Source organism: Lathyrus oleraceus, chromosome 6 (assembly GCF_024323335.1).
Source record: "Lathyrus oleraceus cultivar Zhongwan6 chromosome 6, CAAS_Psat_ZW6_1.0, whole genome shotgun sequence".
NCBI lineage: Eukaryota > Viridiplantae > Streptophyta > Magnoliopsida > Fabales > Fabaceae > Lathyrus > Lathyrus oleraceus.
This window is the reverse complement of record NC_066584.1, coordinates 75315484-75387572: the sequence shown is the minus strand read 5'-3', so window position 1 is coordinate 75387572 and position 72089 is coordinate 75315484. Positions and strand designations below refer to the sequence as shown.

The 72089-nt window shown below is 34.7% G+C and overlaps 4 protein-coding genes, 1 long non-coding RNA gene and 1 pseudogene across 6 annotated transcripts; 1 reads left to right on the top strand and 5 right to left on the bottom strand.

The window, feature by feature from the left end:
- Window positions 1-18469: 18469 nt before the first annotated feature.
- Window positions 18470-19604, top strand: LOC127091853 (uncharacterized). The gene is made up of 2 exons (XR_007792018.1): window positions 18470-19047; window positions 19145-19604. It is a non-coding gene; the product is annotated as an uncharacterized LOC127091853 (long non-coding RNA).
- LOC127091852 (proline-rich receptor-like protein kinase PERK1) lies at window positions 19176-21796 on the bottom strand. Its single transcript, XM_051030569.1, has 10 exons — window positions 21721-21796; window positions 21550-21636; window positions 21394-21464; window positions 21182-21258; window positions 20794-20941; window positions 20449-20610; window positions 20044-20263; window positions 19830-19951; window positions 19540-19629; window positions 19176-19435 (listed from the first exon to the last, which is right to left on the bottom strand). The coding sequence occupies exons 2-7, from the start codon at window positions 21617-21619 to the stop codon at window positions 20108-20110; spliced, it is 684 nt and encodes a 227-aa protein (XP_050886526.1). The 5' UTR covers window positions 21620-21636; window positions 21721-21796; the 3' UTR covers window positions 19176-19435; window positions 19540-19629; window positions 19830-19951; window positions 20044-20107.
- A 6879-nt stretch (window positions 21797-28675) lies between these two features.
- Window positions 28676-29395, bottom strand: LOC127094101 (uncharacterized). Its single transcript, XM_051032970.1, has one exon. It carries the CDS (start codon window positions 29393-29395, stop codon window positions 28676-28678), a length of 720 nt encoding a protein of 239 aa, XP_050888927.1.
- A 6440-nt stretch (window positions 29396-35835) lies between these two features.
- On the bottom strand, window positions 35836-36516 carry LOC127091851 (40S ribosomal protein S27-2-like; annotated as a pseudogene).
- An 11704-nt stretch (window positions 36517-48220) lies between these two features.
- LOC127091850 (photosystem II reaction center W protein, chloroplastic) lies at window positions 48221-49042 on the bottom strand. The gene is made up of 2 exons (XM_051030568.1): window positions 48735-49042; window positions 48221-48644 (listed from the first exon to the last, which is right to left on the bottom strand). The coding sequence occupies exons 1-2, from the start codon at window positions 48988-48990 to the stop codon at window positions 48328-48330; spliced, it is 573 nt and encodes a 190-aa protein (XP_050886525.1). The 5' UTR covers window positions 48991-49042; the 3' UTR covers window positions 48221-48327.
- A 622-nt stretch (window positions 49043-49664) lies between these two features.
- On the bottom strand, window positions 49665-54799 carry LOC127091849 (probable galacturonosyltransferase 6). Of its 2 annotated transcripts, none has more exons than XM_051030566.1 (8): window positions 54448-54799; window positions 54323-54357; window positions 53365-53406; window positions 53104-53242; window positions 52641-52998; window positions 51909-52263; window positions 50353-50868; window positions 49665-50215 (listed from the first exon to the last, which is right to left on the bottom strand). In XM_051030566.1, the coding sequence occupies exons 1-8, from the start codon at window positions 54527-54529 to the stop codon at window positions 49934-49936; spliced, it is 1809 nt and encodes a 602-aa protein (XP_050886523.1). In that variant the 5' UTR covers window positions 54530-54799; the 3' UTR covers window positions 49665-49933. The 2 variants fall into 2 exon arrangements, with proteins under 2 accessions (XP_050886523.1, XP_050886524.1); XM_051030567.1 differs by having other exon boundaries at window positions 52641-52992.
- Between the last annotated feature and the right edge of the window lie 17290 nt (window positions 54800-72089).

The window sequence follows — 72089 nt, the reverse complement described above, 5'->3', positions numbered from 1 at the left end:
TGTACAAAGAGATCCATGCAAGAATTGTTTTGATGCACAATCTTTAAATCCAAATATCTCCATGAATACTCAATGAAATCGCATGGTTCAAGCATCAAAATGATCTACGTTCTACGCACTACATAAGCCATATCTTGATTTCATAGATTAGAGGATTCGAATTTTTACCGTATGATTATGCAGCTCGCGATCCAGCTTGTTTCTTGCTCCAATTTATGAAAACAGATGGAGAATTATGCTGTAGGAGGTGAATGATGAAGGAATTTCAGCTCATACGTGCGTAATCATGAAGATTCTTCCAGCTGCCATTGATGTGTAATACTTTCAACAGTGGAGTTTTTGACCGGTTCTTGCCTCAATTCTTGAAAACAGAAGTTGTCCAAAACCTGCACATGAAGAATTCACGAAGCAATTGCAAGAACAATGGTGACTTTTGATGAAATGGAGAAAAATTAGTGTATGTGGAATTGTGAAAAAAAGTGAGAGAATTTGAGAGTTTTTTTGGCTTTGATCTGAAAATTGTGATTCTTCCTTGAATTCAGTTATAATTAACCTTTTATATGATTGCCTAATCCACCTCATAATCATGATCAACAATTTTTGATAATTAGCAAAATGTGCACTTGTAAGCAATTTGGCATTTTTGCCCTTGGAGAGTTTCATGCAATGTAACAGTGATTTTCCAATTTGAACAAGTCATAATTTTCATTTAGAAGCTATTGGAATTGGTCCCATGTCAAAATTCCTTGTACTTTGAGTTTTGGACCATTTTGCCCTTGCATTTTAATTGGTTCACTTAAAAAATGACCTTTTTATGTGAAGGTTTTTGGCAAAATGTGGTGATGAATTATGAAAGTACATATCAAATGTGGTTTGCTCAAAGAAGAACCATCCAATTTGGACATTCCATGTGCAAGTTATGCCACTTTGAATTTGGGCATTTTCTGAAATTGATCTGACCATAACTTGTCAACCATACATGGGAATTGAGTGTTCTTGGACTTTTTGGAATGATGAGAACTAGATATTCAACTTTCATGTTGGACAAATTTTGATTTGAAGCTTGGTTCATGATGTAATTTTGAGGAGCATAACTTTCCATTTTGGGCAGGTGAGAATTACAGGTCATTTCCATTTTTGGAAACTTTTTGTCTGACTTCAAATCCTTCAACCTTGATCTTTGAAATGCCAAATGAGGCTTATATGGACATGAATGAGACATTTCCAACCATCTCACACCTTCCAATTCCTGATTAAATGCACAGTTGACCACAGTTGACTTTTCTAGGGTTTTGGTGGACTGAGCCATGTTCTGATGAATTCCAAGCCTCTTTCTCTTGAGATCTTGATCCCAAATGATATCATAGCTCATATGAACCTCTTATGAATGATCATGGTGCCCAAATTCTTCAAGAATGGCCACCATCTAGCTCAATGGCTGGTTTTGACTGTTTGACTGATGATTGCTTCAACTGCAAGAAACATGGTTAGATGACAATATTTTTTTGTACTTTTGGTTAGTAAACATATGAAAAGCAATGATATACAAATGCAATACATGCTTGGTGATCAAGAATTCCCACTCATAAGATACCCACCCACTAGGAGGGATGCAAAGGCATGCAATGATCCTTGAGGCTATGATATGATATGATATGAGCCATGAGGGATCTTAGGGCAAAAATTGGGGTCTTACACCTTCGACCTTCACTTTCGATGCATCTCCGAAAGACACATTTCCATCTTCAATCTTTCTCATTTCTTTAAACAAGTGTTTGTGACCACACATATGGTTACTTGCTCCTGAGTCAAGATACCAAACATTGTCATTTGAGTTTATCTCATTTTGAGCCATCAAGAGAAAACCTTCATTTGCTTCAGCTTCCAAAGTTAGATTGGTTGTTTCTTCTACCTTCTTTTCGATTCGACAATCTTTTGCAAGATGTCCCACTTTATCACAGTTATAGCATTTGAATGAGTTGCAATCCTTCACATAATGACCATACTTCCCACACTTGTAGCATTCAAATTTGGAATGGTTAGACCTACCACCTCTTTGACCACGTCCTCTGCCACGCCAATTTTGCTGGCTCGACTGTCCTCTCTCGAAGTTGCTGCCTCTACCACTTCGACCACTGTCACGTCCTCCACGACCACGTCCTCTTCCTCGAAATTTTTGAGAAAAGAGTACCTTTTCGTCTTTGATTTGCTTCTTGGTTTGATTTGTGTCCTCTACTCATTCTTCCTTCTTTTTCATCTTACGTTGTTCGTGTGCTTCGAGGGAACCAGCGAGCTCTTCGACTGAGAGCGTCGAAAGGTCCTTCGACTCTTCTATTGCACACACAATATTCTCAAATTTATCTGTTAAAGATCTCAAAATCTTTTCAACAACTCGTGCATCAGTTACTGTTTCGCCATTTCTGGTGAGTTGGTTCACCACCTTTTGTACACGCGTGATGTAGTCAGATACATTTTCTGACTCCTTCATTTGCATCCTCTCCAATTCGCCACGAAGTGTTTGGAGTCGAACTTGCTTTACTCGATCTGCTCCTTTGAACACTTTCTCTAGCGTGTCCCACGCTTCTTTCGATGTAGTCGAACCGGCAATCTTTTCGAAGCCTGATTTATCAACAACCCTAAACAGCATGTATAATGCCGTTTTATCCTTCGATCACGTCTCTTTCAATGCCTTGTTTTGAGCTGTTGTATATCCCACAATATCTGTTGGTTCTTCAAACCCATCTTTGGTCACCTCCCACACGTCTAGAGATCCGAGAAGAGCTTTCATTTGGATACTCCAGTTTTCGTAATTTAACTTCGTTAGCCGTGGCAACGACATTTGATTCAACATGTTTGCCATTAGCTCTGATGCCAATTTGTTAAAAGGAAGCAAATCTTTTGTAACTTTTGTTTTGGATTAGAGTACATTCTTGGTCTTTATATAGACTCAGAAACTTCAGCTATTCTAGGAAACTTACAATTATTAGTAAATACTATTAATAGGCCACTATCTCTTGACCTTCCAACTACAACAGACTCTTAATCTCTCCACTAACTTATTAATAGAAACCCATTAGCTATAACATTAAAGTTTATTCAACAGAATTAACAATCATCTCGATGTTTCCAATTTCCAACCATACAGATCTAGCCCAAGTCACTAAAATGGTCAACTTGTTCTCATCATTTAGAGAGGGAGTAATCTCTATCTTTCTGGTTATTAGCTCAAGCAAAACAACTATGTAGTTATATACATCAGACTTCCTGCTTTGTGCTACTGCATATGCATTCTCTGTCACGGGTGATAACATAAACAAGTTATAGAATATTGTCGTACACGATCCATTTTCAAGATGTATTTGAAAAACTAAAAGACATCATAGCATCCTACCAGATATAGAAGGGCCGTGCAAAGCAATAGTAACTGCTGGTGAAAATTTGATTACCTAGTGCAGTATAACCTCGAGGACCAATATCATGCAATAAAAACATTTTCGTGATTTCAAAATGACTAAAAGAATCCTCAGACATGTCGCATAGAAGGGCAGTACCAAAACCAGATATAATAGGCTCCATATTATCATCAATAAGTATGTTCTTTAGTTTGATGTATCGGTGCACTACCGGTGGGATACAATTATAATGTAGATGTGTTAGTCATTTAGCAATTCCAAGAGCGATCTTAAACAGGTCAATCCACAATAAGGGCAGTGAGGGTTTTTTCTCATGCAAAATATCATGAAGACTTCTATTTTTTGTGAACTTATATAAGACTAAACCATATTGATCTCCAATCCAGTAGTGTGTGTATTTGATTAAATTTTGATGCTTTAACATTCCAAGAATTTCAATATCATTCAACATGTGACAATGTAAGCATGTTAGCGAATACTATCTTGCACCCACCATCAATATGATAGGTTGAAAGCTACCAAGTGCAAGTCCCACAATGATTTATTTGCAAGTTAATTTAAAGTTTGTAAAGGCTAAACATATTTGAACTAGTAACTTAGTAAATTGGATTGATATAGATATATGGACCTAGTAACTTAATCAACAAATCTATTATTTTTATGTATTATATTTTTATATATTATATATCATTATTAGTATTTACTATAAGTTTAATAGAGATGTAACGGAAATATATCACTGTTGAAAAATAATCTATAATGGGTAAGTGCATCATTCATTTTTTAGTTTTATCATTCTTTTTTTAGTTTTTTTATTTATTTATAATCGTCAAAAGATAAGAGATTCTTATTCCTTTAAGATAAGAAGATAAGATTCTTTCTTATCTTTTGCTTTGCCAACTTTTGCTTTTGACAAGATTCTTATTCCATTAACCTTGTCTTTTGCTTTTGTTTATTGATTCTTTTTCATTATTGCTTTGAAATGGCAAACAAGATAGTATTCTTTCTTATCTTTTGCCTTTGATTATTGATTTTTATTTTTTGCTTTCTCTTTTGCTTTCTGGGCCATGGATTGAATCATTGCATCCCAGAAATCTTCTGCAGTTGGATCCTCTGCTTGGGCTTCTCCTGCCAAACAGTCAAAGTTGTGGTATCATCACCTGGTTGTCAAATCTGTGGTAAGTTTTTCATTATACAAATAGTAATGACAATTTGTGGCTAAATTTATGTTGTGATAGGTTGATTACGCTTAGATAAAACTAAGTAGGTAACTTTTTCTCATTACCTTTTATTAACAGATAACCAAACAATCTTTTAAAGGTGTTTTTAAAACAAAAAGTGTTTTTAGTGTTTTCTGTTAAATGCATCTTTTTCCCGGGGAAGGGAGTTGTTGATGATTCTAAAAAAGAAAATTTTTGCTAAAAACATTTTGACATCTTTGATTTGGGAGAAATCCTTCTATCCATTTGGGTTGATAGTTAAACAATTCGTTGTTTGCCTAGATGACTTTTAATAGGTTGTTGTTTCAGTTAATATTATGTTATGAGTCCAAGTTATCTATTTAGATTTAGCGTTGTGTATCAACCAATCACAACCTTCTTAGCCTGTTTCTTTGATGGATTCTGATGATGATGATAATCATCAAAACAATTTGATCAAAAATGAAGAACTTGTAGAATATCCAAAAAATCTGGATAAACTCAACAGATGGGTTATACCCTCCGTTCCTCCTAATCAAATTTATAGATTTGGTAAGATAGATGTTTTTGCTCGTTTTGCTGTTAAAACTTTAGAGCAAACAATTCAAATTTCTAAAGAAAAGCAGACAATCAAACTGTTAACTAAAAAAGATTTGAAACCTTTTAAAAATTATAATTTTATCCATATTGGATTGGTTCAAATTGCTTTAAAACCATTAACATTACTAGGTTTAAATTCTAGCATAATGGCTTATGTTAGAGATGGTAGATGTAAGGATTTCAAATAATCTTTAGCCGCTATGGTAGAGACAAGTCTGTGTCATGGACCAGTTTACTTTGATGTCTCACCAAATTTAACTCTATCTTTATCTGATAAGAATTTATTAGATGCTATTCAGTTAACTGTTCATACTAATGGTTACAATTTCAAACCTGGAAGTGAAATCATAGCAATATGCTATAGAATCTACTATAAGGTTCTTACTACGCTTAATCCCAAAGCAAAACAATTAGCGTTCCCTGGAACTACTACTTTGGTTCAAACCCATTTGTTAACTTCCAATGTTGCAACCAATAGATTGATAAAATGGGATGAAATAAACTTCCCAGAGACATGGTCTCTTCCCCAAGAAATAGATCCTGAACCTATCCTTAATAGGGATATAGATCAAATAATTCAAACTACTGAAGGAGATCTAGAAATAAACTTCACTCCTAAAAGAATAATTAGGATACCCAGATCTCTATCTGCTAGACACTCAGTTAGTGAATTTTTCACAGCTTCTAGCCAATTACCTAGACCTTCTACTTCTCAAACAAGAGAAGAAATAGAGGTCGTTGAGAATATAAGACTTAGCGAAAATAGAATTCCCCAAGGAATTTATCAAAAACCTAATACTCCAAGAGTAGAATCACCTACTCCGTCAGACATGGATTTCCAGTTATAATGTTAGATTACTCCCCTGGTAGCAAGATGAGACAACTCATCAATGATGAGTTTCAACATGAGAGATATACTCAATTCAGAGAATGGTTTTTTTTAAAAAATTCAAAACCCGAATTAGCTCAATTTAAAGATGAGTACTACACTCAAATGAACCTTGCGCAGGATTTCATTCCTTTTGTGAAATGGTTTGTTAACTATTTCATAAGTAAAAAACAAGAAGAAATCCTTGTTTTACAAAGAGCTTGGGAAAATATTAGAGGAGAAAAAATGGAAGCTCCTTTTCCCCCTGAAAAAACGATAAGTTTGAGTCGAAATACTGAAGCTACTCCTTACCTTAACCTTCAGTTACAAAGAGTTGAACAAAATCAAGTTACTCTTAAGGAATTAAATTCCGTCATCAGGTCTCAAAATTATACCAATGCTTATCTTGTTTGCTTAGGAGAATAATTTATCTCTATGGAAAAAGATCTATTATCCATAAAAAATCTTTTAGAAAAAAAAATAGCACGTCAAGATATCATTATTGACCTCATAAATAAACCTAAGGACCAGATGTCCACATCCACTATTTCGGATGTTCCTATAGTTCAACCTCCTGTTTCCATAGATGGATTTAAAATGGAAACCGAAGGTCAAGAATTTGTTCGTATTTTAGAACAAAAGTTAAAAAGTCTTAAGATTACAGTTATGTCCCATGAAGATTATTACCATATTGATAAATTATCTGATATGTTTGCTAATTTAGATATTAGTAACCTTGACATTAATAATACTAATAATATAAACCTTGTTTATGCTCCTAGGCCTATAGAAAAGTATTATTACAAGCGCCCCTCACCGCAAGATTTGCTCTTTGAGGAATCTGAACAATTCCAGAATTCTTATTCAGGAAAATCCATTTATGAATGGAATGTTGACGGTCTTAATGACAAACAGATTATAGATACAATCCATAGGATGATCATGTATTCTACTGTTTGTAAGCAACATGGAAACTCAGATAGTTCTATATCAACCTTTATAAACACAGGATTTGTTGGCCAACTTAGAGGCTGGTGGGATCATTATCTCACCGAATCTCAGAAATTAGAAATTCTTAATCATAAGAAAATCATTAAGGTCGAGCCAGAAACCAGTAGAAGCACTACTTTGGCTACGACTACCACGGGAGAAGAAGATGCAGTGTATACTCTGTGTCTCTCCATCTTACAACATTTTGTAGGAACCAATGTACCTATTGGAGAAAAAATTCAGACACTTCTCCAAAATCTTAGGTGCCCTTCTCTTACCCACTTTAGATGGTATAAGGATACTTTTCTTTCAAGAGTTTATCAATTAAACAATCCCAATTCTTTGCATTGGAAAACAACATTTATTGATGGATTACCCCATTTCTTTTCTGAAAAGGTTAGACAATCTTTAAGACAGAAAAATGATGGGATAAATATAAATTATTCTGACCTTACTTATGGTCATATAATTAGCACTTGTGTTAATGAAGGATTAACTTTATGTAATGACATAAAGCTTAGAAATCAACTTAAAAAGCAAAAGCTTTCGGAGAAACACCAACTTGGCGAATTTTGCGAACAATTTGCTTTTGATCTTGGAAAATCTCCAGATAATAATAATAATAATAAGAAAAAAGGAAAAATTTTCCGCAATAAACCTTATAAGGATAAGTCAAAAAATTCTTATAAAAATTCTTATAAGAATAAGAAAAGGGGTCACTACAATAAAGGTAGACCTAAAGAAAACTCTTTTGACCCTAAAGGGAAAAGAAAAGCCAAAAAACTTGACATAACGTGTCATAAATGTGGCAAACATGGTCACTATGCCAACCAATGTTGGACTAAAAAAGCTCTTAATGAGATAGAAGATGAACAATTGCGTTCTTAATTAGAAAAAGTTCTACTTCTCAATTCTGATTCTGAAAATTATTCTTCAGAAGAGGATATTAATATGATTCATGAATCCTCTACTAAATACTCTTCTGAATATTCTGACAGTAATGATTGTCAATGTAATCAATTAGATTACTGGAAATCAATTGTTGATATGAATGGGTTAAATGTTTTAACCTCAGAACAAGACGAAACTATAAAAGCTATAGAATCTATTTCTAATAAAGAAATAAAAAGAAAAATGCTTGAGGTCTTAATACAAGAAAACTCTATAAAAGATTTTTCTGTTATTACAGAAGCACCTTACCAATTAAGTGAGGTTTTGTCTAGATTTCGACAGTCTAACATCCGTGAAACTCCTGTTTCTATTATGGATTTAAATCGAGAAATAAACCTCTTAAAGAATGAGATATCTCAGATTAAAAGAGAAAACTATGGTTTATCTCAAAGATTCACTTTGTTAGAATCTAGTAATTCCAAGGTTGAAGAGATATCTTCAACTAGGAATCCTTCACCTAGTGATGAATTCCTTTCTCTCATTGATAGAGTGACCTCTCAAAAATGGTTTGTTAGAATAACTTTAGTTATTAATAGAAATTTCATATTAGAAAATGAAGTTGCCCTTATTGATAGTGGCGCTGATTTAAATTGCCTTCAAGAAGGAATTATTCCCACTAAATACTTTGATAAAACCACACAATCTCTTACCCAAGCTGGAGGAGATAAACTCACGGTCAATTATAAGTTGTCTAATGCTTATATTTGTAACAAAGATATTTGTTTACCTACTCATTTTATTCTTGTAAAAAATTTAACTCATAGAATCATATTAGGAACTCCTTTTCTGCATAAAATTATGCCTCTAATTAATGTTGATCAAAGAGGAATTACCTCCATTATCAATAACAAAAGAATTAATTTTGAATTTATTACTGATCCTCATACTAGGATGATTAATGAAGTTAAAGATATTCTTCTTAAAAAAGAAAAACAAATTTGTTTTCTTAAAGAAGAAGTAGATTTATTAAATATTACTTCTCAACTTAAGAAACCTGAAGTTCAAAATCAAATTAAATTAATTGATCAACAGTTTAGAGATGAAATCTGCAATGATTTACCTAATGCCTTTTGGGATAGAAAGAAACATGTTATTTCTTTACCTTATCTTGATGACTTTAATGAAAGTCAGATTCCCACCAAAGCTAGGCCTGCTCAAATGAATCATGAGTATTTGGATTTATGCAAAAAGGAGATAGAATCTCTTTTAGAGAAAAATTTAATAAGAAAATCCAAATCTCCTTGGAGCTGCACAGCTTTTTATGTTAATAATGCTGCCGAAAGGGAACGAGGGGTCCCTAGACTTGTTATAAATTACAAACCTCTTAATAAAGTGTTAAAATGGATTAGATATCATATTCCTAATAAAAAAGATCTTTTAGATAGATTAAACAATGCTTTAATCTTCTCTAAATTTGATATGAAATCTGGTTATTGGCAAATTCAGATTAATGAATCTGATAAGTATAAAACAGCCTTTACTGTTCCTTTTGGACATTATGAATGGAATGTCCTTCCTTTTGGGCTTAAAAATTCCCCTTCTGAATTTCAAAATATTATGAATGATATTTTTAATCCTTATACTGAATTTATAATTGTTTATATTGATGATGTCTTAGTTTTTTCTAAAACTATAGATCAACATATTAAACATTTAAAAATATTCAAAGGATTAGTTAAACATAATGGATTAGTTATATCTGCTCCTAAGATGGAACTTTTTCAAACAAAAGTTAGATTTTTAGGTCATGAAATTGACCAAGGAACTATAATTCCTATACAAAGAAGTATTGAATTTGCTTCTAAATTCCCCAATATTATTACAGATAAAAAACAATTACAAATGTTTCTTGGTAGTCTCAATTATATAACAGATTATTATGAAAATCTTGCAAAAGATACTGCCATATTACATGCTAGGCTTAAAAAGAATCCTGGCCCTTGGACTGATAAACATTCTCAGGCAGTCCAATGAATTAAAAACAAAGTTAAATGTTTGCCTTGTTTATCCCTTGCTAACCCTAAATATTTCAAAATTATTGAAACAGATGCTTCCGACTTAGGCTATGGAGGAATCCTTAAACAAATTATACCTGATACATCAAAAGAAGTTTTAGTTAGATTTACCTCTGGAAAATGGAATCCTGCCCAATCAAAATATTCTACTATCAAAAAAGAAATACTCTCTATTATAAAATGCATTTCAAAATTTCAAGATGATCTTCTTAATAAGAAATTTTTATTAAAAATTGATTGTAGCTCAGCTAAATCAATTATTGAAAAAGATGTTAAAAATCTTGTTGCTAAGCAAATTTTTGCTAGCTGGCAATCTCAATTATCTATGTTTGAATTTGACATTCAACACATTAAAGGTGAAAATAATTCACTTGCTGATTATTTAACTCGTGAATTTTTGCAAGGAAAAAATGATGACCCCGTATAGGGGAAGAGGTCGCGGTTATGGCCGTGGTGGAAGGGGGAGTAACAATATGTTACCCCAACCAGAATCAAACATTCCTCTAATAGGGGATTGGACTACAGTTTATAAAGGTAGAAAAATGCAACAATTACCTGCATCTTCATCTAAAAAGGAAGATATTCCTTCCTCCTCCTCTAATAAAAGTACATCTTACAAAGAAATTGCGGTTAATAACCCACCTCAAGAGCAATTTGAGCAATTGAATTATTTTGAAAATCCAGTAACTGAAAAAATCATGTATATTGATGAAGAAGATATCAAAATCAATCCAAATGATGGATGGTCTATCAAAACTAGATACCTCGAATCAAGAGGATATCCAAGCCTACATGGGAAATCTAGGCCTTACCTAGAAATTCTTCTAGCCATTACCGAATCGGTAACATTTACTCACCATTATCAGAATAATAATCCTGAAAGTTTTATAAACTTCAGTAAATGTCACATTAATAAAATCCTGTTACCAAGAGAATGGGGTATTAACCCAAATGGTGAAAAAGCAATAAGAGTTGCAGAAGGAAAGTATATTTACTTTAATTACTGGGACTATGTCCAGGCTTTTACTCAAGCTTTTTATTATCAGAATCCCAAGAATAAGTATTCTTGGTTTTTCTCTATTAATCCAGAGATGATTAATAGACCTATACCAAATTGGTTTTATGAATGATGGACTAAATTTGGTCCGTCTTTGGAAATATTACCCAAAGAATTACTTGATTTATACAATCCCTGGCGTGACAATAGCCCACTCATTGCAAATATTTTATCTGATCATTTAATCACCGGACAATGTCCATTTTGGTTCTTTACCAAATTTCAGATTCCATGGATATGGAGATGGTCAATCACCATATCTCAAGATAAATTCAACATACCCATTTTAGAAAGAAATTTCTTCTATAAATGGTGGAACAAAATGAGTTCCGAAGAAGTCCAGAAAATAGGAAATTTAATTCGAACAGCTATAGCTGAAGACCAAAGTAATAAGGTCAAAGAGCAAAGCTCCCAACAAATGTATATGGGAAATCTGAAGAACTTCTTCCAGAGAAAATATCCAAATGAATCTGAAGATGAAATCATGGTTAGAACTTTGGACCATATGAAGAATCAATTCTTCTCCACTTTTCCAGCAAAAGCATCAAGAGATGAGGATTCATTTATGAAAACCATCTCTTCCATGGGATCAATTGATTCCCACAACTTTGACTGTTTGGCAGGAGAAGCCCAAGCAGAGGACCCAACTGCAGAAGATTTCTGGGATGCAATGATTCAATCCATGGCCCAGAAAGCAAAAGAGAAAGCAAAAAATAAAAATCAATAATCAAAGGCAAAAGATAAGGAAGAATACTATCTTGTTTGCCATTTCAAAGCAATAATGAAAAAGAATCAATAAACAAAAGCAAAATACAAGGTTAATGGAATAAGAATCTTGTCAAAAGCAAAAGTTGGCAAAGCAAAAGATAAGTAAAACTTTTTCTAATTGATTAGGAGGAACGGAGGGTATAACCCATCTGTTGAGTTTATCCAGATTTTTTGGATATTCTACAAGTTCTTCATTTTTGATCAAATTGTTTTGATGATTATCATCATCATCAGAATCCATCAAAGAAACAGGCTAAGAAGGTTGTGATTGGTTGATACACAAAGCTAAATCTAAATAGATAACTTGGACTCATAACATAATATTAACTGAAACAACAACCTATTAAAAGTCATCTAGGCAAACAACGAATTGTTTAACTATCAACCCAAAGGGATAGAAGGATTTCTCCCAAATCAAAGATGTCAAAATGTTTTTAGCAAAAATTTTCTTTTTTAGAATCATCAACAACTTCCTTCCCCGAAAAAAAGATGCATTTAACAGAAAACACTAAAAACATTTTTTGTTTTAAAAACACCTTTAAAAGATTGTTTGATTATCTGTTAATAAAAGGTAATGAGAAAAGGTTACCTACTTAGTTTTATCTAAGCGTAATCAACCTATCACAACATAAATTTAACCACAAATTGTCATTATAATTTGTATAATGAAAAACTTACCACAGATTTGGCAACCAGGTGATGATACCACAATATATATATATATATATATATATATATATATATATATATATATATATATATATATATATATATATATATATATATATATATATATATATATATATATATATATATATATATATATATATCCACTATGCATTGTTTGCGTAATGTTAGTCCTCAAAGACTACATCCTTGTGTGTTTAACATGAATACTCCCCCTAGAGTAGACATATTTGTAGATCTCGTTATAAGACAACTAGTCTATCACATAACGTTGATTCATGAAGGGTTTATGACTCTAGGATCCCCTCTTAGAACCAGTTTCTGTTTTGGTGGTTGTGTACTGTTAATCTTTAGGGACCGCTCATTGTGCCACAAACATGAAGAATCCACCCATAATAGACCTTTTCGTCAATCTCATCATAAAGTGACTAGCTTGTTGCATGACGTTGATACAATTAAAGTCTATGACTCTGGGAGCCTTATCAAAAATATAGAATTTATCTGTGAGTGGTTTGTGGGTAGAAATCGTAGAATTGTCCACTATAGGAGACCCACATGAATAGTTTATTATGGAAATACTCATGTTACCCCATATCCTAACCATACATGCATTGCATTTTCTTTGCATACCAAAATACAAAAAAAAAATCATGCATTTTATTTCATCAATATATATTCATTTTTCAAAACAAAAAAACTCATCCATCATTTGTCCATGACCGGCAAGGTGATTCCCTACACGTGTTTAGAAAAAAGAACCATGTCTCAGGAGATGATATATGAGTTATGGAGAGGTCAAAAGGCATTGAAAGAAGAGGTAAACCTTTTAAAAAGACAAATTGGATAGGTCTTGGAAACCCTGCAAGTCTTGTTGAGAAAATAGGGTCACCATGTACCCATTGGTGCAACAGAGGGAGCTATTGTTCCACATCCATCTAGTGTTACCCCAAGTCAAGGACAATTCCATGCGGCAACCCCTCATTCGACGACCTATGGTCCTTCCTCTAGGTGTCCTTCTCAGTGTTCACCTGCCAAATCGGAATATCAGCGCCCTCTAGCTATTCCTCCTCAAAATCACCTAAGTCGGGTCGGAATAAGAATAAGAATCAAAATTAGAACAATGGGAATAAAGATCACAATGACCCGATTCTGGTGCCGTATAGTAAGCTTTACTCGCAATTGATCCAAAATTCTTTGGTGACTCTTCGAGATCTCAAGCCTACGCCCATACTATACCCGCCATGGTACAATCCAAATGTAATATGTGAATTCCATAAAGGGGCAGTAGGACATGACCTGAATTATTCCTTAGTGCTGAAAGCCTTGGTACGAGAACTGATCAACGACAAAAGTCTAGTTTTCGAAGAAGACCATCCGGAGGTCGATTGTGGATACCATACTGGAACAATAGGGTACTCTATCAAATAAATTCAAGAGTTTTAAGCTCAAGCTGCATAGGTTGATAGACATAAAATCACTAGCACTTAAGGAAGAAAGCTCAAGTGCATATATCTTGATTTTTGAGCCAACTAATGAGAAAGGCAAGGGACCTCTAAAACCCCTTAAGGTCTTTTACCACAAGGAAAACGTCAAGTATGTGGATAACGAGATATATTTGTTTTCTTGCGAGAGCATTGAGATACCACATTGGAATTCCAATGTCATAACCCACACCAGCAGAAGCAAAGAAGAGGTGAGAGATAAATCAAAAAAGGTTGCATCCGACAATGGTGATAAAGGAAAAGAATTCTAAGATTGTCATGTCAATGTAGACAAGTTTGCTGACCCCAACCTTTAAGTGGATAAAAATGGACAACCAACAATTCCTAGAGTGCCATATCAGCAACCCCAAATTGTTCATCATTCAAATCGGCGAGTCCAAGGATAAGGATATCATAATCGAATCAAAGTCAGCATATGCCTCAAAACAATCTGGAAAGAAGGAATTCTTCTCTTGATCCAATCCATGTGATGTACAGTCAACTCATGCAGCCTTTGGTTCAAAGTTCGTTGTCAGATCCCAATTCTCTCAAGTTGTTGCCATAACTATACCCACTTGGATACGATCCTTATGTGCAATGTGGGTATCATGTCGGACCGATAAGTCACTCGACTGAAGATTGTGATGCTTTTAAAGTTAAAGTATAATAGTTGATCAAAACAAGTACATAACCTTTCGAGAAAGAAACTTGTCGGTAAACAACCTCTCGCCCCGATAAGTGTGAAGACCTCAATGGGCATTTCCTGAAGTTAGTGGATCAAACAGGAAGCCATCCTCAATGCGGCAGTCATGGGGCATTGTTGTTATTTTCATTTGTATTTCTTTGTCCGTTGAATGCTACTTGTTTTTAAACATTAATGTTTTTAATGGTAATATTAATGAAGTGATCATGCATTTTATGAATCAATCCATTTGTATTCACTCATGCTATTTTCCCTTCATTTATGCGGAAATAAAGAAATATCAACTTTTCTTCCATTCACTTTTATTTATCAAAATTTTGTTTAAGTAAATATTGGAGGGAGGATGATGAAAACTAAATACCCGAAATTGTTGTGGTATGCTTTCAAGTAGAACTTTAGCGATGATGTAAGAAATTGTTTCAAATCCCCAAATACCACATAGATAATGAGTTAATCCCTAGTCAACTACTTTGAGCCTAGAAGTTGTTGTTTCTTTCGGAATTAAAAACCTTTCATCTTAATAAGGGGCAGGGTAATTTGTTCAGTTAATTTGACTTTGCATTCAAATTGCAAGAGAAAACATCACACCTGAGGATCAACCATACACTTCGCGTACATCTTGAAGTGTCGAAGAAGTCATGAAAAGCCAATAGGTTTGTAACGTTTCTTCCTCAACAACCAATAACATTGCAGTCACAATCTTTAAAAAAAAGAGAAAGCTCTCTAAGTCGAACACCATAAAAGGCAATTTAGGCAAAAATCAGGGGATCCCGATAAACCGAAAGAGCTTCAAAGAAGCGGTCCAGGAAAAATTAGGGATAAAAATCAATCAAAGAAGGTCAACAAAATCCTCAACAAAAACGGTGAAATAAAATAAGGTGACTTCCATTTCAAGAAAATCTCATCTTGAATCCTCATATTTACCCTAACACTGTCAAACTCCCTTGAGATTTGAATGGGTATGCAAATTAACTGGATGTAGGATTGGAGATCATCAAGAAGAAGAGGTGGGTTAAAATTAAACTTTGAGTCTTATATATTTTGTTTCAAAAGTCGTGAACCATACCATGTTATACCCCTCAAAACACCTAATTGAGGCATAGTTTATTCTGAAAGCATACTACAGCAAGGTTGTTAACCTAACTCCAAAAGATATTTACTTGATTATTTTTTATAATCACATCACCTTGCATGTTGTGAATGGCTAGATCAACATTATGTTCTGATCATTAGTTCGTTCACTGTATATCACCATCATTTCAATAATGAGTGATTTCAAAATTTTGCTTAAACACTACATTAAAATTACCATTTTTAAATGAACAACTTTATTTGCAAGTTAACATTTAGCATCAAAGGAATCCCACAGTCAGTTGAGGAACTTTATCATGTGAAAGAAGCCCAGTAAGGGGCAAATCACTTTGAGTATCGGTCAACTCGAGCCAACAACCTCAATAATCGGTTAGTCAAGAGAAAACCGCTTCAAGACTCAGACTAATATGGAGGCGAAGGTTAGAGAAAAATATGGAGGCTTAAGGTTCATGACAGAGTTAGAAGTTTGTATGGATGCTTGGACATGATAGACTACTAACAAACATGCAGAAGAGCAAGAAAGGATTTGGAGAAACAAATTATAAACTTTGTGGATGCATGTGTGAATTTACCATACATGTGTTTATGGACCGCCCTAAAGTCATGCAGATATGGGTGAGCAGAGTTCTTAGCAATATAGCTGTTGAGTTTTATTAGTCGGAGTAAGCAGGCTGGATTAATATAAACACTAATGCTATGGATGATGGGAAAATGCGTGGAATAGGTTTTGGGTCATTGGGTGTCATAATCTTTGGAGGTGGCACAATAAAGAAGAACACAATAATTCGTATGAGAGGCCTTTGAACGCGGGCAACTTTGTGTTATAGTTGATAAATGAGTATGAAAGTGCTACTACTAACAATAAAGTAGCAGTGGGAGGAGAAGAACTAACCATAATGGTAAGTTGGAAACCCCTGGTTAGTAACTGGTTTAAGTTAAACACAAATGGGATGAGTAAGAAAAACAAGGTTGTCAGTTGTGGAGATATCATTCGAGACTCTCAAGGAAGGTGTAAAGGTGGTTTTTAAAAGCCCATCGACACATGTAGTGTGATTAAGGTTGAACAATAGGGCTTTTTTGAGGTTTAAAGTTCATGAAGAGCTTAAGAATGAGGTATGTGAAGATTAGTGTGGATTCTATGTTGGTTGTCAAAATGGTAGAGGATGGTTCCACATTGGCAGCTGATGGATATGCGTTGATCAAACTAATGGAGTGTCATGATGAAGTGAAAGTGGTGCATACCTACTGGGAAGCAAACAAGTTCATGAATGCGTTAGCCAACAAAGGAATACCTAGTCAAAGGGAGATGCATTTCCTTGAAGAAATTACAGATTGTATTAAGTGCAATTTGATGATGATGTAAGGGGTGTTTCAACCCCTAGACAAGTCATAATGTAATTTTGGGCTTTAGCCCTCCTTACCAAACAAATGATGCAATGTTGCAACATCAATTAATTTTGAAAAGTGAGAAAATATGACTATGAAATAATTCAATAGTATGTTAATTAATTGAAAATAAATAATTAAATAAATAAGGAAACTTATTTAATCAACTCTATTTTAGATGACTAGATTTTCTTCAATAAATTAACAAATATGTCTCATTAGGCAAATTCAGTTGGTAGTTGTGTATGAATATTAAATACAAATACGCGAGTTCGAACGCTCAATATCCCACATATTTATCTTTAAAGAGTGAATTTCAATCATCAGATTAGTTGACAAAAAAAATTAACTCTAAAAATGTTCAAATATATAAATTAGACATTTTTTGGAATTATGGAGGACCAAGACTAGGGATGGACAAAGTATCTGGATCCATCTAAAACCGAATAATTCGAATAAAAGTGCATATTAATGGGTGAATCGGATCGGGTGCATTAATAAATATATGAATAAAGGCAGTTTCATGTGGATTAATTCCGACGGATACAGTTTAAAATTTTCAGCCCAACTAAATTCACATATGTCCGTAGAAATATAATGTACATAGTTTAACATTTATAATAAAAAATATCATGTGGTGCTCCTGCGTTATTTCAGAATTTATAATAACATAGTCTATGCCTATTTTTGTACTAATTAATACCTATATTCTTTAATATCATCTCAATTCTCGATGCTATTTTATAACCACACATAACCAGTACTATGTCTTTATGAATATTGAGTAGTTTGTTTGCCAAAATTATTTATGTAGTTTTTTATTATATCTTAATTAAGCTTCATAGTACTTTTTCTTCTGATATCTAACTCCTCTCTATTCCTTTATTCTTTTATTTGACAAGTATTTGGTTATTATTCAATAAGATTCATAGAAGAACAAAATACAAGATCGGAGGTTGAAGGAATATGATATACATTCCAAGTTTAGATGTGATAAATAAATATTACTGGGTGGAAATGGATTACAATATTTCACCCAACAGTTAGTCATGATGATATTTTTCAACCGAAAACCGATCCGGACCGTCCGATGTTCAGCCCTAGCCAAGACCCAAAAGAAAAACAACTGCAGAAAAACAATCATCTCAAAGAGGATTTGCTAATCATATCTGCTACATAATTACCGTACACTTTTAAGGATAATTATCATAATACTTTATACCCACCATATGGTTGACTCCAAGTTCTGCAAGTACATTGATACTAGGGGTGGACATCGGTTGGGTTGGATCGGTTTTCGGGCCCAAATTCCCAATCCGACCTAACCATCGGTTGGAAAAAACATAACCAAAACCGACCGGTTTGCAATTCGGTTATTTTCGGTTTCGGTTTTGTTCGGTTCGGTTTCATAATGCGGTTTATTCGGTTTTAAAAATAATTGAGCTCATTCCAAAAGAAACCCAACACAAGTGGATTTTATCTAGGATTTAAATAGCACAATTTTATACTAGTCTTTAAACTTTTAGTTTACTTATGAACAAAAAAATAAAACAATATATCTTAAAACTTATGAAATTGCTGCATTTTTCGGAAATGGATTGAACAATCATTGTTAACATTTGTATTCTAAATTTCTACTCATATTATATCTATCTTGCTGACATGGATACAGGGCCGTTCAATGTAACAAATGTCTTTGAGTTCCATAATGGACGGTGGTATATGGTTCATCATCACAGTTCTGTGATGAATGGGGATGTAGAGCAACAAATTATGCATGGATAGTAATAGTAAGAGAGATGATATGTTATTATGTCTGATACTGGTCTCAGAAAAGGTTTATTTGCAGAAGCAAGATGCTTGAAATTATTTTCGTAATTGGAAGTTTTGTTTTGAGCTTTGAATCTTTTGTTTTCATACTGTATATAATACAGGAAATTGCAATGGGGCCAAAAAAGTGTGAAAAATAGATTAAGTGGATTAAAGTAAATACAAAAGATCGATGGAAAAGATTACATGTGAATCAACGTCCAATACATCGGTGAGACTTGTGAAAAACCAAGGCTGTGCAGTTGCAGGAGTTACTAATTCAAAAGTATAGTCCAATTTTGGCGTGCATTTTAGTTCTCTAGCAGTGTGTGCATTTTTCAATATTGTAAGAGACAAGTCCATTCCGGCAATGCAATATCCAATCAACCTTCAATGCAATATCCAATCAACCTTACCTATAGATGATCATCAATCAACAATCGTATATATAAGAGCTAGTGCATAACAATTTCTATAACAAAAGATAAAATCAAATCAAATTCTTTTCATAAGCTATTACCAAGTTCAAGTGATGAACACGCGTTAACACCTTAAGCTCGGCAAAAAATTCTTTTGATGCTTTCATGTCCATCTTCTTTATTGCAGCTTTCTGTGTAATTAGATAGAACTTCAGCATTATCATATTCAACATTAGTTAGCATGAGAAAAACAAAAACCAAAACAGACACAATACATATCAGCAGCATTAAACCAGAGGCCATGCTTGTTTTCACTTCATGAGCATATTCAGCACAAGCTAGACCAAGGAATGTTAAAGGGAATGAGTAGATCCACCATGTAATGTTTAACCTTTTTATAGTTTTCTTGAACAGTCCTGGCCTGCAAATAATGTACCATTCCTAGTGAAAACATTGAAATCGCAAACTCGCTCCAACCGATTTCTGTCGCAACTTGAGCCGCCACCAAGTTTCCTATAACAGAAACAAGGTTAACAGGGTTTGCTACCACTGATAGAAACCTCTTTTCAGTAGGTAAACTTTGAGAACAATGGTCTTGTACTCACCAAAAACAAACATGGTAGCTCTGAATCCACCTTTCTTTCTCTTCCATTCAGCAAGAAGCTTGAGCTATTCAGTCTCCTCTTGATATGCCTGCAAAACAAAAAAATTTGAATTGTAGCTCTGAATCCACCTTTCGTAAGAACTGTAGACACTGCTGTGTCCAGGTCTTACTCCTTCATTAAGATCTGCTAGTGACACGTCTCCTTCTAAGGCACGCACAACCTACGGTTTGTTCCATTATTAGACCCAAAAAGATGCTTACATATACAAGGAACTCAGAATGGAAAGTAAGACCTAGGTTTGATTTTACAGTAGCAGCACAACGAATGATAGTTTTTCTTCTTAAAAAGACAGTTCAAAAGGAATGGAGTGCAGTAATAAATGATAGAACAAATTATTCACTTTACCTGGCTCATCCTTGGTCGACGCTTTGCTGAGTGGCGTGTGCAAGCTGCAGCACATGCTACCATATGCGTCATCTCACTAGGGTCAAATTCATTCTGAAGTCTTGGATCAATCAGAGAATCTAAATTATTTTCTTCTAAAGCACGCATGAGCAAAGGCCTAGCCTGTGATGACAATGAAAGATGAATAAAGTTAAGGGCCACTCTATGTCATCTTGTTCTCTTCCAATAAAAGAAATATTACACAGAAAACTCTTTATTTCATAATATATTATAAATGACTGAATTTTCAGTTGCAAATTATATTTAGCCCTCAAGAAAAGAGGAGGATGGTAACATGACACTTACCCATTCCACCAAACTATCATCCATGTAAGTCTGATTTTTATCAACCGATCGACGTCCAGTTAATAGCTCAAGGAGCATGACTCCATAAGAGAAAACATCTGATTTGTCTGTAAGTTTTCCACTTGCTGCATATTCTGGAGCCAGATACCTGTAAGAAAGCAGTAATTGATAATTCATGAGTTTAGCATATCAGAACTGATATTTTGACACAAATTTAACAACTAATTTCAACAACAATTTGATTGGTTAACGCAGTTCTAAACCACCATATAGCACATTTCATGCCCTTTAATGCATTAATTCAATCTACCATAAACAATAGCAGATTAGAAAATACATTTCTTGCAATATCCAAATTTTGAGAGGAAGGGAATAAATTAGTTCTTACCCAAAAGTCCCCATCACTCGAGTAGAAACATGAGTGTTGAGATCGGAAGCAATCTTTGCAAGACCAAAATCAGCAACCTGTTAATAGAAATTTGACACTAAATTATAACTAAAATCCACACTTCATATTAAACAATTATTGCACAGAACTTCTTAGGGCATTTTAAATGGAGCATCACCACTGCTGCAAGGAAGATATATTAAAGAGCATACCTTTGCTTCAAACTTAAAATCGAGAAGGATGTTAGCAGCTTTAATATCACGATGAATGATCTTAGGATGACCTACACAAACAGATAATTACAATAAACATTGAGTTTGACAAAAACTAGCTTTGCTGAAAAAATTACAGTCAAGTACAGAGCATACAATCTTCATGAAGATAAGCAAGTCCTTTTGCAGATCCTAAAGCAATTCGCAATCTTGTTGGCCAATCCATCGTTGGTCGTCCATTTCCTGCCGTTAAAAAATAATCATAAGAATTAAGAACACTTCTGGCATAAGCATTGTGCTACACAAAAGAATGACAAAAAAAAATACCATGTAAATGAAATTCCAATGTATTGTTGGGAACAAACTCATAAACAAGTAGCCTCTGAAACCCGGTGCTGCAGTATCCAACAAGAGAAGTTGTCGGCGAGCTGAGTAGGAACAATATTTACCGACAACACCTTCACAAAATCAATCTGAAGAAGCAGTTTTAGAATCGGAGTTAAAACAAAACAAAGTCAAACCCATCAGAAATAGTTCAACCAAACTTAACATTTCAACCATAGTCAGAGAGAAAGAGAGGGAAAGAGAGAAAGAAAGATAAGGAGTAACTTACATCGGTGGTGATTTGTGGTTGAATAATGGACGGCGACGATTCTTCGTTAAACGATGAAACCACGAACTAGCATCAACCGAAAAATTGGAAGGTAGAAAGAGTTAGTTCTTAAACGATGAAACCACGAACTGGAAATTGAAAGGATGAACCCTAGAATCAACCGATTACCTGAGAGAATGATGAACCCTAGCGGAGGTTGATTTAGGAATTTATGGTCTATAACATAATTTCTACTGAACCGGTCGGTTTAGGATATCATCGGGTCCATAAATTCAAACCTAAACCGACCGGTTTAACCCATGTGAACCCAAGATTATTCAAACCGTCAAACCGAAAAACCGACTCACCCAAACCGGTGTCTAAGGGGCCACATGGTTTGGTCGGTTTGGGCTGGGTTTCTTTATTCTGTCCAACGCTAATTGATACAATGGTTGGCTTCGCGATACACGTGAACAATACAAACTTCCAAATCATGCCTTAACTCAATTCGGATCCTGCGAAAAAAACAGTAAGACATGCGCCCATTTTTTATTCTTATTTAATAAAGCATTGTAAATCTACTTGAAATCAATTTGAATTTCCACTTTTTTTTATGCCTTTTCCTCAAAGCTCAACCACTATGATATATGAGATTCTGAATTTATTTTTCAAAATTATCATGTTTTTCAAATTAAATCCCTAAATAATCAGTTGTTCAAAATAAATACTAAAATAACCACGTTTCAAAACAGATGCGTCAGTTGAACTGGCGTATCCATTTAACTTTTAAAGTAGGCGTCATTGGAGCTAGTGCATGCTCCAAATGGCCATGCATGTAGGCGCATGCATATATGCATTGGTGCATGCGCCAATGCATCTGGTGCATGTTCATTTATTTATTTTTTATTTTAATTTAACAATTAAATAAAAAAATATTTAATTTTTATTTTATTTATGTTATAATAAAAGTTACATGGAATTGACCAAAATTTCAATGACCGACCCGATTGAAACGTCCTCCTGTTCCACATCCAAGTGCATTGGTCTGTCTTCGAGGTCTTCCACGATTTTCTTGAGGTATTTGGGGTCTTTGAGTGTTGACATGATCCAATGGTGGCTGGTGTGAAGGTATGGTGAAAGGTCCAGCGGTATTTGATAGATGTGTCATCATTTGTTCACAATAGTTAAGGGGGTTCTCGCCAACGACACTTTCGTAATTGAGTTCGGTGCCCATGTTGTAGTAGTTGGATGAATTGTGGACGATATAGTTGCCCGAATTGGGAGATTGAATCGTTTTGGAAACAAAGCAATGATTCATGGGGTGTACTAAAGTTAAACAATGGTTGAATGTTGTGGTGATGTGATGTTTGGATGGTCATTGGTGGGGGACTACGATAAAGTGAATCATATGAATCATCTGGGCTATAGACTATTGTGGTGGTTGTGTATGGTTGTTAGTGGGTAGGGTTTGATTCTTGATTTTAAGGTTGGGTGTGTGGCATGAATGGATTGCGAGGTTGGGTGTTTGGCATGAATAGGTTACGAGGTTGGGTGTTTGGTTGTTGGGTGTATGTGGTAGGGTGATGGTGTGAGGTTGGTTGTTGGATTTGGGTGGTTTGACATCGGTGTTGGACGAGGACTTGTTGTTGAGCGTATGATGACGAAACTAGTTGGCGTGGATCAATCAAATACCTTGGCTCAGACACAAATTGTTGCGTTGTAACCGACATAAACCATGCCATATACTGTTGAGTTGGTCTAGCACCATGTACGACTGGTTCATTTAAGATGTGTTATCGTCGATTTCTCCAATGACGACACATCTCTTTTGCGAAGTCTCTCCAGTTGGAATAATCCCATTGGGCATCTCTCTTTTTTGATGCCAATCTCCCAAACACGTAGGAGGTTCTGGAATTTGTTGTTGCATGCCGAACTGCAGTTTTACCCGGTCACTCTGGTGCATCTCCACAGTAGTGAACTGGATAATTGATGTTTTTGCAATTCAAACTGCATCATCATCATGGTTAACCTGATGATCAAGACCCAGATATGGCCTCTAGATAAACTGTACAACAATACGACATGATTAGATGATAAATAATTTGATAATTATTTTTAAATTAAAATAAAGTTATGTAGGAGTATTACATCGTCTGGTCCAATGTGATCTAATATATTGCGATAGACTACTATAGCGTGTTTCAGACACCTATTGTAGTTCATCCCTCTAACTGACCACCTAGACAAAAATAATTGAAAAATATTATTTACAGTTATTTGTAATATAAAGTCTAATTAATTATATGGTAAAGTTTTAAACTTACTTTGTTGCAAACGGGAATATGAATAGTTCTCGTTTACCGGGGCGAGTGGCGACATTCTTGACCAACCCTATGCTTGTAGCAAATATGCGCATGCATAAAAAATATAAGTATTTTTTTTTTTGCATTTCTACACATGCACTATATAGATGAGCCAAAACAATTGAACCCCAACTATATGTGCTTACCTTATTTATGTTTCGTAACAACGGTAAATACATAATATTTACCGTATTACCAGTATTTTCGAGAAATAAAATCATAATATAACACTGAGCTTTAATTATTTTTTCGTACTCGGTAGATTCTTCGGTCAATGTTATACTCGCATAATGTTGCTTGAGATATCTTAAATTAATATCTTGCCCCCTAGCTTGACCGGATGTCTCTCCCGCAGCTTGATCGTCACACAAAGGGGCACCCAATAATTCATTGCAAATAGAGTTATCCTAGTTAACTCTACCATTCACGGCCTTTCCATCGATACGTAGATCTAACAACATGTATATGTCCTCAAGTGTGACGGTACACTCACCGAAAGGAAGGTGAATGTGTGGGTCTCGGGTCTCCATATCTCCAACAAATCAAGAATAAATTTGTAGTCAACCGAGTACGAGACTATGTTGAGGAGATTTCCAAAACCACATCCTCGAATATATGGTTCTATCAAAGGATCGTGGGATACATATTGTAGAAATATATTGTATATTTCCTTATCTTTCATGAGAATTACATATGCTGTATTTATAGACTGCATAAGGCAGGATTTGAAAGAGAAATCTGACCTAAGAATCAGGGGAATTAATTTCCCATGAATGCTAATTCTAATTACAGAAAAGAACAGGAAATAATAGCTAATTAATTACATTAATCCTAATCCTTAATGAGATGTACAAACAGAATCATTTGATTCTGTATTGATTATTCCATACTCCCCCTCAATCTGGGTGGTAGATGTCTATCATACCCAGATTGGATTTGATATTCTCGTATATGTTCCTTGGAAGGGCTTTTGTTAGAATGTCTGTAGTTTGCCGGCATGATGGAATATGATTAACACTTATAATTTCATGATCAATTTTCTCCTTGATGAAGTGTCGGTCTATCTCCACATGCTTTGTTCTATCATGCTGTATCGGGTTCTTAGCAATGCTAATAGCAGCCTTGTTATCACATAATATCTTCATGGGGTGATTGGTAGGAATTTTGATCTCATCTAGCATTCGCTTAAGCCAAATTCCTTCACAAATACCTTGTGACATAGCTCTGAATTCTGCTTTTGCGCTACTCCTAGCCACAACAGATTGTTTCTTGCTTCTCCAAGTTACCATATTACCCCATACAAATGTGCAGTAGCCTGTAGTTGATTCCTTGTCAGATAAACATCTTGCCCAATCAGAATCGGTGTAGACTTCAATGCCTCTGTTTGAGTTCTTTTGAAAATAAAGTCCTCGGCCTGGCGTACCTTTCAGGTACTGGAGAATTCTGTTCACATTTCTCATGTCAGTTTCAGTTGGATTTGACATATAACGACTAGCCATGCTTACAGCAAAACCAATGTCTGGTCTGGTGTGAGTTAGATAGATTAGTTTTCCAACTAGACTTTGATATCTATCTTTATTAGCTGGTACATTCTCATCTTCACTCCTTTTTACTTGTTCTATGGGAGTATTGGCAGCTTTGCATCCAAGCATACCTGTTTCTTGAAGTAAATCCAGATTGTACTTCCTTTGAGAAACTGAAATACCATTCTTTGTTCGTGCAATTTCCATCCCTAGAAAATACTTGAGTTGTCCCAAGTCTTTGACTTCAAATTCTTTTGCTAGAAGTTTCTTTAACGGGTTGACTTGTTCATCATCGTCTTCCGTAATAACGATATCATCAACATAGACAATAAACAAAGCTATCTTCCCATCCAAAGAGTGCTTGACAAACATGGTATGGTTTGTTTGACATTGAACAAAACCATCTTTCTTGACAACTTTTGTTAGTCTATTAAACCATGCCCTTGGTGATTGTTTGAGGCCATATAGAGATTTGCGAAGTCGACACACCATGTTGGCGGTTCCAGGTGATTCAAGTCCCGGAGGAATTTGCATATATACCTCTTCTTCTAACTCTCCATTTAGAAATGTATTCTTTATGTCTAGTTGGTGTAGGGGCCAATCTAGATTTGCTGCCAAAGATAGTAGAACCCAGACAGAATTGAGCTTCGCAACGGGTGTAAAAGTCTCCTCATAATCCACCCCATATGATTGTGTGAACCCCTTTGCAACCAACCGAGCTTTGTACCTGTTTATACTCCCATCAGCATTGTGTTTAATTGAAAATATCCACTTGCATCCTACTGCTTTCTACCCTTCTGGTATAACAGTGATCTCCCATGTGCCATTTCTTACAAGTGCTTGAACTTCTTCTGTTACAGCTGCTGCCCATTCAGGTTTCTGCAATGCTTCTTGAATATTATTTGGAATTTCTATGTTGTCAACAACTGCTACAAAGGACCTGTAACTTTGTGATAGTTTTCCATAGGAGATATATTTTTCAATAGGGTGTTTAGTGCAAGTTCTAACCCCTTTTCTCATAGCAATGGGAATATCAATATCTATTGTATCAACATGTTCAGAGTTAGGAAGAATATTACCTGTGGGAACTTCATTTTCTAGAGTCTGGTTTGACTCATGGCCTCGCATTGGAGCTTTGCTTGACTCTACCTCCTTCCTTTTATAACAAAAACCCTTCCACTTGCCTGTTTTTGGATCACAATCCTGTTGAGATGTGGTTGAAACTATAATTGGTTCTTTTTCCGTCACAACTTCTGTTGTCCTTTCACTCGGCTGAATGTTTGAGGTCTGGTCTGGTAATTTTTCAGCTGGTTTAGGCATAGGTTCGGCTGATTGAGTGTTGCCGGTTTGGTTTGGTAAGATTTTGTCATGTTCGGTTAGTTCAAGAGGCAAAAGTTGGTATTCTAAATTTTCTATATGCTCCCCCTGAATACCAGTTTTGGTGTAATAGGTTGATTTTTAAAGAAGGTTACATCCATAGTGTGGTAAAAAAATTTGGTATGGGGAAAGTAACACCTATATCCCTTTTGGTGAGGAGAGTAACCAAGAAAAATGCATTTGATGGATTTTTGGTCTAATTTGCTTCGGTGAGGGTTGAGGTTATGGACAAAAGTTAAGCATCCAAATATTTTTAATGGAATAGAGGAAAAGATTTTGCTGGTTGGAAATAGGTTTTGAAGTGTGGAGAGTGGGGTCTTAAAGTTAAGGATACGGGAGGGTGTTCGATTTATAAGGTGAGTTGCTGAAAGGACAACTTCTCCCCAAAAGTGTTGTGGGACATTTGTGGCTAACATGATTGATCTAGTCACTTCCAAAAGGTGTTTATTCTTCCTTTCCGCAACTCCATTTTGTTGGGGAGTGTCCACACACGAGATTTGGTGAACAATTCCAACCTTTTGAAGATAGAAATTTAGAGCAAGGTTGTAATACTCACGGCCATTGTCAGTTCTAAGTATCTGAATATTGCTTTGGAATTGTGTTTGTACCATCTTATGATAAATTTCAAATATTCTCCCTACTTCTGATTTTTCCTTCATTAGAAACACCCAGGTAACACGTGTGTGATCATCAATAAATGTGACAAACCATCTCGAGCCTGTAATGTTGTGGACTCGTGATGGTCCCCATACATCACTATGAATTAATGAAAAAGGTTTTGAGGGTTTATAAGATTGGGGTGAGTAATGGTTTCGAGTATGTTTAGACAATTGGCAAATTTCACACTGAAAATGTTCCTTGTTTTTATTGAATAAAGAGGGAAACATTTTTTCCAAGTATATGAAATTTGGGTGGCCTAATCTATAGTGCCACATCATTACAGGATTATTATCACTTGAAACTGCAGCTGCAACATGACAATTATTCTTGAGTTTTTCTTCTAATTTTTCCACTTGAAGGAGGTAGAGTCCAGCACACTCTTCAGCATTGCCAATCGTCTTCCCCGACTCCAAAGTCTGAAATTCACACAAGTTAGGGAAGAATTTAGTAACACATTTCAAATCTCTTGTAATCTTGCTAATAGACAACAAGTTACAATCCAGTTTAGGCACATACAAAACAGAGTCAAGTGTAATATTTGGTGAAATGATAATTGATCCTTTACCCATGACCTTAGAATGTGTACCATCAGTTATTCGAACATTATAGTTATAGGGACATGGAGAATAACTACTAAACAAAGTAAAATCTCCAATCATGTGATCTGAAGCCCCTGAGTCAACAATCCATGATTTTATTTTTTCCTTACTAGTGTTTAGAGCATGTAACTAATTACCTCTTTGAGCCACTACAACAGTACCACCTTTTTATGCAGTTAACATGGTTTGCTGAAGGAGTTTTTGAAGAGCCTCCATTTGTTCTTTGCTAAAAAGAGATGAGTTAGAGTATACCTCATCTTCTTGATTGTTAAATGTTGTGTTACCTCTTCCCTCCTTACCTTTGAAAAATTTGGTCTCTGAAGGTTTTCCATGTATGATCCAACATGTTTCCTTTGTGTGGCCTGGTCTCTTGCAGTGTTCACACCAGGGGCGGGTTTTCTTTTGTGGTGGCCGAGGTTGATTCCCTCTTGCTGCCATTGCAGAGCTCTCGCTGTACGGAACTGAGCTAGGTGTTCCCAACATGATTTTCTTCCTGCTTTCTTCCCTTCTCACTTCTGAAAAGGCTTCTCGAATTTTGAGAAGTGGTTTGGTTCCAAGGATCCTTCCACGAACTTCATCTAGGTCCTTGTTTAGCCCTAATAGGAACTTGTAAATCCTATCTTTTTCCACCAACTCCTTATATTTCTTTTGATCTTCTATACAACACCATGTAACCTCTTCATATATGTCGAGTTGCTGCCAGTGTTTGTTAAGTATATTAAAATACTCAGTAACAAAAGATTCTCCCTGTCGAAGGTCATGAAGAATGCTTTTAATCTCAAATATGACAAATGTATTGTCAACATTTGAGTATGTTTCCTTCACTGCATCCCATATCTCTTTTACAGTGTCATAGAACATGAAATTTTCACCAATTTCGTTTGTCATGGTATTAAGCAACCATGACATTACTTGGCTGCTCTCAAGTTTCCATTTCTAAAAGTTTTTGTCTCCTTTTTCGGGACATTTAGAATCCCCCGTTGTGTAGCCTTCCCTTCCTTTTCCTTCAAGGAAGATCTTGACTGACCTTACCCATTGGGTATAGTTTTGACCATTTAATTTATGGCTTGTGATGAGGTGAGTGAGCCCTTCGTGTGAACTGGTCGGAAATGATCCAGTCTCCACTTTGAGCGATTCATCAGATTTGTGATCCTCCATAGTTTGGCGGCGCTAGGTTAGGGATGGTTCAGATCGTGCTCTGATACCATGTAGAAATATATTGTATATTTCCTTATCTTTTATGAGAATTACATATGTTGTATTTATAGACTGCATAAGGCAGGATTTGAAAGAGAAATCTGACCTAAGAATCAGGGGAATTAATTTCCCATGAATGCTAATTCTAATTACAGAAAAGAACAGGAAATAATAGCTAATTAATTACATTAATCCTAATCCTTAATGAGTTGTACAAACAGAATCATTTGATTCTGTATTGATTATTCCATACATATTCATGTACACGACATCAAAATCGTTTTCGATCCTAATAAAACATAAGTAAGAAATAAAATAAGAAGAAGTAATATATAATAAAAACATTAATAAGAAATAAATACAAAATAAATATGAAATAAGTAAAAAGAAGTAATAACATACAAATGTCGAGATATTGTTGATTGTTCCTCGATGTTCATCACCCATAGTCAATAGAGACATAATGCTGCAGAGGTTGAGTGTTGCAGAGGTTGAGTGTGGTAAAGATGAAGTGTTGCAGAGGTTGATTGTTAGTGTTGCAGATATTGAATGTTGTGAGTTGATGCTCTATTTATATATGAGTAAGTGTTGCAGCATGTGAATAGGTACGCCACATGTGAAGCATGAGATATGGTGCATGTATGTGACATAGGTGTAGGCGCCTAAGGCTATGGCGCATGCTTGCTTTATGAAATGCATGGTCACATGCACCAAAGCTAGTGGTGCATGCATGTCTTTTTATGCATGCAAGGAAGAGGCGCCTAAGGCCAGGGTGTATGTTTATGCGCCATTAGAATGTGCGCATGCCTTGGATTATTAGGTCAGAGATTCCTTGTGTGCAAACACAAGCATTGTATTAGGGCAGAGAGAGATTCTTTATGTATAGAGATTCCTTGCAGGCGGATGCATTGTATTATCTTGTCTCTGTAATGGATTCTTTGCATTGCACTGTCTTGTCTTTGCAAATGAATTGCGTGATCAGTGCATACACCATTTACCCTATTTAATTGTATGCGAATAATAGATCAATGCATTCACCATCAGTACCCATACAAATTAGTAGAAACACTAAAGTTACATTTAAAAAATGTCTTCCTCACCATATTACATGATCAGTGCCCATACCGAAGGTGAAATATTTGAGCATCAATTATTCGGTTTTTGTTTTCGCAACACATAAGTAACTCGGTTTACAATAAATCGACGATCAAAATTTTCACATCTGAAACAAAAAATAGAAAATAAATTGCAGTGAGTCATGTGGGCTAAATCATCTATAAAAATCTGGTGTGATTTGCAAACAACCAGGTAAAGTTTTATCAGAAGAAGATTCGAGATGATGATGATGATGTTCATCATATGTTTGTCAGTCACGAACAATTTGGGTACAACGATATAGAGTTGTATATATTACCACAACAACAACAAGTGTCTCAATTTATTGATCAGTCACAAGTGTTTTGTGAAACTGATGACGCGAACAATCTGAGGTCAATGTTGTAGATGAGGAAGAAGAAGAAGTCAAGTTATTGGTTGATTCAATGGTGAATGATGAAGAATAGGAGCCATTACCAACTAGTCATGTATATTGTCCACCTCAACACATGACAAGCTTGAATTTGGGTGCCGATGAACCTTTATCAGATATATTTTACAATCCTTATGTTCAAATTCAAGGATCATTGAAAGAAGGAGACACATTTCGCATAAAAGAAGATTGTGTAAAAGCTATTAAAAAATTTCACATGGAACTATCAGCTGATTACAGAGTTGATAGAACTAATGCAATGAGGTACAAAATTTATTGTCGAAATGAGCACTGCCTTTTCCGGTTGTCAACTTCATACCGGAAGAGGAGTGATTCTTGGGAGATTGGATCCATGGGTCCAATTCACACATGCATGCTCACAAACCCAATGCAAGACCATCGGAAACTTAGATCTCAATTAATATGGGATAAAATTTTATATGTCATTAGCGATAATCCGTCGTTAAAGGTGAGTACAATAATATCGCATATTGTAGCACAATACAACTATACTCCATCATATAGGAATGCTTGGATAGCTAGGACAAAAGCGGTTGAAAAAGTGTATGGCAATTGGGAGGAGTCTTACAAACAACTTCCAAAAAACATATTGGCTCTTAAACAGTATGCTCCAGGTACTATTGTCAAGTTGGAAATGTTGCCGGCGTATACACCAGACGAGACCTGTGCTATTGGAAATAGAATATTCCACCGTCTCTTTTGGGCGTATCAACCATGCATCGAAGATTTTTCTTTTTGTAAACCTATTATACAAATTAATGGTACATGGTTGTACGGGAAATATAAAGGAACGTTACTGATGGCAGTGACACAAGATGGCAACAACAATATTTTTCCAATCTCCTTTGCCCTAGTTGAAGGGGATACTGCTAAGGGATTGAGTTTTTTCCTAAGAAATATCTGATTGCATGTTGCTCCTTAACCTAACTTATGTTTGATCTCTGATTGACACCCTTCAATAGTCAGTGCAAACAAAAACATTGATAATGGCTGGCAGGATCCTCCGTCGACGCATATCTTCTGCATTAGACATATCGCTCATAATTTTATGCGGGAGATCAAAGACAAAACGTTGTAGAAGAAGGTTGTCAATGCAGGTTATGCATTATCAGAACCTTCTTTCAAACGCTACCATGAAGACATAAGATTGTCAAATGCAGATGCAGTACGGTGAATCGACAGTATTCCATTGGAGAAGTGGACTGGGGCATACGACAACGGTCAACGTTGGGGCCACATGACAATAAATCTCGTGGAATCAATGAACTCAGTCTTCAAAGGCATCAGAAACCTACCTATAACCGCTTTAGTGCAGGAAACATATTTCAGGCTATGGGTGTTGTTTGAGACCAGACGTTCCAAGTGGAGTTCAGTGTTACAATATGGGCAGTTGTTTAGTGATGCATCAATGAAATTCATTAGACACGAAGCTGCCAAAGCAAAGACACACGTGGTCATGGTGTTTGACTGTAATAAAGGTCGGTACAATGTTGTCGAGTCCATGGATCACAATGAAGGCATGTCAATTAAACAAAACAGAGTGAAACTAGATAGAGGTTGGTGCGATTGCAGACAATTCCAAACCTTTCGTACACCCTGCTCCCATGTCATTGCGGCATGTTTAAAGGTTCAAAGGAATCCATCATGCTCACTATCTGACGTTTACAAAGTCATAAGCCCATCCAAAGTTTACAAAATTAGTTTTTCAGTTGTTGCAAAAGAGGATTACTGGCCAGAATATCAATGGAACATTGTCTGACACAATGAAGTTATGCGAAGAAAGAAAAATGATCGCCCAAACAGCATCCGTATTCGAACCGAAATGGATACGGCGAACAAAATGGTTCGATTATGTAGTTCATACTGTCAACTAGGTCACAATCGTACTAATTGTCCTAGTGTTGGAACGAGCACAACAAGATAAATTTACATGTGCCTCTATTGCAATATATAAAAAACATAATTTATTTCATATGATAACTTTGTGAGGGAATACCATCACAAGCAAATACAACACATCCAACACAAAATCAACATATAAACAACAACACAAACAACACAAATAATTAAAATACCATTACTATAACTAAGTGATTACAACCATCAAAACAATTTTGAACATATTATGCATCATCCTGTGAACGTCTCTGTCAGTCTTAATATCTGCCCATTCATGCACTTCTCCATTTTGGTTGAATGTGGACACAATGCATTGAATCCTTCTAATCCTTTCACCATCTGCAATTTCTCCATCTAACGAACGGTTCAACTTCCGATTAAGACGTTCAAACAAATTGATATTCCAAAGTTGAATCTTAGGTGCGAGGGTTGAAAAAATTAAATGGACATTTCTCTTGTGAATGTATTCAGACGTGGTTAAAAAACAAAAAAATGAAGGAGGTTGAAGTAGAATGAAAGAAAATGGAATTGGAGGGTAAGAACTTGTGTGAAAAAATATAGGAGATGCGTAGTGTATTTATATATGAACCATAAAATGTATGCGCTAGAGGGTTAGACGTTATACACACAACCACATGCATGCGCCAGATGCATGGGCGCATGTGCTAAATTACACATGCATGCGCCAACAATCATGACGGCCCTATGCAATGCCTTTGGAAACATACGTCAATGGAGTAGGCGCCTCATTTTGAAATGTAAATAGATGCGCCAGCAGTTTATCTGACGCATCTATTTGAAAATGTGATTATTTTGATTTTTTTTTGAAAAAATAGTTATTTAGAGATTTAATTTAAAATACATGATTATTTAAAAAAAAAATGAAATTGTTACATTAAAAGTTTATCTTTAACCCAAGGGATCGGTCAAGTGGCATGTTGTTTGAAATAGTTATTCATACTATATGGAAAATTGCAAAAGAATTAATAAAATCGAGTATGAGTGTAATTTTTTATTTGTTTACGCATTTAATTTTTTTATATAGCATTATAACAACGAATATTATTGTTAATTGTTTATTTATGTAAATCAATAACAGGACAATGCTACATATATCCATTAAAAATTGACATCTTATGTGAGATGCTTTTGCTAAAGTAGTGGGGATTAAAAAAATGTTGAGCATATGTTATATATATATATATATATATATATATATATATATATATATATATATATATATATATATATATATATATATATATATATATATATATATATATATATATATATATATATATATATATATATATATATATATATATATATATATATATATATATATATATATATATATATATATATATTCACTTATTAATAAAACGTTTGACGTATATTTTCAATTATACATCATAGGTTTTTTTTCATTAATTTTTAATGTATGTTTTCAATTTTTTAAAATTTATTTTTAGGATAATGCTAATTTGTATCCTAGGAACATAAGATAAAAAATTTATTTATAAAAAATTTGTATTGAAAATTAAATTTTATATTTTTATTAAAAATAATATATAATTTTCAAAATAATATTTTTTCATTTAATTCTAAACCTGTGTATCTAGAACACAAATTAATATTACCTTTATTTTTAAATATACCGTATTATTATTACTACTATTATTATTATCATCATACTAGAATCGATTTTTCTATCATTGTTTTCTCCAATATTTTTATATTCAACTTTTAAAATTTAATTTGAGAAGACAACTTTTATAACTTATTGGTAATCAAATATATATATATATATATATATATATATATATATATATATATATATATATATATATATATATATATATATATATATATATATATATATATATATATATATATATATATATTATCACTTCAATCTTTATAGATATAATTATTTTACTCCGTTTATATTACCATTTTTGTTCACACAAATGTCAATCTATTTGACACATGCACACCAATCAATAAGATGACTTTACTGTTAAAGACGAGAAATTCTTGTATGGACAGAAAGTTTTGGCACAACATGACACACACATACTAGAAAAATATAGAGAATAAAAGTAGTTAATAGTATTTTCATAATATTTTGATGATTCGTAATATTTTGTGTGTACGAGATCGTGACCAACTAAGTATTTTTTGTCAAAGACTTTTATAGCTTATTTGTAACTTCCACCATTTTATGGAACTCAGCTGATTTTGTTTATATTGTATATAAACTTTCATTTTATCTTTCTTCTTATTACTAACGTATTTGTGTTAGTTCACAAGATCTTTATGTAAGCGGGATAAAATCCAAGTTCCTTTTGATCTAAATTGAGAGGAAGACTCATCGAAATTTTGGAAAAGTAAAACAAGCAAAGACATATGTGAATATGGATATACTATGCTAGATAAGAGTCATTTGCATAAATATACTATATCACAACATGCACAAAGTTACTTATATAAATTACTAAACATAATTTAAAGCAAATGAGATAATATCAACCAACCATATCAAACAAACAAAATTCATTCAAAAATCATCTCAACATAGAGAACAAAAAGCACATTGACATGACACAACCAGTTCCATTGAGCAAGCAATCTAAACACATAATAAGAACATGACCTTCAAAAAGACTAAAGAGATTCTTAACTAATCACCCTTCTTCCTGAAGGTGTTAGTCTTGCTTTGCCACCTGTTGGCTGGCACAAAACTGTTTGACAGTTCTCACAAACAACAACAGTTTGAGAGTGGCTAAACATGGTAGTTCTGCATGATGATTGATTCAACTAATCAATGGTTTTATAATTATAACTTTACGTGAAAAAGAACAAATTTAAAACATTTAGGGTTTGTAATATCTCTATCATGAAAAAATATGAGAATTAAACAGGAACTTACATGTTGAAGCAACCTTTGCATTTGACGTCCTAAAAAAAATACAAAAAAAACAAATATTACAAACGGAATAAAAAGTGTGAAAACAAACCAGAAGAGAATCAGTAATGAACATGATTACCATGAAGAATGAATTAGGAGATTGAACGAGCCGTTTGAGTTTGTGCTTCCTCTTCTCGAGTTCCACAGGTGGATTCAACAGATCAATATCGTTTTGGAGAACCTGAAAACAATGAAATCGATTATAACAATCAAAATTGAAGCGAGTGTTTATTTAGATCAAGAGTCGAAGGAGAGAAGGGATAACCATGTTGAGGTTGAAGAATGAGACAGATTGCGAACCCTAAAAAATGAGATAGGGAGGGGGTGCGAATGTGAAAAAAAGCCAAAGACAGAAAGCTTTAGATGAAAGGTCAATATAAAACGTCAGTTTCGTGCATAAAGAAGATTGAATATGATATAACTATTTATTTAATATTCTAATAAACACCTTATTTGGTTTCCCTTGGATCATGCATGGCAATAGGACGGCTTTAATTCACGATCCGCGTGATTTCTAAACACGAAATAAAATCCAAACTATTTATAAAAGAAACCGTCCGGACATCCTAACCCTGATATCATCTATGTAGTGAAATTAGTGTTTTTAGTTAAATTATTTTTTTAACATTAAATTATATTATAGATAATTAAAGAAAACAATCTAACAATTTTCATATATATATATATTCAATTGTATTAGTATATTTGTAAAGGAGATCCATTAAGGGGTGTAAAATGTCTCCCTCACCAACCTTCTAACCACCAATTTATTGGAGTTGACGCCCATTATCTTGTTATGTCGCCCATTCTCAGAATGACTCGCCCAATTTGTAGGAACGTGGCGAGTGACATGTCCTAGTCCATAACAATGAGAAGGAGTCAAAAGGGATGAATGATACATTCCCATAAATTAAAGGGGAATTACATGCTCCTAGAAGTGATTGCTACTTCCTAGAAGTCTCATATATAAGTCCAGAGACTTTTAAATACCTCAATCCTAAAGTTGAGAAGTGATTTAATTCATAACACAAAAATATCACATACATAGCTTCTCACCTTTAACACGTGAGTAAATTCTAACACCACAACAAACCCTAGAAACCTTGAACAATCCTTATTTACTAGGGGTTTCCACGTAGGCATGGCAAGAGAATCCGTCCCCGATCGGACCCAACCACCTCTGCCCCGAATCTAATGGGAAAAACTGATTTAACTAGGGGCAAGGGCAGGGAAAATCCAATTTTTAATTATGGGTGCGCGAAGGAGAGGAGGACGCTAGTACCCATCCCACCCCCACCCGCCCCGACCTATTAAATTTATTTTGGTATATTTATTTTTAATAATTTTACTATACATTTACTTTTCTTAATCTTAAGATAACAAATTAATTAGAATTATTATTCATTTTTTTAGAAAATATAGATTAAATAAAAATGATCAAGTATTATCATTATTATTAGAATGACCAAATATTTAATTTAATTATTGATTTTTGTTGCTATGCAAAAAAAATATGCATTTTAAAAAAATTATAACTTTTGCAAGTTGGTGTGGGGCGGGGCGAGGGTGGGTGGTCATTTGTTATCCCCAGTAGAAGGAGAGGGTGGGGGACAAGGATGATATAAGGAGGCGGGGATGGGGCTGATAATGCTTAAACCCACCCCACCATGCCTCGTTTGTATGCTTATTGTCATGTATTCTACTTTTAGTAAGTACAATTGGCGCCCATCATAGGGTCCAAGTAAAACTGACTTGGGCCACCATTACATTATTCAGCTAAATTGTTGTCTTCATGTTCAGCCCCTCCATCCATCATGACGAACAAGAAGGCGACAACTCCGACTAACAATGAGTCTAATGGCGAGGAGAGCGATATGACAGAGATGTGCACTGCCATGGACGACTTACGTCATCATAACCTAACTTTGGAGGATAACGTCCTCTATATCCATCAGTAAGAGCATGAGTTGACCCTACAGAAAAGGTTAAAATACTAGACCTTCGGCCTCTCAGATGCAATATGGAAGACACTAGTTCCAGAGAATTTCAAGTCGCCTTAGTTTGCTAAGTTTGATAGGCGCATCGAACTGTATGAGCACGTCGCCTCAATCAACATGCAGATGGAAATCATTGGAGCTTCTGCCTCCTTGAAATGCAAGATCCTCTTTGGAACCTTCATAGATGAGGTCCTAATGTGTCACATGGCCCTGCCTCGGCTCTCCGTCACTAGCTATCAGGACTTGGTGAATAAATTAGTTCACTAGTTTGTAGCAAGCAGACATAGAAAGATGGCCACCACTAGCTTTTTTAATATTCATCAAGGCCTCTTTGAATCTATGAGGAACCCAAAACGATTAAAGTTGTCCATCCTAATCAGGAAATGTTTGTATGAGCATTTCAAAATGGGCTAAGGGCGGGAAATTTTAATGAATCCCTCACCCATAGACCCACAACTTCCTTGGCTGAGGTGGTGACACGTGCATAATGTTATATAAAGGACGGGGAAAACAATGCCAAGAAAAGACCAAAGATGTCTAATGGCAGTTAGTGATCATATAATTTTTACAAACATTCTCATGTATTTTGAGTTGTTATTAGTCAAAAAAGTCTTAAACTTAGAGGAAAATCGAGCATTATTTGAGAAATCGAACAAAAGTTACAAAGTTATGAAAGCTAAGAAAATTGTGAAAATTTTGGTTGTTTTGCTACTAGAAAAATCATGACACGATTTTATCAAATCGTGACACGACTTTTCAAAATTCAAAAATAGTGACGTAACCCAAAAGTATCATGGCACGATCCAAGTGAGTTTTGAAAATTGTAACGCAGTATAAAAATATCGTGACACGATTTTAGATGTGTTCAGACGTTTTTTAAAGGGAACATTTTAGATTTTGTAAGCAGTGGACTTTTTTGGAGATTAATTCTAACAACAAGGAGTGCACTGAGCTTAGGAATGAAGATGTATTATTAGTAGCTAATTATTTAGATCGGATCTTTGATGATAAATTTGATTTAACTTGCTGAACCATGTAATTGAATTTTTTGACATTTTTTTTGATATAAAATTCTAGTTTTTATTCAGTTAATTTTAATCTTAATGCCTTTTGTGTGTTGACAAACATATAAAATTATCTTAGGTTGAAAGTGGCTATTGACCCTAAATCTTGATACCAGAATCTGATTAACTGTTTAAACTCACTAATTTATTTAGGAATAAATAATTATAAGTTTGTGATTTAGAAATTAACGAGTTTTGTTTCTTGTTTTGATTTCGAATTGGCATAAGAAATTAGGGAATTGTATTTAAAATAGTGAGTTACATACCAAAAATTTGGTGTAGCGATCGTGCTAATTTATCATTACTCTAGAAAATCATCTTAAGAAAATAGACAAGGTTACCAACGGTGATAGTAAATGGATTCAAAATAAGACCTAATCTCTTTTATTCTCTAATAATCTTCAACTATTTTTATTTTTATTCTGTTTTATATTTAACCAATTCTCAAGAAAAATTCTCAATTTAACAATTTTAGTACTATTGTGATGTTGAAATAGAGCAATCTCTATGAAAAACAAACTTTGATTTTATTATTTGGCGACATTTTTAGTACACTTCTTAAAATAATTATTTAGCATCGTTGTTGGAGATTATTGAATTATATAAACAAGGCAAATTTTATGCTTCGATTGTTATTTTAAATTTTAATTTATTTTTAATCTTGTTTGTTTAGTTTCTATTTGTATTTTTGTTTTTATTGTTTGTTTTTTTTGTTTTTTTCTCATGAGCCTTGAGAACTTTGCAACTCCTCTTTGCCCATCGTTGCAAGATCCTTCGACTCCTCAATCACCACAACTATGTTATCGAATCTTGGTGTTAAAGAGCGCAAGATCTTATCAACAACACACTGCTCCGTAATGGTTTCTTCACACGCCTTCACTTGATTCACCAACCGAGTGATTCTCGTCGGAAAATCGTTGATTGTCTCCTTTTTCTCCATTTGAATCAATTCAAGCTGTCGTCTGTGAGTTTGTAATCTCACCACATTCGCTTTGTCAGCCCCTGCATAAGCTTTATCTAATATCTTCCAAGCTTGCTTCGACGAGTAACAATCACCAACCTTTTCAAAATTGTCACCATTAACACATTGGTGAATAAAGAACAACACTTTGTAATTCGTCTTCTTCTCTTCTTTATGTGTTGCTTGTTGCGCTTCAGTAGCACTCTGAACAAGAGGAGTAACACCATTCTTGATCACCTCAAGAACATCTTGGTAGCCAAACAACACCTTCATTTGCTTGCACCACTTAGCATAGTTCTTTGCATCAAGAATGAGTAAATTTGCAGGCACTCTTTCATTAGAAACTGAATTCATATTGCACACATGGTATTTGTGGATTTGAACCAGGCTCTTGATGCCAAATATTAGAACAAGCAACCACAAAGTTGGTGAAACTTGGAATGAGTAAATTTGGTGTGTGGGGAGTGAAAAAAGAGAATATATATATATATATATATATATATATATATATATATATATATATATATATATATATATATATATATATATATATATATATATATATATGTGAGAGAGAGAGAGAGAGAGAGAGAGAGAGAGAGAGAGAGAGAGAGAGAGAGAGAGAGAGAGAGAGAGAGAGAGAGAGAGAGAGAGAGAGAGAGAGAGAGAGAGAGAGAGAGAGAGAGAGAGAGAGAGAAGAGAGAGAGAGTAATTTTATTAACTAGGGTGAAAGTGCACCTTACAAACTTATATATAAATTACTAAATGATTGGAATGTAAATTGATCAAGTTCAATAGCAGAAAACACAAAAACTCGGGGTTATAATCGGTTACATCTGACACTAAAATTAAAACAAATTAATTCAACTTCAATGGTAACCGATTACACCATTTCTGATAACTGGTTATCCCTACGAAAACCTTAATTTTCTGCTACTGAAATGCATGTCAACTCCAACTATAACCAACTACACACCCGTGGTAACCGATTACGGCTCATGAAATACTTCATAAACTTCAACAATTTAGAAGAAAATGACATTGGGGGAATAATGACATTCATATTCATTTAATATGAACTGGTTTTCTATGGGAGCGTATCCATTCAAGTTCTCATAGAAGTGCATGATAACTCTGAACAACTGAGGTGTTTATCCAAGTCACATAGGAATCCCCCTTTATATTCCTCTAATCTAATAAGTAGATCCTCATCGATCATGTATTGATTATAGTTTTGTTCGTTAGATCTTAGCCTTGTCACACTATTTCTATATGATGATGATTTACAATTTGGTCTAGATCATGTTATTGTCTTTCTCCCCTCAATGGCTTAAGTTACCTATTACTTTTGAGGACCATCGTCAATGATGAGCTATGACTTAACACACTTATACACTACCATAGATTCTAACATTACATTTTTCTTCTCGTAGACTCAAGTTATTCCTTACCTTGGAAATTCTAAGTCACGAAGATGTCAAAATTTAACATAATTTATCAAATTTACATTCAACTCATCACATAATTTATAGATGGAATTCCATAGACACATCTTTTATCACAATTTAATTTATTACATGATAATATGGACAGACACACAAAATCACAACACATTTATTTTCACGGTCACAATTTCAGGAACCAATGCCACATAGTATTCACAATATAAAGTTACACAATCATAGTTAGAATCATTAACGATTTTAATAAAGGACTTACAACACATAGGCGGTTCACATGTAATTCCACTTACATATATGATAATATAAAGTCATGACATCAATTCAATTTGAAAAATACTCATCAATTCATCCACGTGCTTTGCATTTTTTGAAAATCCAAAAATATTTTTATTAGTGTTGAAGATACATCTCTGGATGCACCTAAAATTACATCAATCATCGTAATTCAACCATACGCCTTATTTTTATCAAAATTTGATCTGGAGATGAATATCCGTAAAAAAAATTATGGTGAATCTAGAAATACCTCTCTATAAAACCCTCTGAAAACATGTTAAGCTATTGGAAGCGTGTTTATTTCACATCACATAAAATATTTTGAAGAAGGATCTCCCAAAAACCCCTTGAATACATTCTAGGCATAACAACATTGTCCTAACTTTGACATTTTTTTAGATCAACTTATATTTTAGATCATTTATGCCAACATTTATCATAAAACCATTTAAGAGTGTCATAATTTGATTCAAGCATACTATACATACATTAAAAAACCTCATATATTAATTCAACAAATTCAAAATGTACCGACCATACATAATTTATTTCGAAAATTAGGGGTGATCATTGGCTCGGGCAAACCCAAATATCTGAATCAAATTGGAATCTAAATCAAACCAAGATGTTTGGTTTGAACAATTTTTTAGTTCGGACAAAAACCAAACAAAATCAATGAAACTCGATTTTAATTGGTTCAGACAATGGGTTTCTAAAATTCTACCTGTAACTTTGTCTATCTGAACTAACCATAATTAATTTGATTAATTTATATCATCATTATTATGGAAACTAGTATAAGGTATTCAACTTCAAGAAGAAAAAATGAAGCGTCATTTGTGACGTTTAAAATCTACATGGAGACACGAAAAAATTAAGGATTTTATATTATTATAAAAAATTTATGTATATTAGATATTTTTAAAAAATATTTTTGCACATGTATCCGATCAATTCAACCCAAGCCAACATATTGTTTCTCGATTTGGTTCGGTTTGGATTTTATTGCAAAAATATGCAAATCCAATTCAAACTAAATCATATATTTTTGATTGATTTGGGTATCGGATTCTCTCAAAACCAAACTAGCCCGACACGAGAACACCCCTGTCAAAAATACAAAATATAATACAAACAAATATAAACTATTTGGTATGTCTAACACCCCAGTTTCTACTCTATCACATGTACTACAAGGTATTATGTGTCTCGCCAATAATGACTTGTATGAGGACCAACTAGGGACTCATTTCCTCAAAAAGTTCAACCTCTATGTCTGATCTCTCCATATCCATAATACACTGACAAACTGGCAACACGTCATGGGCGTGGTCATCCCTAGCCTACTCACCCTCAAGTATCTCCGAATGAAATGGCTTAGGTGGTCATCCATAAACGTTTGGTGTCGTGTTAAGATGTAACACCTTATAGAATAATGTGATGTAGTTGTCTTCATAAGCCTATTGTACAAGAGCTAGCACCTTGCAATAGTCTTCTGGTAGCAGATGACTATCGAGATCCTCAAGTATGACATCAATATCTCTGCGGCGAATGGTGGGAGGAGAATACTTTGAATGATGTCTCAGAATAACCTGCAAATCCCCAAACTAGTGCAACACTCGCTCGGGTAGATGCACATGCATCAGACCTAATCCACAAGCCAATCATCTTGAGTATAACGAAATGACATCCAAATGACACATCTGGCGGTGATCTCCGCATGGCCAGAAGGCAATGTCATTTGCTACAGTATGGTCAAAATGCACACGAAAGGGATCGATCGCCTGATTCTCTCTGTACGGGGAAAGGGCGCAAACACGTGGCTAATCCTCAGTGTAGTCCTTCTCAGATTGACAGCCAAAAATGCGAGGAAAATGAGAGATGAACCGCCCCTAAAATGATTCAGATAAAATATTAATAACAAGTGTGACAAAAGAGTTATGAAAATATTAGTAACAATAAATTACCGTAACTAGCGTGCAACTTCCTGTCAACTACTTTGTCTTCTAAAGACATGATTTGCATAGCTTTGAGTATAGTTAGACCAAACAGGCGCCCCTTGTTGTACTTGTGAATTTTTGTTAAGTCGATGAAGTATTTAAGGTAGACTGTTAATACCTTAGGATTGGCATTAATTTTGTAAAACAAATAATGTAATCATCTCTGTTGTTTTAATATGTTGGGTTGAAGAAGTTCAACATCTGGACCAACATGTCATGTACGATGTCACGACATCATGCCTGTGACATCGTACATGTGTAGAAAACTGAATTAATTAATTCAGTATATATTCTGGGATTAGTGAGGATATTTAGTGAATATCCTAACTTCCATGTGGAGGTCTTAAAGACTCAATCAGAATATATATATGCTCCAAATATGGAGATATATATGGAGAGATTTTAGGATTGAAGACCTTGTTTGTAGCAGAAATTTTCTGCTGACTTTGTAACAGCAAAGAAGAAGTTTGTTGCGATTTCTGAAGGCCCAAATCCAGTTGGGTGATTAGGTTATAAATAGCAAATTGTAACCTAGTTTTTGTAAGCCTCTTAGAATGAAAAATTAGGGGTGTGTGTGAGGTAAACCTCCCAACTTGTGGGAAGGTTACCATGTGTTTCTCAGTGTTCAAAGCTGAGAGTATTTGTAACTCAAAGCCTGTAGGTAAGAGTTGTTTGTTCTTGAATGAAGCTGTGAAGCAAGTTCAAGTTGTTTAACATTACATTGTATTTGTAGTGATAGGAATGGAAACTGGAGGTTTCTATCTAGGAGCTCCTAGGTATAGATTGCATTGGGTAGGGATTAAGTGAAGAGTTGTAAACGGGGGAGTTTAGATCTGAATTAATACTGCTGATAGTGAATCTTCTTCCTGGCTTGGTATGCCCCCAGAGTAGGTGATGTTGCATCGAACTGGGTTAACAATTTCCTGTGTTTGTTTACCTTCTGCATGTTATAATCCTGTCTGCCATAACTCAGGTTGTAATTCAGTCTGCTTATCAAGTTAATAACAGACCTGATACATAGCCTTCTGTTTGAATGTCAATCAAAATGTCTTGACATTCATCATTAACAACACATACTGAATAATAGGCATGTTGATCTCAGTTCAGTATTTAGTTAAGTCTGGTCTTCAAGAGGATAACAAACCTGGCCAAAGGATCATAGTGAAACTGTCAAACTGGATGTCTTGACAGTTGTTCGTGTAGGCTGATACTGAAGTAGAGACTGGTTAGTCTTTCACAGTATAGCAAAGTTAGCACAGTCTGTTTTTCAGGAACATAACAGAATCAGCATGAGGTATATGTTCTGGATGTCAAACTGAATGTTGTGACATTCACACCTGACAATTTGTGCCAAATGGTAGGACAATTAGTTTTTCTGTTTCAGCATTTTTCTCAGGCTATTGTCTAAGAATCCAACAACTGAGCTAAAATTCAGGAAAATAACAACTAACCTACAATTAACGAATCTAACAAATAGCCTATTTGTTAGCTCCCTAATATGTGGAAATTAGGTTAACTGCTTGACCTTTAGTTTAGGAAACACGAGTACTAGGCCAGAAAACTGGAATACAGTAACAGGTGATGTTCAAATCAATATTGATGTTTCATGCTGATAACTATGCAAACACAACAGAAGTAAGTGTGGTGCTTGACCTCTGCTGTGTCTTTGTACCAGAAGGACAAAACTAGGTGTTCTTCCATTCTAGGGTAATATAGTAGCAGATGTCGTGACAACTGTGAAAGCGTGCTTTAGTACAGGGTTTTAATTTGTATAACTGTCTTGCTGTATTAGTTACAATGTTGGATCAGATGTCATGACTTGAAGTAGAACATTTGAATTCTGACTACGCCAGAATTTCATAGACCACATTGACTTAAGTTGTACTTTTGTCCACATACATGGACGTGTCAACTAGGAACAAGAGGTAACACCTAAATGCACATTGTCGGTAGTACTCGACTTGCAAATCATCATCGTTGACATCCACAACCATCTGTAAGTGGTCTTTATAAGGTCTCCCAAGAATTTAAATCTAACATGAGCACCTCTGGTGTCAACTACTTCCTTCTTGGCATCAGTTAGGTCAGCTTCCAAATAGATAATCATCATCTCTATGACTTTGTCTCAATCGAGCTTGGAATGGTCTAGCAATTTTCCCCTAATGGGAAGATGGAGAAGGATGAGACGTCATTCATCTCGCCAATAGGAAGGTAGAAATATGATGTCTCTGAATATCATGTCTCTGGAAATGTTGTTTGCATGCCATAGTTTACGATCTTGTATCCAACAACACATAAACCAGCAAGCCTAGAGAAGCATAGAACATTTTGGAACCAATCATCTTCATTTTGTTCTAGTTCCAAAATCTTCCTTCCAGGGTTACGGATTTTAAACATGGACGCTCCTACAAAAATAAATATAGCAACATCAATCGCGATTAAATTAGTATAAAATATATGTAATGCAAAAGTAAATAAATATACATCTCATTTTCAGACATACCTAGCAGCATGGTCTCCATAAAGATGAAGTAAGGAGGTGTCATATGAGTCTCCCAGATAACTATCTACAGGAGCATTTGCATCAATAGTGGATTCCACCTGATTGACTTCATAAGCTTTTAGGGCTTCATGGGCTTCATAAGCAGATGTCATGTGACCCTGTGAAATAGATGCTTGAGACAAACGACTTCAGGAAGTAGATGATTGTGAACCTCGACCTTGTGAAGTCAACATTTCTCAGTCAAACGAGGTAGCATCGACTCGTGGCCTCGTGGGTCCGACTCTGGCCTTCTCACGTCGTACGAACGCGAGTTGGGACACACAACAAGCCTCAATATGTCTTGGTTGTTTTAGCCATTATACCTGTAATAAAACTAGAAAATTATATCAAAATGCAGTCAAAGCAAAATCCGAAGATGCATCTCCGTAAACTAGTTTAAACAAAATTTGAAGAAGCATCTCCGAATAAACTCGTGAGTTCCAGAAATGGAAGAAACCCCACTGATGCCTTAAGCTCCAACCAATTGGGAATGGATGTCTATACCTGCTACCTATTTTGAATATAACTACTACCTAATTCCTTTTAAACAACCTATTTTACCTAATACATTCATCATATCTCAACAAAAAAAAAAATGAAATGAGAAGCTTACTGAATGAGAGTTATGGATGGAAAATTTGAATTAAGTGAGTGGAATGACCTGAGATTGAATGTGAGATTGAATGTAGTGAAGTATAAGTATTGTTAACCTTGAAAAATGAACTTGAAGAAACTTGCTGACTCAAATGGAGTTTTAGTGAGTTTGCAACCAACGAAGAAGGAATGGTGAAGGGTATGGTGCAGTTATATGAATTAAACACGCCCGGAGATGCATCTTCGTAAAAGACAATGAGTTCTAAAATAAAGATTGTTACAAAGATGTATCTTCGTAAAACACAATGAATTTTGAATTAAAGATTGTTATAAAGATGTATCTCCATACTCACTCTAATATTATTACAAAGATGAATCTTCAAACTAAATTTTAGCAAAATAAGAATCTTTAAATCCTATGGACAATTGTCACTTTCTCACTATGGTGGAACCACGGGGTGAAGAGGGTACTCCCCTTCAATTTAATCATAATAGATGGTAAATTAGATGTTATAATTGGTGGATTTGATAGAGAATAACAACAATAGTGAGATCGAGATTACAAATGATGAATCTTGACTTTAAAAGAGCTCTCCATGATTAAGGGTTAGCAAGGAATATTGACTTCGGATAAATTTTTATGATGGAACAAGGGTTAAGATTTTTGGAGAAGAAACTCGTGTATAAACTTTAGGTGAACAAAGCCGAATCCATTAAAACCCCTTGTAGAATACCCTAGTCATACTACTTTTGCGCGCACACATGTCATCAACGCCACACACGAAGTGTGAATAACAGATGACTAAAAACACTAATATTTCTTTAAAAAAACACTAATTTCGCGTATGCGGTCTTTGGACTTTGCAAACACGAAGAAATTTGATGCTTCCTTCCAAATTAAGGCACCTTATGATGTTAATCTAATCAGTAACTCTAGAGATTGTAAGGATCAATCTACATAGAGAGAAAGGTACAAAGGTATACAAAACCAAGGTGTTACAAACACCAATCCAAAAGACTCCTAAACATCTAAGGACACTTTCAATCTATCAAGATTCCTAAGCATGGTGCTTCAGATAAACACGAATAGCAAATATGCATTGAGCATATTGTGTGCATGTGTGTTAGTGGAACTAATCAAACAAAACCGAAACAGGTAATGAAGATTAAGAGTTAGTTAAAGGAAAGAAGAGGTAGTAATAATCAACAACAAAAGTCATTACTTAGATACATATCATATCATATCATCACAGAAAATAACTTCAGTACTTTTCTACAATCCATAATTCATCATCATTCCAACCAATTTAAAGGGACAAACCAGACTCTTCATCCTCATCAAGACCTGAAGCATAAATAAAATAGAGAGCCCAAATAAGACCAAACACGCCAAAAAGAATCCAACCAAGAAGATTGTTGCTGAGTCCAAATGGAAGACCAGTTCCTTCAGTACTCATTCTATCATCCACTAGTGCTATGGCTGCTGGGCTTGACATGGCTGCAGCACATGCAGCTGATAACAAAGACGCTGTCATTCCCATCTTTGAGCTGCTTTCGTTCACAGATGAAGGCTTTCCTTCCACTGAACACCTCACTCTTCCAACCTTAGCCATTGTTGGTAATCCTATATAAAATAATTGAAAGTTTGTTTGTTTGTTTATTCATCAACCAAAATAATTCAAAACTGAACAATAAATTAAGAAGAACAACATACCAAGAACAGGAGAGGATGAGATTGTAAGTGGTCGCTTCTGTGCAAGACATGCACGGGAGATTGATGCGGTTGTGGTGGTAGCTGAGATGGTTGCCATTTTTATGTTTTGTTTGACTAAGTGTGGATGATTATGGAGTGAAGTGAAAGAGTATAATGAAGGTACTTCGAAGTTTTGGTGAAGTTTGTGAAAATTAATAATAATATCAGTGCAAAGGTAGACCATGTACCACAAAACAAGGATAGATTCGATGCTCATGGTTGGATTTCTTATCTGTATCAATCCAATAACCTTTTCCCACGTGTCATGTAATCCATTTGATGGCCAATATTTCCTCACGTAATAATAAGTCTAAGCTTCTTCGTTGCTTAATAAAATTAATAATCAGATTAATAGATGATAGTGAGTTATGAGATTATATTAAGAAAAAAAGTGAATTTTGAGTAAAATCGGATATCAACTGCACAACTGTAGAAATTAATTACTCAAAAGCTGAAAAATTACAGTTTTTTGTGTGGGTATTCCCTCTAGTAAGATTTGGTCATTAACCTCTAATTCCTAGGATTCAAATTCAAACTTAAAAGCAAAGTTTATAAACCTAACCAAACAATTCACTTGGTTGAATTGTGAATTGACACTGTCTATGGTTCAGTGTTGTCGATGGCAGTCATGTCGAAGAGGCAAAATCCCGTCATATCGGATGCTTTGTTACGCCATTATAACGGATTATGACGGAAAAACCCAATATCAACCGATATTTACCATTGCGACAAATTTACATAACTGTCATATATATCTATCACTGTGGTGACTGCTGTTTGATAACACTGCTATGGTTCAATCATGGTTTCATTTTAGTTAATTCAGTTTAAAGTTGCTGAACTATGACCCGAAATTCTCACTAGTTCAATTGATCTTGGGTACTAGAAATATTAGACAATGGCCTTTCCTTTCCACTATGTAAAGATTATGTTGAACAAGCAATTATGTTGAGTATAGACTCACAAGAACCATTAGCATCAGTGTCTACTAACACACTCCTCACTGATCCTTATGACTATAAATTAGACCAACATTTTCCGGATGCGTTGACAGCTATACAACAAGAATTGCAAAAAGAATAAAGTGAATCAAGATTAATGTGCAACCAGACTTGTCAACAATAGTAGTCAGGTCGAGAAGGAAAGATTCGAATTTTGAACTACGCCTGAAGATTGCACTGTTGCAGAAAAGGGTGGTCAAAATTCAAAAATTTGGTCCAATAACTTTTATATCTGCCCATTGCAATATCTAACCATGGCTTCCTAATACCATCATAGTGTATAACGGCAGCTTGCTCAATCTCATTTCGATCGACGCCTGAGTTATGACCAAGGCCAAGAACGTGCCATTGTCTGTCCAACATCTCCGTCTTGTTATAGAAGGTGAGCCAACCTAATGGAAGACGTCCATTGTTCCGATTCCACAATGGCTTCTCAGAACCCTGCAAACATTCACCCCAACAACTACCTTAGATTATCAATGCATTATGATTTATATCTGATAAAAAATTGGGAAAGAGAACAAATAAACTGCTCAAACAACTAAAGTACTAAAAGTAAAGACCTTTTCTAACCATACCATTTGTGAATATTTGTGATAAACAGCCGTTAAATTATGTCTCCTCCATTGTTGCAAATCAAAAAAATTCATCCCAAACGCCCATGTGCAAGAATTGTCATCAAAACTCTCTCTAATTAGTGGATCTGAGAAGTTTACAAATGCATCAATCCTATGAAATGGGGTTTTTCCTTCCTGACAAGTTCCAACTGCTCCAATAACATTTCCCTTCATATTGGCATTCCATAGTCCACTGAGATCTTGTTGAACCACCACATCATGATCAAAGATCACAATGTTATTCAGGGTAGGGAAAATGTCTGGCAGGTAGAAAAGCAAGTAGATCAATTCAGATGTGTATCTTGGATCGCTGTTATTATTTTTACCGAAGGTATTGTATTTGGACAACCATTCAAAGTTTTCTGTGCTCTGTACATGGACCGTGGCTTTGCCAGGAGGGTTTAAAAAGAACCACATTGAGATCGCTGGCAAGTTTAGTGAATCGGTCACTATATGGAAAACAAGTTTATCTGGTTCCTGCACTTAAAAAGTCACTATCAAGCTTTCTTGCCATTATATTCGAACTTAATAATCGACATCAAGTCAAAAATAAGAACTGATATAGGTTTAGGAATAATGAAAAACGAGAAAGACAACAAACAATAACGCTGAGTATACTATTGATTAAAAGGATGTAATTGTGTTACAATACCTTGATCTATACTTATATTTATACTAATACATAATCAGGCCTAGTATTGCTTGTACAAGCCCCAGCCCAAATGGAAATATAACAAAATCAGGATCTGGCCACTAAGTTTGCGTCTACAATTAAATGATTAACTGATTTCAATGTACGTTTAAAAGATTTTAGAAGATAACCTAAAGATGTCTTACATATACTTAAACAAGAACATCATCGCAGGTTCCCAAAATAAATTATCACTGTGTCGAAAACTGTGAAAAAACTGCTTATTAGGGGCTTATACAGTTTTCATCTCTTTCATTTTGTATATGCTGCAACAGCTGGTGGTGAGGCTATAAGGCAGGCATTTTGAAGGAGTATCGATTTTAGCAAACATGTTCTATCATGAAGGATTATATATAAAGCACTTACTGTTTACGCTAGTTGGTTTTGTAGCAAGTGCAGAACCCCATGCTGCAACTAATGACTGTTTTATGTAGCTGGGTCAAATTCAAATTGCGCTTAAAATATCCAAAAATGGAATGCACAGTATTGTACTGCTAAGACTCAAGGAAGGATTATATGAGAAGAATATAGTGAAGCAAAACAAGCCATTTTGGTCAATAAGGAATGGAAGAGATTTGACAAACATCAACAGTCCAAATAATCACTAAGGGGCTAAGTTTATGCTTCTCTACATTGAAATAATTTGATAACTAAACCTATTGCAATTTGTTGTTTTTTCCTTTTCTCTTTTTCAGCAGTTGAATTAGGAGTTACAACTAATGCATTTGCTGAAAAGTAAAAGTAACGAATGGCAGTGTGAAAAAGGAGCAATCTAGTGCTACAAGGCTTGCAAAAAAATTGTTGCAGAAGAAAAAAAGGTATTTACCCTGGTAGTAGAGACAGTAGAGTTTACAACAACTGCACATGCCAGAACATTGTCGGAGAAGACAGCATAATGATAAAGATCTGGAAGATGAATCTTATTTTCATTTGGAAGCTGTCTCTCCTCAGGTCTCAGGGAAAAATATTCAGCAGTCAGCCTCATAGAAAGACAGTGAAAGTTTTTCTGGGCAGTCCTTACAGCAAGATGAACAAGATATGTTGCTTGGCTTCTCTGAAAACGAACTTGCTCTTCAGTTTTGCGCTTCACTGCTTGAAGCTTAGAAACCATAGAGCAGTCTGAGAAAGCACGGCTGACAATAGATAGTGAGGCTTCCATGTGTCTCATTGCCTGCAAAACACTGTGAAACCTCGCTTGTTTTCATATTGAAAAATACTGACAATTTCAGGATTCAAGTCACATCAAATTTCTACATGAAAATGCTTTCCACATGGATATTGTTTCACTGGGTCTGGAAGATTAGCCATGCTATACTCATTTGTTTCTCACTCAGAATAATTTGAACTCGAGAAACAAATAAATAAATAATAATAAAAATCATGTTTTGGTCCCTCCCTGTTTACTTTGTCAAAACATTGTGTTTTGTTTTCATTTTCTAAAATACGTGCTCATTTTAACTCCCGGTTCCTTTTGAAATTTCAAGATTGTGTTTGTTAAGTACATTTTTCTGAATTAGATGCAAGCACAGAACTACATGAAAAACTTGAAAAACTTTACCTCCTTGACAAATCTAAATCCCGGGTGACTCCTTCTACTCCTCGTTCCATCTCTTTCATTCGCAGCTCCAGCTCCTTCAAGTGTGAGTTGCTGCTTGGCGGCGCAAACTTCAAGTATACTTTAGCCATTAAAATTTGATCCTTAATCTCTTGAACCTTCTGATTTTTCACTTCACGAGAGGGAGGATTTAAAATATGATGGCGGTCTTCTTGTCGACGTGATGGCCTATTTGTCAGTGTAATATTCTCCTTTGACATTCTATACGGAACAGCATGTACATTTATATTTTCATCCGCGGAGGATGAATCTTTTTTCCGAGCATCCCCGTCTTGTCTTTCGTCATGGCTGAATCCTGAAACTTGATAAAGATGCAAATTTCACAGTCTTTATTACTCGAGGGGAATTATGAAAAGCTCAAAAGATTAACAGTTCAACATAAACCTACATGGCTACATATACCAACCATTTCTTTCCAATGCTGCAATTCTAGATTCTTCAGCATCATTATTCTTTTCTGAATCGTAACTAATTGTTGAAACAACATTTTTTTCTTTATAACCAACTAGATTTTGCTCTTTAAATTCTTCAGCACCTCCCTGAATCTAAAAAGGAAAAAAGGCCCAAATCACAATCATAACATTAAAATATTAATTTTTCATCATTGGGAAGGGAAAACAAACAACTCAAGGCAACAATGAATTTTTTTAATCAAATCTCCCATTACCTGTTCTACAACATTTAACTTCGAACTGTCTGTTCTGGATGTCTGCAATAAAAAAAATTAAACAAATTCAATTTCCACAGTTGGGGATAATAACCTATGATTTCGGATTACCTTTAAAAAAAATCCATAATTAAGCCATGTGGGGATGAAAAAACTTAATATTTTTATAAACTACTTATGTATAAGCTACTTATATAACAAAGGATAAAATATAGTATAATTATTTTCATATAAGCTATAAGGTGTTCTTATAAACTATCGAGTGTTGTGGATGGCGGAGAGCCAAAATCCCACCATACCGGCCACTTTGCGGCGCCGTTATAGCAGATATTTACCATTGCGGCGAGCCCAAAAACCGTCATGTATATATGTCATAGCAGCCATGGCACCGCTATTTGATAACACTAAAGCTATCATAAAAAAACTTATGGAAATAAGCTAAAAAGAGCCTATGGACATGTTATAAGTATTTTTCATAAGCTCTCCCTAACATCTCAGAGGTGTTTATGCCGGTATAGATCTCAATGAGAGTAAATGCAGATGTTTCTCAACTCATGTGATAGATGATTATTTAAATTAAAAGCTTCATAACCATTGCAAGATTATTTGACTACGATTGATTCTTGGAAGAAGTTTAACCAATACTGACACGTCGACACCAATACTGACACGTCGACACCGATAATAATTTTAAAAAAATGAATAAACTAAATTAATCACAAGTGAATGTCGTTGAACACAGACTTTTTTCAGAGTCGTCGGTGCTACAGAGAGTAAACATGAATAATTCCCAAGTATTTAGATTATACAACATCTAAAACCAGAAAAAGCACAAAAAATTCCATTGACCTGAAAACTCACCGACACTAGAACACACTAGTTAAAAAAAAACGTTTCATTCAGGGTGAAGTAGAATCCCATTTGAATAAACAAAAAAGGATAGTTAAGGGATTCTTACAACACGATACAAATCTTGAAGAAACTCTCTTCTCCCTGAAACAACACGATACAGAAAAAACTGAAGTCAAAACAAGTACTGAAAAAAGCGGAATTACACGAAGTAATAAGAAAATAAAAAATTACCGAGGAAAATGAGGGGAGCAACAACGGAAAGAGAGAGGAGAGAGAGAATAATGATCCTTTGGCGTTGACGAATTTGCTTCATGAGGTTGATAATGGAAGTGTGGGAAGCAAGTGCATTTCGAAGATTCAGATCCGAAAGTGTGGATTCAATTCAATGCTTTGATCTGAACGATCTTGAACTTGTTCGTTCTTGTTTATTTTCAATTTTTGTTCTTTGCGTGTTCTTGGTAGCACGAGAGTGTGTATACTAAGCGAAGACTAGAGAGTATTTTTGTCTTGTGACTTATCTTTCGCGTTGCAGATACATGGTGACTACTGCACGTGCTACGGAGGCGCGTCACGGGAATGGTTGCAATTTAATCGGAAATATGGTATATGGATATATAATAAATATATAATATACAGTAGGTGAGTAATTTATTTGATGTGGAAACCATGATGATAGTGTTTTCCCCTTCATTGTTATTTATATCCCTCTTTTATTATACTTTCTCCATTTTTTATTATAAATTATTTTTTATTTTTTACTGTTAAGAAATATAATAATTATGGTATAAAAAAAATTACGAAGAATTTTATAAAATTATCATTCATTATTATTGAAAAAATAAATTATAATTGAAAAAAAAGAATAATAAATATTTAATCATCTTTTATTAAAGTGGATTAATTAACTCATCTTTTTCATAAATATTTTATTTATAATAAAATATATTAAATAAAATTTATGCAATGCTAATCAATCGATAAATTAAAAATAAAAACTATTAAATATTTTATTAAATAAATCATTCATGAAATGCAAATCATTTGAAATAATATAAGAGGTAATTTTTATCAAATTGTAGTAATTGTTTGATAAATACTTTATAATTATAGTAATTTTAAATATTTAAATTAATAATTTTTAATTTATTTTAAGATCATTTAAATTAAAAATTAAATAAATATTTATTTATTTTTATTTATTATATTTGAAATCAAAATAATTCATCTGAAGTTCTTATTGGAAGGAGTTAAAAATATCAATGTAATATAGTGTAAAAAATACATGTAAATAAATCGAAAATAATATAGTCCTTGAAATTCAATTGAGATTCTATAAATGATGAGTTTGTCAAAAACATTCAAAATGATTTTCATTGACCCATTTTAATCTCTCTTCAATTGTCTCTCTAAAAAAAGTCATTTATAACTTTCTCTATTTTGTATAAATAGTATAAATACAAATTTCACATTCACTTCAAATGGTATAAACTACAAAGAAAATTTAAGAGAGTTTTGAGTTAGTCGGACGGATCATTTTAGTCTTTTGCAAATACAATTAATATACTTATTTTATCAAAAAAATTATTTAATTCTTAATATATTTATTAATAATATAAAATTTATAATTTTGTACATTCACATAATCTCATTTTTGGAGTTTAAAAACAATAACAATAAAAAAATTCTAACTCATTATTTGCTTTTATTATTTATATATCTTACAAACAGAGATGACGGAGCCAAAATTTTGAGTAGTGAGGTCAATATAAATATAATATTTTATTTTCAAAAATATAAATATAAATTATAATTGTTCTCTACGATTTTTCATGTTCTGAAAATGTTGAATGATTTTCTCATTTTTAACATCAACAAAAATATCACTCTCAACGTAAGTAACTAAGCAATCATTTAACCAATCATCATCCATGCGATTTCACATTCGATTCTTGATAATATTCATAGCAGAGAAAGCTTTTTCAGCTGTTGCAGTTGCCACCGGTAATATCAGAGATAACTTTAAAAGCAAATATACCAACGGGTGCATAACATGTTTTTTGGTCTCTACGAGCTTGATAGAAAGATCACCAATCCCCTCTAATTCTGAAAATTCACTGTTAGAGCATACACCTAAGAAATGGTTTTCAAGCTAACAATCTAGTGTCAATAGTTCAACTTGAGAAAACTCTGAAGGATAAAATTGAGCTAAACGACTCAACCTCTCCTTAGAAAATGCAGAAAATGAATCTCTTGGACTTAAACAAACTACACAAGGGAGCAACTCAGTGTTCACTTCTGTAAAATGATTGTTCAACTCTTGAAATTGTCGATCAATCACTTCATAAAACAATTCAACTTGAAAATGGTGTAAATTAGATACTTTCTCCATTTTTCTCTTTGACTTTTTTTGTGTTAGTTGAAAAGTGTCATCCATATCTAGAATGTCAATATCATTATGCTCACAAAATAATGAAACATCATTCAACAAAGAATCTCAATCATTATCTATTATAGCTTTTAGCCTTATTTTAGACACTTTTACTAACTTCATAGTATTTACAATATCTTGATCACTTTTTTGTAATGCTTGAGACAAATCATGTGTAATTCCTAAAACTATTTTCATCAAGTGCAAGATGAAAATAAATTCAAAAGATTGCATATAATTCATCAGCATTAGTGCTTCACCTTTTTTATCTAAATTTGTTCCATCTTCCTCAACCATTTCTAGCACATCAATCATAGAAGAGAATAGAGAAATTATACTAAGTAATGTACCATAATGTGAGCTCCATCTTGTTCCCCCCGCCTTCTTAATTGTCATTTCTTGATTCAAACCACGTCCTTTAGAGATTTCTCCGTGTTCCAATGCTTATTTCACCTTTGTAGCTTGACTTTCACGAAGAATATCTCGACGCTTACATGATGCTATAACAACATTATACAAATTAGCAACCAAATTAAAAAATAAAGCAATTTTAGAATGTTTTTTTGTTAATGTCACAAGAGTTAATTGGAGTTGATGGGCAAAACAATGAATAAAAAATGTAGAACAGTTCTCTTTTAAAATCAAGCTTTTTAGACCATTGTATTCACCCTGCATATTACTTGCTCCGTCATAGCCTTGTCCACGTATCCTTGACAAACTTAATCCATATTTTGCAAATAATGACTTCAAACCCGATTTCAATGTTAGAGCACTAGTATTTGAAACATGAACAACACTAAGAAACACTCAATAACTTTTCCTTCATTATTTACATAACGTATAACCACAACCATTTGCTCCTTCACTGAGATATCACGAGATTCATCAATTAAAATAATAAATAAATCATCTCCAAGATATCCAGTATAACTTGAGTAGTGACCGTTGCAGCAGCTTTAACAATATCCTTTTGAATATCAGGAGATGTTAACTTAAGATTTCCACAACAATTTTTCCAAATTTTATAAATATCTTCATTATGGTTAACAAGAAAACTCATAAGTTCAAGAAAATTCCCCTTATTTCTGGGTGAAATTGACTCATCATTACCACGAAAAGCTAAACCTTGTGCTAATAAATATCGAATGCAATCAATTATACCTATCAAATGAATTCGATAGTCCTCTTTAACTTGATTGGATTGTTTACATAAGACACCTTCAATGTGTTGCTTTTGTTTCATTAGAGCTTGACAATTTCTCCATGCTTGATTATGAAAGTTATTTACATCTCCAAGATGAACTTGAAACCTTTCACTTTTTTTCCAATTTATAAAGCTTTCTGTTATAAAGGCATCACTGTAACCTTTATATTCTTCAAGATGTTACCTCATAAGATAACAACATAAGCAATATGCAGCCTCCTCACTTTGACTATATCCTAACTAACTACCATATTTTAAATACAATCCGAATTAAACTTATCAAAGGTATCACCAAATTTTCTTGTGGAAAAATAATTTCTTTTGGTTGAGAATGACCCTTTTGCAAATAATATCTTCTAATTTCATCTCTATCACTTGGATGATAATCTGATATTTTTGGCCTTAAATCGGGATCGTTAGAAAGTTTTTCCAATTCAATCTCCAAAAATCTTTTTTTCATGGGAGGACCCAGTTTGGGACTTCGACGTTCATTAGGTGTTTGAGGATTAAGAGTTGATGATTGTTTTGTTGATTTTCTTTTGAAATATTTTTTCATTGCTTATTACTAAAAAAACAAAAAATCACAATTAAAATCATATTCAGAAAATTCTAATAATACTATAAAATTAATACAAACACAACAATTTCAAACAAACACTATAAAACTCTAAAAATAAATTTTCTGTCATTAACACAATATCAAACTCAATAAGATAATAATATATTTTTTATTCTTATTACAATAATAAAAATAAATTATAAATTCATAAAGATTAAAATTAAAAAAATTTCCTTTTAAAAGATCAACAATGGAGAAGAAGCTAGAAACAAAGAGACACTTTGCAGTGAGAGAATAAGAAGTGAGAGAAAGAAGAATACAAAAGTGGTTTGTTTCTATTTGGAAATAGTAAAAGAGAGTTAATAGGAATATGAAAAGAAATAGGAGTTAAATTTTTTAGGTTTATCTAAAGAATTTATTTTATTTTAAATGCAGGTGGATGTGTGTGATACTCGATATCATTTTATTAAGTGGGGGTCATTATTAACTTTTCTTCCTAATTTTTAGTGCATTAAATATATTAATATATTACTTATATTATTAAATATTAATCAACCATGAATATGGTGGGGGCATTGACCCATCCTTTCTTCTTAATACCTCCATCCCTGTTTACAAATTTACATTTAGGGGTTCTAATTCCGTCACTTCCAACCATAACCACAAGATTCCATTCACACTAAAAAAAATGTTTGTAGTCACGTGATATTCACGTCACAACGTGAAAAATCACTTCACAACACGTTTTTAGCGACGTGAACTTTCACGCAGCACGAGCACATGTGACAACTTTATTGTCTCATCAAAATCACGTCGCAACTTTGCCACGTGAAAATCACATCGCAACAGTTTTTTCCAACTTTATTTGCTGAAATTCAGCAATAGCAAAGATGACAGAAAAGGTGACAGTGATTTGCGACGTGATTTTCACGTGACAAAGTTGTGAAGTGAAAATCATCACAAAGTTGTGAAGTGAAAATCACGTCACAAAATGATTTTTTTAAAAAATAAAAAACTATAATCATTGTTTTATGTTTTAATATATACTAAAATTAATAATATTTTTTTTAAATATAAATAAATATAAACAAATACAAAATTAGTAATTTTTTGTTTTTTGTTTTTTAAATATAAATTAATGATAAAATTTTAAATAATAAGTTTATAATATACTAAAATAAATAATTAATATCTTACAAAAATTAAAATTTAAAATTTAAGTAAAATAAATCATATGGATCATTGGGATCGAGAAACTCGTCAAAGTTAATATTATCGTCGTCCATCTGTTCTTGACCACCAACAAACTCCTTCATTTCCACCAAACGCTTGATTACCACTCCCTCGTGATTGGATAAATTGTCCCATTGTCCCATCATCTTCCCCATATCAACTTGCATCTTCGTCGTTGTCTCTATTTGACGTTCTTGCACCTCCATTTGGGCATTTAGCATCGCCTCACGTTGCGACGACTCGAATCTCGTCTCTATTAGCCCAAATTATCTTACTTTTTAGCATTTAGTGTGTTAATTATGGTGGATATGACGTGCATCTCTAACTCTTTGAAATAAAGTTATATCCTTTTTTCTCAAGTTGCCGACCAATGATCCAGCACCAAAAAAACTCTAACTCTTTGAAATAAAGTCATATCCCCTTTTCTCAAGCTGCCGACCAAAGATCCAGCACCAAAAAAACACCCATTAGGTCCCTTTCCTCCATTTACTAAACCCCAAATATAAAAATCCATACGTAAAAATCCACACGTGGATTAAGCGGCTCGGAACCTCTTGGAGTATATTGAGGATTTTCAACCGGAAATTGTGTGAGCAATGTCTGATAGAGAGAATGACTGAAATATTTCGGTCCAACTTAATGATGTCATCCACTCTTAAAGCCGACCCACAAATGCCCACGTGATAAACCCTTTAACTCCTTCAAAATTTGGTTTAACTCTGCATCTTCCTAGATACAACCTATCGTACATCTAACTTCGATAATATTTCATACTGCACATTTATACAATCATTGCCTTTTTAATCACAAATATGATTTTAATATATCAACCCATTTCAAAGTTTTTGATAAAACATTAACTACAAGTATTAACTAACTTAATATAAACATAAACTTATATTAACTAGAAACTATTTTTCATACAAACAAATTTTCTAATATTTTATAATTATTCTTAATATATATAACTATAAATAAATTTCATACTATTTTTTTATTTTATAAATTTATATAATAAATTCTTTAAGATAAACATAAATATGTTGTTTTTGTTTTAACTAAACATTTAATAAATATATAATAATTTATTTATTTTAATAAATAAGTACTATGTTCTATTTTTAAAAATATATGTATAATAAACATATAATACATATAATTAATAACCATATATTCTTCTTCTTTTTTGAAAAAAGTTGTTATGTTTAAAAAAACTATTTCACGCCATTTTGTTTTTAATTAACATATTATTCTTTTAATATATATAAAATATAACTATATTCTATTCTATTTTGTTTTGAATATACATATATAATATATTATATTTTTAATAAATATTTTGTTTTAAAAAATTATTATTCTGTTTTTAAAAATATATATATAATATATTCTAGTTTTAATATTTTGTTTATATAATATATTCTTTTTTTTTTTTTAAAGTTGTAACGTGATTATCGAGTCACAACATTTTGTTTAAATTTGTTTTTAATCTTTCCCATGTGAATGCAACCGTGTCAATTTTTTAATAATAAAAATATGTAACGGCTTGATAATCACTTTGCAACTTCCTTTTTTGCAATGTGATTTTTATGTCACTATATCACATAACTGAAGACAGTTTTTCTTGTAGTGTCATTCTCATACCTATTATTAAAATGGTTTTATGGTTAGTTTAATTATTATTATTTAAATTAAGTAATTATATTAATCAATGTTAAATATTAATTTAATATATTTTATTAAAATGATTTATGGTACACAACTCATTTATTGCCCCAATCATATAAAAATAGTACTCGCTTATAAATCCACAACTCCTTTATATAATAACAAAAATTTAATTATTCTAATTAATTTGACTGTAACAAATTATTTTAACCAAAACAAATTTTTAGAATTTTTTTTCAAAATAATCATTTTTTTTCAAAAAAAAATCGAAAATAACCAATTATTCAAAAAAGTTACTAAAATAACCAAATTTGGTAGAGGATGCGCCAGATGAAATGGTGCATCCCCAATGCTTAAAGAGGAGGTGCCAATAGCATTGGCGCATGCATTGGGCTCCTCATGAGGAGGCGCCAATGCTAGTGGCGCCTACATTGGGCCTCATGAGGAGGCGCCAATGCTAGTGGCGCCTAGGTTCATTTGGTTGGTGTATGCGCCAATTCATCTGGCGCATACACCCCCTCTTATTTATTTTTATTTAAATTTTTTAGTTTTTTTTAATGTTTTTTATTTTTTTATTTTTTTTTTATTTTTAATATTTAATTTTTATTATTTAATAAATAAGAAATAGTAATGAAAAAAAATAAATTCATTGAAGATGTAATAATTTGTTACATTGGACTGACAATAAACTAATGACCGATCCGATTATAACGTCCCCCAGTTCCATATCCCGGTGCGTTAGTTTGTCTCCAAGGTCTCCCACGATTTTTCTTGAGGTGTTTGTGGTCTTTGGGTGCTGACCTGATCGAGCGATGATTGGTTGAAAGGTCCGACGGAAGTTCCAGTGGTATTTGACAGATGTGTCATCATTTGCTCCCAATATTCGGAGGGGCTTTGGCCAACGACGCTTACGAAATGGAGTTTGGGGCCCATGTCATCATAGTTAGGGCGTTGGGGTTGGGTGAATTGGGGATGGTATAGTTGCCCAAATTGGGCCATTGAGTCGTTTTGGAAACGAAGCAATGGTTCATGGGGCGTATTATAGTTAAACAATGGTTGGGTGTTCATTGGTGGGGGGCTACGATGAAGTGACCCATATGAATTATCTGGGCTGTAGACGGTTGTGGATGCGGGGTTTGATTCTTGGTTTTGAGTTTGGGTGGGTGGTATGAACGGGGATCCGACGTTGGATGGTTGGTTGTTGGGTGGTTGGCATGAACGGGTTGCGATGTTGGGTGTTTGATTGTTGTGTGTATGTGGTCGGTTGATGTTGTGTGGTTGGTTGTTGGGTTTGGGTGAGTTCACATTGGTGTTGGGTGGTGAATTATTGTGGGGCATACGATGACGAAGCAAGTTGGCGTGGATCCATCAAATACCGCGACTCAGATACAAATTGATGAGTTGTTACCGACCTAAACCATGCCATATATTGTTGAGTGGGTCTTGCACCATGGATGACTGGTTCGTTCAAGATGTGTTATCGTCGATTCCTCCATTGATGACACATGTCTTTTGCAAAGTCTCTTTAGTCAAAATAATCCCACTGTGCATCAACCCTTTTTTTATGCCAATTCCCTAAACACGTGGGAGATTCTGGAATTTGTTGTAGCATTCCGAATTGTAGTTTGACCCGATCACTCTGGTGCATTTCCACCATAGTGAATCGGATAATCGGTGTCTTCGTTGTCCAAACTGCAGCATCATCATGGTTCACATCATGATTTAGAACCAGATATGGCCTCCAAACAAACTGTAAAACAATACAAAACGGTTAGATGGAAAATAATTTGAGAAATATTTTTAAATTAAAATATAGTTGGGTAGGATTATTACATCGTCATGTCCAATGTGGTCCAATAGATTTCGATAGACTACAATAGCGTGTTTTGGACACCTGTTGTAGTCCATTCCCCTTACTGACCACCTAAGATAAAAAAGAAGTGAAAAATATTATTTACTGTTAATTATAATAATAAATATAATTAACTAAATGGTGAATAGTAAAGTGTTAGACTTACTTGGTTGCAAACGAGAACACGAATGAGCGCTCATTTATCGGGGCGAGCGACGACATTCTTGACCACCCCCAAGCTTGAAGCAAATACGCACATGAAAAAAAGTACATGTATTCTTTTTTGCAATTCTACACATTGCACTATATAGATGGGCCAACACAGCTGAACCTCAACTATAAGTGTTTACCTTATTAATGTTGCGTAATAAAGGTAAATACATTATACTTACAAAATTACCTGTACTTTCTGGAAACAAAAAGTTACCAAATAAAATCATAATATAACACCGAGCTTTTATTATTTTCTCATACTCGGTTGAATTGTCGGACAATACTATACTGGCATAATATTATTTTAGGTATTTTAAATTTATACCTTGCCCCATTGCTTGACCGGATGTGTCTCCCTCAGTTTCGTTGTCTAACAAAGTGGCACCCAATAATTCATTGCAAATATTGTTGTCTTGGTTAACTTGACCATTCACTACCTTTCCGTCTATACGGAGACCCAACAACATGTACACGTCCTCAAGTGTGACGGTACGCTCACCAATCGGAAGGTGAAATGTGTGGAACTCAGGTCTCCACCTCTCCAACAAAGCCATAATGAACTTGTAGTCCACCGAGTACGAAACAATGTTTAGTAGATTTCCAAATCCACATCCTCTAATATATGGTTCTATTAAAGGATCGTGGGGTACATATTCATGTACACGACATTTAAACCGCTTCGGATCCTAATAAAAAAAAAGTAAGAAAATACAATTAGAAAGCATGTGAGAGAAAGCATGTGAGGAATGTCTTCTAGGCGCATGTGAAGAAACCACATGCAAGCGAAGAGGCGCCCTTCCTCTTGGCACCTACATGTGATTCCTCACATGCAAGGAAGAGACGCCCTTCCTCTTGGCGCCTTAGTGTAAGGCAATAGGAAGGGGCGCCTAAGACCATTTTTTGTGAAGAGGCGCCCAACCTTTTGGTGCCCCAATTACTTTATGGCGCCTAGGGAATGGGCGCCTAGATGGGAATCTTAGGGCTCAGTGGGAATCTAAGGGCTCAGAGTTCAAAGATTATTTGATTCCCTAGCGCATGTGTGTTCTTGTCACCCTTTTCTCTGCATGGTTGATTCTTTCTACTGCATGCATGGTCAAGTCTGTATAGACAATGACCAAGTTATCAATGCAACGACCAAGTTAGCAATGATAAAGCTATTTATGATGTGCAGATGAACAACTTAGCAATTCATTCAATTACATTCAAGCTATATACATATTTAATATTTTAACAAAATGTCTTCCACACAACATTACATGATTAGTGCCCATGTCGAAGGTGAAATATTTGATCATCAGTTGTTCGGTTTTTGTTTTCGAAACACAAAGGTAACTCAGTTTACAACAAATCGACGATTAAATTTTTCACATCTAAAACAAAGAATAGAAAAGAAATTGCAGTGCAGTAATGTGGGCCAAATCATCTATAAAAATCCGGGTTGGTTTGCAGAAAACCAGGTAAAATTTTATCAGAAGAAGATTCGAGATGATGATGATGATGTTCAGCATATGTTTGTCAGTCACGAACAATCTGGTTACAACGTGTAGCGCTAAATTCATGATCGTCAAGCTATTGACAAACTAGAGATTAAATAACAAGAGTCGCCACCGCGCTTTTATTGTTGCCAAGGGAAAAGGGAAAAAGTACGAACAAAACCTAAAAATAAGAAGTTTTTAAATCAAAACTAATAAAATGTCAGAGATTACAGGTAAGGGGGTTGGTTACACGGAGGGAAGGTGTGAGCACCCAAAGTGTCCTAGGTACTCCTAGGGAGCCCTTTTTGTGTGCATATCTATTTTGTACAAAATGATGTTTACAAACAAATAGAATGGGGGATGAGAAAATAATTCATTAATTATATATTTGTGTTTGACAAGACCTTCAGACTTGTGCCTATGTACCAACATAAAAATGAGGGATCAAAACCTCGTAGTTTGTGATAAAAATTTCAAAATGGATGCATTATTTTTAACAAAAATTAAGTTTGAAAGGCACAAAGGCCTAAAATGGTTTGAATGAGTTAGTTATTTTTGGCTTTTTGAAAGTTTAGGTCAAGTATAGTTAAGTCTATTTACAAGTTTGATTTAAGAAAAGAAGTTTGAAAATGTAATGGCATAAGGCCAAAGTTTCTATCTTTTTGCAAAAGTAGTCTAAGTTTAGGACAAAAGTAGTCCACACAAAGATTTTGAAAAATGGAGGGAGAGATTTTGAAATTAAAGAAGTGGGAGAAGATAAAGAGACTATCCTATGTACAAAATTAAAAGTTAAGAGTTGAAAAGATCTGATCAAATGGGTAGCAATCCAATAGACAAGAATGCCAATAGAAACCCAGAATTCCCTTGGACTTTTAGAATCAAGCAACACACAAATGCACAATTATATTATCTTGAAGAGCAAGACATCAAATAAATATGGCCACATCCAAGCTTATTCATTCCATGATCTTCTCCAAAATAGCCCATGTAACAAATGAATTCCACAAGTCACAGGTTCAAAATAACAGCTTCACAATGATCATGTTGCAGATGAACTTAGAGATGTCTTCAAAGGTGTATCAGATGAAGTTTCAAATTGCAAGCACTTGGTTCTCAACAAGTTCACATTGGCCAAGTCCTTTAGCATATGAAGGTTGCCTATATTCTAAGTCCATTTGTCCAAGATCAAGCCAATAGTCCACTTATCACAAGCATGAATCCTTGAGCCAAAACATCTTCCAAAGGAAGTAAAGAAGGCCAAGTTTACACACAATACCATGAAAGAGACTTACAATCTCACTAACTAGAATGCTTATGCCTTTTATGTCACAAATTTAGCGCTATGTTAAGTAATCGTAATTGGACTTACGTAGAAGTCACAACTATTTGAGGTCGGACAATAGAATTTTGGTGTTAATGCATATTAGAGACATAGTATAATGGACTATGCTCATGAAACATGCCACACACAAAAAGAATATGCAAAAGGTGTGGCCTAATCTCATCCATAGTCATGTCAATTTTTCAATCAACTAGCATTAGGACTTTGAGATATCATAGGCCAAATGAGATGAATGCATAAAGAAGAGGAATGAGATGAAGATGGAGGGGAATGGATCAAAACCCAAATTGGTCAAAGGAGGACTTTTACCAAATTAATATCATCCATTCATTTTGGGAGATGGAATGTACATTCCATCAATCCCCTTAACCCAATGATATTAATTTGACAAAGTCATATAAACCTTGACCAAGGCCCAACAACAAGAGTCAAACATAAACAAGCCATCACAATTGGTAAACAAATTTATTTGGCATTTATTCAAATTAAAATACTAAAATAGTGCATTTAAAGGTTTTTTTTACCGAGATAACCTAGTTTTTCAAAAAAAATCCCAAAATACCCTAGCTTTAAGAAAAATTCCCAAACTACCCCACTTTTAGGAGGAGGTGCCAATTGAATTGGCGACTCCTCTTAACTCTTGAATGGAGGCGCCAATTCAATTGGCGACACCCTTAAAAAAGCCTCAAATGACAAAACCTCCAACATGAAAGTTGTAGGTATTTTCAAGACAATGAATTTGGACATAAAGTTTGCATCATTTGGATTTTTTATGAGAACGTTATGGGTAGTTGAAGTTGGACTTCTGAGTTTTTCAACTGTTATCTGACCTATAATGTTTTGTATTATCGCATGTGTTTCTTTTAGAATTATGAAATTTTGTCCAACATAACAATTGAAGTAGACATCTCAAATTTTGCAATGCACTTGGTCCCACCTCAAAATAATTAAAAATGAGTGAGTTAGGTCCTTGAGAACTTGACCCAAAATTAGGGGTTCTGTCAAAACATGTGTATGTGAATTTTGCTAAAAAAGACCAACTTCAAGCCCTTCTGTTTGAATGATAAAAGCCTCAAATGACAAAACCTTCAACATAAAAGTTGTATATCTTTTCAAGATAATGAATTTGGACTAAAATTTTGCATCATTTGAATTTTTTTTGAGAAAGGTATGGGCACCTGAACTTGGACTCTTTGACATTTCAATTGTTATGTGGCCTATAATGTTTTGTATTATCACATGTATTTATTTTAGAATTATGAAATTTTTTCCAACATAACAATTTAAGTAGACATCTCAAACTTTCCAATGCACTTTGTCCCACCTCAAAATCATAAAAAATGAGTGAGTTAGGTTCTTGGGTAGTTGACCCAAAATTAGGGTTTCAGTCAAAACATGTGTATGTGAATTTTGCCAAAATGGAGTTTAGACAAAGAAACCTAATGTTTGGAGTTTACACAAAGATAAATTTGATATAATACGACTTGATATTAATAAAATTTGGAGTTTACACAAAGAAACCTAATGGTGATGACCGGGATCACCTAACCGACCTCCGGTCCCACATCCCCTAGTTACCCTAACCCTTGGCCCTAACCCACGTTGACGATTCTGCACCGGTGTTTGTTCATATGAGGGGCCAGGAGCGTCATTACCTCCTACAGGAGAAGATCCGTTGAGGTATTCAGCCAAGTCAGCATAGTCTTCAGTATTCAATGATGGTGTATCGGCGTAGCTGAGCTCATGACCCATGCCAGAGAAGTTGGGATGTGGTTGACTCATGGATGGGCGACCGGGACGGTTGAAGGGAGACATGGGTGTGAATGATGCGTCTAGGAAAGGTTGGAAAGGTTGTTGGGGTGTTTGGAAGAGATAGGGTTGTGGGATGTTTTGGTTTTGTGATGTTTGGGCTTCTTGGCTACGGTAGGAGGAGGGGCGGTTAGTGTTTTGGCTAAGGCGGCTTTGGTAGGGTGATGGTGTGGGTGCGAAGCGATGTTCGGTCTGAGGTTGATGGTCAATTTGTTGGTGGTGGTATGGGGTATGTTCTTGGTATTGGGGTTGGGTGAATGGCATGTTTTGGTTGTATGTTTGTGTGTTTGTGGAACAGAAAGTTTGAAGGATAGGGGGTTGAGAGTAACCGGGCTGAGAATGTTGTTGGGGGTTAGATGTTGATCCTTCTTATGTGTAACTTGTCTGGCGTGGGTCGTAGAGGTACATATCATCGGCGATGAATTGAAAACCAACCGATCTGTGTCAAGCCATATAAGTACGACTTGGTTTTACCTCATTTGGCATGACTGCGTCAGTTAAGACATGGTCATGACGGTGCTTCCACTTGCGACACTCCGATCTTGCGAAGGTTTGCCAAGGGTTGAAGTTCCATTGGTCGTTCACTTTACGCATATGCCATTCTCCTAGGCTAGCTGGGGGATCTGGGATATTCTGGACCATACCGAACTGCAGCTTCACACGATCGGTGTTGTGCATCTCCACAGTTGTGAACCGTATTATCGGTGTGCATGCTGTCCATACGGCTGCGTCTTCAGCGTTGACCTCATGGTCATGATCCAGATTAAGGTATGGTCGCCAAATGAACTAAAATGTTAAAGAAGATAGGATTATAATGAATGTAGAAAAAGTTAACATAATATGACGCAATAATGAAGTTATTTTGCTTACGTATGTCGGTCGAAGGTGATCCAACAGGTTGCGATATTGAGTAATACAGTGTCTCGGACATCTGTTGTAACTCATACCACGTGCCGACCATCTACACCAAAAAGTTAAAAAAAATTAGTTTGAGGTAATAAACTTTAAGGAAGTAAGTAAAGATATAGCAATTTAAACAACTTACTTTTTTGCATATGGAAAAGTGAAAGGGTTGTTATTGACCGGTGCTAGAGACGGTAGTCTTGACCAACCCCATGCTTGTAGCAAAACGGCACATCCAGAAAATGTAGATGTGTCTTTGTGGGAGTTTTTGCACAACGAACTATAGAGATAGGCTAGACAAGCGGATCCCCAACTGTAACTACCTATTCTATCTACATGTCTAAGTAGAGGTAAGTACATAATATGCATGCTAGAACCACTACCTTCGGGAAATAAAAAGGATCCTATTAACAGCATAATGTAACACCTAGTTTTTATTATTCGAGCATCTTCGGTAGAATGCTCATCTAAATATAAACTATTATAATATGACTTTAGGCGTGAGAGTAGTATACCTTGACCTCTAGCATTATCATCTAACAAATCAGTGTCTAAAAGCTCCATGCAAATTGAATTTGCATAGTTGGTCTTACCATTAACAACTTTGCCTTCAATTCGTAGTCCTAAAAGCATGTAGACGTCTTCTAACGTCACGGTACACTCACCGGTTGGAAACCAAAATGTGTGTGTCTCTGGCCTCCATCTTTCGCATAAGGCTAGAATGAACTTGTTATCTATAGACCAAGACATAATCTTGCTAATATGACCAAAACCGGCGAGTTCAACATAAGGTTGAATCATCGGGTCCATTGGGACAAATTCGTGGACTCGAGTTCGAAACCTTGATACATCCTATAATAGAAATAATATAACACTTGACTAAGTTGGTATTTCAAAATAAAATGGGGTTGGTGAAGATGAAAGATAAGAAGTTAACAAAAGAAAAAACTTACATATGTTGCGATGTTTGCAACTGTTCCTCTGTGTGCTTCACCCATTGTGAGTAAAGACATATTGTTGGGGAGTTGGTGTAGATGAAATTGGAAGATGTTGTTGAAAATGAAATTGTAATAACAATATTGTAGAGGAAGTAGTGAGAATGTTGGTGTGGAAGAAGTGTTGAAGGAGTGGATGTATTTATAGGCAAATGGATGAGAGCATAAAAATTTGTGTTTGCATGGTGTCTCCACCTCATTTGGCGACCATGTACAATCCTAAAGAGGGGTCGCCATTCAAATTGGCGCCTCCATAGGGACATGCATGCAAGGCTAGGTCTGAATGCTTGGTTTCGAGGTATGATTGCATGGTGTCTCCACTTGAATTGGAGACCATGTACAAGCATTAAGTGGAGGCGCCAAACCATTTGGCGACAACATCTGCATGTCTGACACATGGCTGTCTTGTCTCCTGCATGCTGAACAAGTCACTTGTGGATGGCTTGCATGGTTGACACACCATCTCTGACTATCTTACATGTCCGACACGTGGCTGTCTTGTCTCCTACATGCTGATGACTAACTTCTTGATAGCTTGCATGGTTGACACATCATCTCAGACTGTCTTACATGTCAGACACATCATCTCAGAACTATCTTACATGTCCGACACGTGGCTGTCTTGTCTCCTGCATGCTGATGACTAACTTCTTGATAGCTTGCATGGTTGACACATCAACTCACACTGTCTTGCATGATTGACACATCATCTCAGAACTGTCTTACATGTCATACACGTGGTTGTCTTGTCTCCTGCATGCTGAAGAGTCACTTTTTGATAGCTTGCATGGTTGACACATCAACTCACACTGTCTTGCATGACTGACACATCATCTCAGAACTAGCTTGCATGCTTGACACATCATCTCAGAGTAGCTTGAATGTCCGACACATCATCTCAGAACTAGCTAGCATGTGAGACACTGATACCATCTATTTAAGTGTCTTACAATTAACATCCAAGACACTTCACTCACATTCATCTGCAGTAGGAAAATAGTTTTCATCTCCACAATGTCATCTTCATCATTATACAGTGTCAACGTTCACTGCAACGGTGAAACTTTTGAGTCTGAGCTTCATGGTTTTTGTTTTCGAAACACTGATACCATTAGAATCACGATCAAGAGAAATGCAACCTTTTTGCATTTGAAAAAAAGAATACAATCCTTTATAGGATCAGGTATTGTGTCAAAGATCACATATCAAAATCCAATATTTTTTTGAGAATGGTCAATGCAAGTTTTCCCCCCTTAAGGTACGAGACGATGAAGATGTTGAAAACATGTTTGTTAGTCATGAACATTCAGGCAACAATTGTATCGAGTTGTACATTACTCTACAACCATGTATACCATCTCAACAGTCTCAACTAACCGATCAGGATGAAGCTGGTGAAGATGATGCAGATGATGCACAATGGTCAGATGAACTTAGGGGTGGCAAAACGGGCCCGGCCCGCGGGCCATGCCCGTTTTACCCGTCATTTTTGGCGGGGCGGGCCAAGGATTTAGGCCCTCACCCTCAAATGTGTCCGCCCCGCCCCGCCCCGTTTTTTTCGCGGGCTTTTGCGGGCATGTGTATTTACATAAATTTTTGTATTTTTAGGCTTAAAGAGTGCAGTACCCGCGGGCTTTCCCCGCCCCGCCCTCACTTTTTTGCGGGGCGGGTCTAAGTTTTAGGCCCACATCCTCAACTATGACCGCCCCGCCCCGCCCTGTTTTTTTACGGGCTTTTGCGGGGCGGGCCTAAACGGGGCGGGCATGCCCGTTTGCCACCCCTAGATGAACTCAACCCAGAAGCAGAAGTAGAAGTCGACGTTGTTGATGAAGAAGAAGAGGAGATCGAGATACAGGTTGATCACATGCTGAACAACGACGATGAAGATGATGATCAACCACCACCAATACCTCCTAGTCATGTCTACAATCCGCCTCAACATATGACAAATATGGATCTTCACGACGATGAAACATCCGACAGTGTCTTCTATAATCCGTATCCGAGACCAGTAGGCGAATTAAAGGTGGGAGACATGTTTCGTACCAAAGAAGAATGTGTTTTGGCAATCAAAAAATTCCACATGAACAACTTTGTTGACTTTACAGTGAAACACACTGATTCTAGAAGGTATGTTATCGAATGTCGTAACATGCTTTGTAAGTTTCGTTTGGCTGCGTCTTACAAGAAGA

What these genes read in the sequence shown, in the direction of transcription:
- LOC127091852 (XM_051030569.1), bottom strand. Translation starts at nt 21,619, where the DNA reads ATGGATTGGCCAACAAGATTGCGAATTGCTTTAGGATCTGCAAAAGGA. An exon ending in TGCTTATCTTCATGAAGATT is followed by an intron (nt 21,465 to 21,549) that starts GTATGCTCTGTA and finishes CTGTTTGTGTAG; the next exon opens with GTCATCCTAAGATCATTCAT. An exon ending in CGAGTGATGGGGACTTTTGG is followed by an intron (nt 20,942 to 21,181) that starts GTAAGAACTAAT and finishes GCTTTCTTACAG; the next exon opens with GTATCTGGCTCCAGAATATG.
- LOC127094101 (XM_051032970.1), bottom strand. Translation starts at nt 29,395, where the DNA reads ATGACAAACGAAATTGGTGAAAATTTCATGTTCTATGACACTGTAAAA.
- LOC127091850 (XM_051030568.1), bottom strand. Translation starts at nt 48,990, where the DNA reads ATGAGCATCGAATCTATCCTTGTTTTGTGGTACATGGTCTACCTTTGC. An exon ending in CTCATCCTCTCCTGTTCTTG is followed by an intron (nt 48,645 to 48,734) that starts GTATGTTGTTCT and finishes TATTTTATATAG; the next exon opens with GATTACCAACAATGGCTAAG.
- LOC127091849 (XM_051030566.1), bottom strand. Translation starts at nt 54,529, where the DNA reads ATGAAGCAAATTCGTCAACGCCAAAGGATCATTATTCTCTCTCTCCTC. An exon ending in TGCTCCCCTCATTTTCCTCG is followed by an intron (nt 54,358 to 54,447) that starts GTAATTTTTTAT and finishes GTGTTGTTTCAG; the next exon opens with GGAGAAGAGAGTTTCTTCAA. An exon ending in AGTTAAATGTTGTAGAACAG is followed by an intron (nt 53,243 to 53,364) that starts GTAATGGGAGAT and finishes TTTCCTTTTTAG; the next exon opens with ATTCAGGGAGGTGCTGAAGA.